The 60,948-nt window shown below is 42.7% G+C and overlaps 2 protein-coding genes and 1 long non-coding RNA gene across 8 annotated transcripts; 1 reads left to right on the top strand and 2 right to left on the bottom strand.

Annotated features, from left to right (window-relative positions):
- Positions 1 to 28,962: 28,962 nt before the first annotated feature.
- cherp (calcium homeostasis endoplasmic reticulum protein) lies at positions 28,963 to 48,771 on the bottom strand. Of its 2 annotated transcripts, XM_006803572.3 has the most exons (20): positions 48,589 to 48,771; positions 47,848 to 48,021; positions 43,996 to 44,034; positions 41,256 to 41,425; positions 40,619 to 40,756; positions 40,320 to 40,471; positions 38,570 to 38,681; positions 38,287 to 38,376; positions 37,080 to 37,284; positions 35,899 to 36,062; positions 34,275 to 34,529; positions 33,903 to 34,098; positions 33,561 to 33,802; positions 33,116 to 33,249; positions 31,664 to 31,750; positions 31,154 to 31,306; positions 30,478 to 30,591; positions 30,290 to 30,384; positions 29,982 to 30,167; positions 28,963 to 29,883 (listed from the first exon to the last, which is right to left on the bottom strand). In XM_006803572.3, exons 1-20 carry the CDS (start codon positions 48,611 to 48,613, stop codon positions 29,846 to 29,848), a joined length of 2,769 nt encoding a protein of 922 aa, XP_006803635.1. In that variant the 5' UTR covers positions 48,614 to 48,771; the 3' UTR covers positions 28,963 to 29,845. The 2 variants fall into 2 exon arrangements, with proteins under 2 accessions (XP_006803635.1, XP_006803636.1); XM_006803573.3 differs by lacking the exon at positions 43,996 to 44,034.
- A 1,616-nt stretch (positions 48,772 to 50,387) lies between these two features.
- dohh (deoxyhypusine hydroxylase/monooxygenase) lies at positions 50,388 to 60,649 on the top strand. 5 transcript variants are annotated; one of them, XM_035913314.2, is made up of 7 exons: positions 50,388 to 50,450; positions 50,998 to 51,104; positions 51,663 to 51,830; positions 52,595 to 52,671; positions 59,143 to 59,398; positions 59,654 to 60,002; positions 60,178 to 60,649. In XM_035913314.2, the coding sequence occupies exons 2-6, from the start codon at positions 50,999 to 51,001 to the stop codon at positions 59,962 to 59,964; spliced, it is 918 nt and encodes a 305-aa protein (XP_035769207.2). In that variant the 5' UTR covers positions 50,388 to 50,450; position 50,998; the 3' UTR covers positions 59,965 to 60,002; positions 60,178 to 60,649. The 5 variants fall into 5 exon arrangements, with proteins under 5 accessions (XP_035769207.2, XP_006803638.2, XP_006803640.2 ...); XM_006803575.3 differs by having other exon boundaries at positions 59,654 to 60,649; XM_006803577.3 differs by having other exon boundaries at positions 50,408 to 50,450; positions 50,995 to 51,104; positions 59,654 to 60,649.
- LOC148097938 (uncharacterized) lies at positions 54,889 to 55,819 on the bottom strand. The gene is made up of 2 exons (XR_015716691.1): positions 55,518 to 55,819; positions 54,889 to 55,347 (listed from the first exon to the last, which is right to left on the bottom strand). It is a non-coding gene; the product is annotated as an uncharacterized LOC148097938 (long non-coding RNA).
- Positions 60,650 to 60,948: the final 299 nt, after the last annotated feature.

Genomic DNA, 60,948 nt, shown 5'->3' on the forward strand with positions numbered 1-60,948 from the left:
AATGAAGACTTTAGTGGCTGATGTTGATCAGTCTGTGGTCTCGACTACAGTTGCTTTGTCTTTTGAGCAGCAAAAGGAGTTGTTACTCTTACAAATGGAAAGAGACAAGCTGAGCATTGAGAAAGAACGTGTGAGTCACACTCCATACTTGATCTGTAGGCAATTCCTCTCAGAAGTGGAGGTCACGGTGGAGGCGTCGGAGGGCGGAAGGCGTTCCCTCAGTGGCTCTCCTCTTCTGAGATTGTGTAAAAACATAAGTCAATGTAGTGTAAGCAGCTTGAAAAGAAAGTAATTGAACTTGTATAAATTTTTGGGAGACGGTTGCTCACACGCAGGCGGCACAGTGGTTAGCACCGTTACCGCACAGGAAGAAGGTCTTGAGTTCAGCTCTACCGTCGCTCTGTGTGGAGTTTGCATGTTCTTCCTGTTTTTGCGTGGGTTCTTTCCTTGTACTCCGGCTTCCTGCCACAGTCCAACGACCTGCAGTTAGTTGCAATAGGTAATGGAAGAGTCTAAATTGCCGACAGGGGCAAATGGTTTTCTGTGTTAAACCAGCTGAGGTTTGAGAGAGGACGGCCAGAGAGCATCTTTTGTTTACCAGTCAGCAGAGAGTCCCTCAGGAGGGAAACGAGCTGAGCCTTCATGCCGGGACGCTGCTGGGGTTGCAGCATAGCTGTTGTAGTTAGTGTGGATTGGGTATAAGGTGTGTTTGGTTGGTGGTTTGGTGTGTGAGTGAGGTAAGTAGGAGAGTCGGCCGAAGGCCTGTACAGGTCCGGTAACGGTCTCCTGCAGACTTCTTCTCATAGACCGGGGTTGGCACCAATGGAGAGCGGGAGGAGTGAGTGGAATAGTATGGATGGTAGTGAAGAGGAAGAGATTGGTGGTCAGGGTGACCAGAATGAGTGGGAAAAAGTGGGAAAGGGGGTGAAGAGGCGCAGATCTAGTGAAAGGAAGAGGAAAAAGAGAAGTGAGGGTAGTACGGAAGGGACTGACAGTGAAGGTAATGAAGAAGGAACAAATCCAAGTATGAATGTAATTGTCAGGTTTGAGAAAGAGGGTGTGAAGAAAATAGATCCACTTAAGCTGACAAGAGCACTTAAGGCACAAGTTGGGGAAATCACTGATGTTTTGCTATAGACTTAAGTTTACTGTTTGTGTGCTGTCTTGTGTGAACTTTGTGTGTCCTACAGCATGCGCTGTGTTGATTATTGAATATGCATGGGTTAAAATAAGTGCTTTCCCTGTTAGGTTGAAGGAGTGTTTCTCTCTTGAGAAACATTGATGGAATTTTAGTTGCGGTGAACACGGTTAGAGCAGTTGTCTCGGGAGCACGTTCCCAGAATTGAGGGGGTCGCTGTTTGTGCAGTTGCCTTTGTCTTTCTGGCGGTTTTTAGTGCATAAGTACCCACTGTAAGTAACTGCATGAAAACTAGGCTTCAGTTAAGTAGATTTTGGTTAGGCAGTTAGTGGGAAAGTGCTGTTTTCAATTGCATGTCAAGGATCAATACTTTGTTATGGCTACAGTTGATGCTTTTGTTCAGTCTCCATCGGAGGAACTCTTGAATAGTTGTACTAAAGAACAGCTGTTGAAACTTGTTGAACATTATGATGTCGATGTTGGGGATAAAGAGTTGAAAGATGAGGTTAAAGGAGTGTTACAGGCTGCATTAGTAAAGAAAGGCGTGTTGCCAGGTAAAATGAAGACTTTAGTGGCTGATGTTGATCAGTCTGTGGTCTCGACTACAGTTGCTTTGTCTTTTGAGCAGCAAAAGGAGTTGTTACTCTTACAAATGGAAAGAGACAAGCTGAGCATTGAGAAAGAACGTGTGAGTCACACTCCATACTTGATCTGTAGGCAATTCCTCTCAGAAGTGGAGGTCCCGGTGGAGGCGTCGGAGGGCGGAAGGCGTTCCCTCAGTGGCTCTCCTCTTCTGAGATTGTGTAAAAACATAAGTCAATGTAGTGTAAGCAGCTTGAAAAGAAAGTCATTGAACTTGTATAAATTTTTGGGAGACGGTTGCTCACACGCGGGCGGCACAGTGGTTAGCACCGTTACCGCACAGGAAGAAGGTCTTGAGTTCAGCTCTACCGTCGCTCTGTGTGGAGTTTGCATGTTCTTCCTGTTTTTGCGTGGGTTCTTTCCTTGTACTCCGACTTCCTGCCACAGTCCAACGACCTGCAGTTAGTGGCAATAGGTAATGGAAGAGTCTAAATTGCCGACAGGTGCGAATGGTTTTCTGTGTTAAACCAGCTGAGGTTTGAGAGAGGACGGCCAGAGAGCATCTTTTGTTTACCAGTCAGCAGAGAGTCTCTCAGGAGGGAAACGAGCTGAGCCTTCATGCCGGGACGCTGCTGAGGTTGCAGCATAGCTGTTGTAGTTAGTGTGGATTGGGTATAAGGTGTGTTTGGTTGGTGGTTTGGTGTGTGAGTGAGGTAAGTAGGAGAGTCGGCCGAAGGCCTGTACAGGTCCGGTAACGGTCTCCTGTAGACTTCTTCTCATAGACCGGGGTTGGCACCAATGGAGAGCGGGAGGAGTGAGTGGAATAGTATGGATGGTAGTGAAGAGGAAGAGATTGGCGGTCAGGGTGATAAGAATGAGTGGGAAAAAGTGGGAAAGGGGGTGAAGAGGCGCAGAGCTAGTGAAAGGAAGAGGAAAAAGAGAAGTGAGGGTAGTACGGAAGGGACTGACAGTGAAGGTAATGAAGAAGGAACAAATGCGAGTATGAATGTAATTGTCAGGTTTGAGGAAGAGGGTGTGAAGAAAATAGATCCACTTAAGCTGACAAGAGCACTTAAGGCACAAGTTGGGGAAATCACTGATGTTTTGCTATAGACTTAAGTTTACTGTTGGTGTGCTGTCTTGTGTGAACTTTGTGTGTCCTACAGCATGCGCTGTGTTGATTATTGAATATGCATGGGTTAAAATCAGTGCTTTCCCTGTTAGGTTGAAGGAGTGTTTCTCTCTTGAGAAACATTCATGGAATTTTTTTTGCGGTGAACACGGTTAGAGCAGTTGTCTCGGGAGCACGTCCCCAGAATTGAGGGGGTCGCTGTTTGTGCAGTTGCCTTTGTCTTTCTGGCGGTTTTTAGTGCATAAGTACCCACTGTAAGTAACTGCATGAAGACTAGGCTTCAGTTAAGTAGATTTTGGTTAGGCAGTTAGTGGGAAAGTGCTGTTTTCAATTGCATGTCAAGGATCAATACTTTGTTATGGCTACAGTTGATGCTTTTGTTCAGTCTCCATCGGAGGAACTCTTGAATAGTTGTACTAAAGAACAGCTGTTGAAACTTGTTGAACATTATGACGTCGATGTTGGGGATAAAGAGTTGAAAGATGAGGTTAAAGGAGTGTTACAGGCTGCATTAGTAAAGAAAGGCGTGTTGCCAGGTAAAATGAAGACTTTAGTGGCTGATGTTGATCAGTCTGTGGTCTCGACTACAGTTGCTTTGTCTTTTGAGCAGCAAAAGGAGTTGTTACTCTTACAAATGGAAAGAGACAAGCTGAGCATTGAGAAAGAACGTGTGAGTCACACTCCATACTTGATCTGTAGGCAATTCCTCTCAGAATTGGAGGTCATGGTGGAAGCGTCGGAGGGCGGAAGGCGTTCCCTCAGTGGCTCTCCTCTTCTGAGATTGTGTAAAAACATAAGTCAATGTAGTGTAAGCAGCTTGAAAAGAAAGTCATTGAACTTGTATAAATTTTTGGGAGACGGTTGCTCACACGCAGGCGGCACAGTGGTTAGCACCGTTACCGCACAGGAAGAAGGTCTTGAGTTCAGCTCTACCGTCGCTCTGTGTGGAGTTTGCATGTTCTTCCTGTTTTTGCGTGGGTTCTTTCCTTGTACTCCAGCTTCCTGCCACAGTCCAACGACCTGCAGTTAGTGGCAATAGGTAATGGAAGAGTCTAAATTGCCGACAGGTGCGAATGGTTTTCTGTGTTAAACCAGCTGAGGTTTGAGAGAGGACGGCCAGAGAGCATCTTTTGTTTACCAGTCAGCAGAGAGTCCCTCAGGAGGGAAATGAGCTGAGCCTTCATGCCGGGACGCTGCTGGGGTTGCAGCATAGCTGTTGTAGTTAGTGTGGATTGGGTATAAGGTGTGTTTGGTTGGTGGTTTGGTGTGTGAGTGAGGTAAGTAGGAGAGTCGGCCGAAGGCCTGTACAGGTCCGGTAACGGTCTCCTGCAGACTACTTCTCATAGACCGGGGTTGGCACCAATGGAGAGCGGGAGGAGTGAGTGGAATAGTATGGATGGTAGTGAAGAGGAAGAGATTGGCGGTCAGGGTGACGAGAATGAGTGGGAAAAAGTGGGAAAGGGGGGGAAGAGGCGCAGAGCTAGTGAAAGGAAGAGGAAAAAGAGAAGTGAGGGTAGTACGGAAGGGACTGACAGTGAAGGTAATGAAGAAGGAACAAATCCAAGTATGAATGTAATTGTCAGGTTTGAGAAAGAGGGTGTGAAGAAAATAGATCCACTTAAGCTGACAAGAGCACTTAAGGCACAAGTTGGGGAAATCACCGATGTTTTGCTATAGACTTAAGTTTACTGTTGGTGTGCTGTCTTGTGTGAACTTTGTGTGTCCTACAGCATGCGCTGTGTTGATTATTGAATATGCATGGGTTAAAATAAGTGCTTTCCCTGTTAGGTTGAAGGAGTGTTTCTCTCTTGAGAAACATTGATGGAATTTTAGTTGCGGTGAACACGGTTAGAGCAGTTGTCTCGGGAGCACGTTCCCAGAATTGAGGGGGTCGCTGTTTGTGCAGTTGCCTTTGTCTTTCTGGCGGTTTTTAGTGCATAAGTACCCACTGTAAGTAACTGCATGAAAACTAGGCTTCAGTTAAGTAGATTTTGGTTAGGCAGTTAGTGGGAAAGTGCTGTTTTCAATTGCATGTCAAGGATCAATACTTTGTTATGGCTACAGTTGATGCTTTTGTTCAGTCTCCATCGGAGGAACTCTTGAATAGTTGTACTAAAGAAGAGCTGTTGAAACTTGTTGAACATTATGATGTCGATGTTGGGGATAAAGAGTTGAAAGATGAGGTTAAAGGAGTGTTGCAGGCTGCATTAGTAAAGAAAGGCGTGTTGCCAGGTAAAATGAAGACTTTAGTGGCTGATGTTGATCAGTCTGTGGTCTCGACTACAGTTGCTTTGTCTTTTGAGCAGCAAAAGGAGTTGTTACTCTTACAAATGGAAAGAGACAAGCTGAGCATTGAGAAAGAACGTGTGAGTCACACTCCATACTTGATTTGTAGGCAATTCCTCTCAGAAGTGGAGGTCCCGGTGGAGGCGTCGGAGGGCGGAAGGCGTTCCCTCAGTGGCTCTCCTCTTCTGAGATTGTGTAAAAACATAAGTCAATGTAGTGTAAGCAGCTTGAAAAGAAAGTAATTGAACTTGTATAAATTTTTGGGAGACGGTTGCTCACACGCGGGCGGCACAGTGGTTAGCACCGTTACCGCACAGGAAGAAGGTCTTGAGTTCAGCTCTACCGTCGCTCTGTGTGGAGTTTGCATGTTCTTCCTGTTTTTGCGTGGGTTCTTTCCTTGTACTCCGACTTCCTGCCACAGTCCAACGACCTGCAGTTAGTGGCAATAGGTAATGGAAGAGTCTAAATTGCCGACAGGTGCGAATGGTTTTCTGTGTTAAACCAGCTGAGGTTTGAGAGAGGACGGCCAGAGAGCATCTTTTGTTTACCAGTCAGCAGAGAGTCTCTCAGGAGGGAAACGAGCTGAGCCTTCATGCCGGGACGCTGCTGAGGTTGCAGCATAGCTGTTGTAGTTAGTGTGGATTGGGTATAAGGTGTGTTTGGTTGGTGGTTTGGTGTGTGAGTGAGGTAAGTAGGAGAGTCGGCCGAAGGCCTATACAGGTCCGGTAACGGTCTCCTGTAGACTTCTTCTCATAGACCAGGGTTGGCACCAATGGAGAGCGGGAGGAGTGAGTGGAATAGTATGGATGGTAGTGAAGAGGAAGAGATTGGCGGTCAGGGTGACGAGAATGAGTGGGAAAAAGTGGGAAAGGGGGTGAAGAGGCGCAGAGCTAGTGAAAGGAAGAGGAAAAAGAGAAGTGAGGGTAGTACGGAAGGGACTGACAGTGAAGGTAATGAAGAAGGAACAAATCCAAGTATGAATGTAATTGTCAGGTTTGAGGAAGAGGGTGTGAAGAAAATAGATCCACTTAAGCTGACAAGAGCACTTAAGGCACAAGTTGGGGAAATCACTGATGTTTTGCTATAGACCTAAGTTTACTGTTGGTGTGCTGTCTTGTGTGAACTTTGTGTGTCCTACAGCATGTGTTGTGTTGATTATTGAATATGCATGGGTTAAAATCAGTGCTTTCCCTGTTAGGCTGAAGGACTGTTTCTCTCTTGAGAAACATTGATGGAATTTTTGTTGCGGTGAACACGGTTAGAGCAGTTGTCTCGGGAGCACGTCCCCAGAATTGAGGGGGTCGCTGTTTGTGCAGTTGCCTTTGTCTTTCTGGCGGTTTTTAGTGCATAAGTACCCACTGTAAGTAACTGCATGAAGACTAGGCTTCAGTTAAGTAGATTTTGGTTAGGCAGTTAGTGGGAAAGTGCTGTTCCCTTTCAGTCGATTCACTCGGTACAACACATAAGTATGGGATATCACGCCCTCGCTTGTCCTGGCTGAAGAAACCTTTAATCACTCCTTTAAGGCAGATGACGTGTGATGACACGCGCACGGCCCCGCCTGCACATATAGCCGCTGTCATCACAGTCATCCCTCAGTTCTTACGCTCTTCACCTCGCTGAGAACACCTCTGCTGAGTTGGGCTAGCTAGCTGCTGCTAGTTAGCTCCGTTGTCTGCCGACTTGAACTTAGCTTCACTGCCCCTGTTGGTGTTAGGTTTCACCACGCAGTTGGTGTGTAGGCTGCCCGCGGAGCGCTAATTTCAAGCTTTCCCGTGAAGCGTTTTGCTTTGTGTTTTGGAATGGACTCCAAACCGAAGCGAGCAAAGCAGAAATCTTCTGTTCGCCCCTGTCCTCAGGGATGCGGTTTCTCTTTGCACGACAGCGACCAGCACGATGCCTGCCCTGTCTGCCTGGGGATTGTCCATGCTAGGAGAGCATTGACGGAGCCCGAAGCTTGTGCGTTTTGTCGCCAGCTCCGGCGCTCGACCCTGGAAAGACGGGTGACGTTTGTGGAAAAAGTGCTGGGACGCTCGGCTGTCGCACGGCATGACCCTCTCCTTTCCGGGTCTGGAGCCCCGGCTTCGTCCGAGTCCGAAGACGAGGATTTTCCGGTCGATGTCCCCGCAATTAGCTGGGCTGACCACATGGAATATGTTGACGGGTTAGCCGATGACAAGCCGGAACCATGCAGGAGCGCTGACGGGCTTCAGCCTGGGTTGAAGCCCGCCAGCGCTCCCCAGGACGATGATGACGTGCTGGACATCGGCCTGGACATCCATGGTTTGTCGGAGAATGAGCAGGAGAGCTCATTGTCGGCCCAATGTACCGCCGCTGCTGCGCCAGTCGGCCACGATGACACCTCTCTTTTCTCCCTGTTTCGCCGTGCTGCTGAGAAGCTGCAGGTGGACTGGCCCTCTCTTCCGCCAGCTCAGAAGCCGTCGCGGTTCGCGGGGTTTTTCCTCCCACCGGAGCCCACAACGGCCAAAAACTGCCTTCCCATGTTCCCAGACTTTCTCTGCGAGCTAACAGCATCATGGGACAAACCTCTGTCTACCCGCGTCACTGTGCCCGGCTATGGACAGTACATGGAATTGGACGGCGCCGAGGGGGCTGGCTTAGCTAACCCACCCCCTATGGAGCCGTCTCTGGCTGCTTCTCTGGCCCCGTCCCATAACCATGGTGTCGGCGGCCCCGCAACTCTGCCGTCCAAGCAATGCAGATTCTCTGTTTTGCAGCTGGAGAAGATTTATAGAGCTCAGGCCAGCACTGCTCGTGCCATGAGCTCTGTCACCATGCTCCAGACGTACCAGGCAATGTGCCTGACGGAGTTCAGATCGCAGGTTCCTGATGACAGCCCGCTGGCACCTCTTCTTAACGAGGTCAGAGTCGCCACAGATTACATCCTCCGTGCGTCTCGCTGCGCAGCGCTCTCCCTGCGCAGAGGGATGGCTTCGACAGTAGTGGCGCAGAGGCACCTGTGGCTGACCCTCTCTGACTTCCCGAATAGGGACAGGGCTGTATATCTGGACGCACCAGTGTCTGCGGCTGGGTTATTCGGACATTCACTTGAAGCCATTCAGGCTAGATTCAATCTGAGGAAGAAGCAGACGGAAGCTCTGCGCGACATCATCCCCAGATTGTCAGCCCAAGCCCAAGCCCGCAGCTAGCTCTCACAGGCCCGCCGCTCCTCTGCCGACTGGCAAGAGACCGGCGCCCACTGCTGAAGTGGGTGTGCCGCCAGCGAGAGCACATCCTCTGGCCCGAGCTCCACGCCAGTTGGCCTGGAGCAAAGGCCCACCCTCGGGCCCCCAGCATCCCTCCTGCACACAGTTTTCTTCTGATGGCCACAAGGTCGTATTGCGTCCAAATGCTGCCTATTTTCCCAAGATCATGCCTGCATCTTCTAGCTCAATGGAGTTTGAGTTGCTGAGTTTTTGCTCCCCTCCTTTTGCAACTGAGGAGCAGAGGAGGATGCATTCTCTTTGTCCAGTGCGTGTGCTACGCACCTACATTGAGCACACTCAGAATGTGCGTTTATGTGACCAGCTGTTTGTCTGCTTCACTAATCCAAATAGAGGTAGAGCTCTGTCGAAACAGAGGCTGTCCCACTGGATTATAGAAGCTATCTCACTGGCATACGGCACCAGTGGTCTTGCTTTGCCCCACGGGGTGAGAGCTCATACCACCAGGGAGATGGCAACCTCATGGGCTCTTTTTAAAGGGGTGCCTGTAGCTGATATTTGTGCGGCAGCTAGTTGGGCATCACCGCACACTTTTGTGCGGTTTTATCGGTTTGACGTTACAGCCCCTTCGGTGGCTCATGCTGTCCTTTCTGTTGGGTCTACCACTCACTAGGATGTGGTGGTCCGATTCCGGTTCAGTGGTTGCTCTGCGGGGCGTGTATATATGTCCCATACTTATGTGTTGTACCGAGTGAATCGACTGAAAGGGAATGAATAGTTATGTCTATAACTTCTGTTCCCTGAAGGAGAGGAACGAGGTACAACACAAGGTGGCCCCACTGAGCAGTTTGGCTCGGTGAAGAGCGGCTATCGAACAGAGGGATGGCTGTGATGACAGCGGCTATATGTGCAGGCGGGGCCGTGCGCGTGTCATCACACGTCATCTACCTTAAAGGCGTGATTAAAGTGATATCCCATACGGATATGGATATGGATTGGGTATAAGGTGTGTTTGGTTGGTGGTTTGGTGTGTGAGTGAGGTAAGTAGGAGAGTCGGCCGAAGGCCTGTACAGGTCCGGTAACGGTCTCCTGCAGACTTCTTCTCATAGACCGGGGTTGGCACCAATGGAGAGCGGGAGGAGTGAGTGGAATAGTATGGATGGTAGTGAAGAGGAAGAGACTGGCGGTCAGGGTGACGAGAATGAGTGGGAAAAAGTGGGAAAGGGGGTGAAGAGGCGCAGAGCTAGTGAAAGGAAGAGGAAAAAGAGAAGTGAGGGTAGTACGGAAGGGACTGACAGTGAAGGTAATGAAGAAGGAACAAATCCAAATATGAATGTAATTGTCAGGTTTGAGAAAGAGGGTGTGAAGAAAATAGATCCACTTAAGCTGACAAGAGCACTTAAGGCACAAGTTGGGGAAATCACCGATGTTTTGCTATAGACTTAAGTTTACTGTTGGTGTGCTGTCTTGTGTGAACTTTGTGTGTCCTACAGCATGCGCTGTGTTGATTATTGAATATGCATGGGTTAAAATCAGTGCTTTCCCTGTTAGGTTGAAGGAGTGTTTCTCTCTTGAGAAACATTGATGGAATTTTTGTTGCGGTGAACACGGTTAGAGCAGTTGTCTCGGGAGCACGTCCCCAGAATTGAGGGGGTCGCTGTTTGTGCAGTTGCCTTTGTCTTTCTGGCGGTTTTTAGTGCATAAGTACCCACTGTAAGTAACTGCATGAAGACTAGGCTTCAGTTAAGTAGATTTTGGTTAGGCAGTTAGTGGGAAAGTGCTGTTTTCAATTGCATGTCAAGGATCAATACTTTGTTATGGCTACAGTTGATGCTTTTGTTCAGTCTCCATCGGAGGAACTCTTGAATAGTTGTACTAAAGAACAGCTGTTGAAACTTGTTGAACATTATGACGTCGATGTTGGGGATAAAGAGTTGAAAGATGAGGTTAAAGGAGTGTTACAGGCTGCATTAGTAAAGAAAGGCGTGTTGCCAGGTAAAATGAAGACTTTAGTGGCTGATGTTGATCAGTCTGTGGTCTCGACTACAGTTGCTTTGTCTTTTGAGCAGCAAAAGGAGTTGTTACTCTTACAAATGGAAAGAGACAAGCTGAGCATTGAGAAAGAACGTGTGAGGCACACTCCATACTTGATCTGTAGGTAATTCCTCTCAGAATTGGAGGTCACGGTGGAGGCGTCGGAGGGCGGAAGGCGTTCCCTCAGTGGCTCTCCTCTTCTGAGATTGTGTAAAAACATAAGTCAATGTAGTGTAAGCAGCTTGAAAAGAAAGTCATTGAACTTGTATAAATTTTTGGGAGACGGTTGCTCACACGCAGGCGGCACAGTGGTTAGCACCGTTACCGCACAGGAAGAAGGTCTTGAGTTCAGCTCTACCGTCGCTCTGTGTGGAGTTTGCATGTTCTTCCTGTTTTTGCGTGGGTTCTTTCCTTGTACTCCGGCTTCCTGCCACAGTCCAACGACCTGCAGTTAGTGGCAATAGGTAATGGAAGAGTCTAAATTGCCGACAGGTGCGAATGGTTTTCTGTTTTAAACCAGCTGAGGTTTGAGAGAGGACGGCCAGAGAGCATCTTTTGTTTACCAGTCAGCAGAGAGTCCCTCAGGAGGGAAATGAGCTGAGCCTTCATGCCGGGACGCTGCTGGGGTTGCAGCATAGCTGTTGTAGTTATTGTGGATTGGGTATAAGGTGTGTTTGGTTGGTGGTTTGGTGTGTGAGTGAGGTAAGTAGGAGAGTCGGCCGAAGGCCTGTACAGGTCCGGTAACGGTCTCCTGCAGACTACTTCTCATAGACCGGGGTTGGCACCAATGGAGAGCGGGAGGAGTGAGTGGAATAGTATGGATGGTAGTGAAGAGGAAGAGATTGGCGGTCAGGGTGACGAGAATGAGTGGGAAAAAGTGGGAAAGGGGGGGAAGAGGCGCAGAGCTAGTGAAAGGAAGAGGAAAAAGAGAAGTGAGGGTAGTACGGAAGGGACTGACAGTGAAGGTAATGAAGAAGGAACAAATGCGAGTATGAATGTAATTGTCAGGTTTGAGAAAGAGGGTGTGAAGAAAATAGATCCACTTAAGCTGACAAGAGCACTTAAGGCACAAGTTGGGGAAATCACCGATGTTTTGCTATAGACTTAAGTTTACTGTTGGTGTGCTGTCTTGTGTGAACTTTGTGTGTCCTACAGCATGCGCTGTGTTGATTATTGAATATGCATGGGTTAAAATAAGTGCTTTCCCTGTTAGGTTGAAGGAGTGTTTCTCTCTTGAGAAACATTGATGGAATTTTTGTTGCGGTGAACACGGTTAGAGCAGTTGTCTCGGGAGCACGTTCCCAGAATTGAGGGGGTCGCTGTTTGTGCAGTTGCCTTTGTCTTTCTGGCGGTTTTTAGTGCATAAGTACCCACTGTAAGTAACTGCATGAAGACTAGGCTTCAGTTAAGTAGATTTTGGTTAGGCAGTTAGTGGGAAAGTGCTGTTTTCAATTGCATGTCAAGGATCAATACTTTGTTATGGCTACAGTTGATGCTTTTGTTCAGTCTCCATCGGAGGAACTCTTGAATAGTTGTACTAAAGAAGAGCTGTTGAAACTTGTTGAACATTATGATGTCGATGTTGGGGATAAAGAGTTGAAAGATGAGGTTAAAGGAGTGTTACAGGCTGCATTAGTAAAGAAAGGCGTGTTGCCAGGTAAAATGAAGACTTTAGTGGCTGATGTTGATCAGTCTGTGGTCTCGACTACAGTTGCTTTGTCTTTTGAGCAGCAAAAGGAGTTGTTACTCTTACAAATGGAAAGAGACAAGCTGAGCATTGAGAAAGAACGTGTGAGGCACACTCCATACTTGATCTGTAGGCAATTCCTCTCAGAAGTGGAGGTCACGGTGGAGGCGTCGGAGGGTGGAAGGCGTTCCCTCAGTGGCTCTCCTCTTCTGAGATTGTGTAAAAACATAAGTCAATGTAGTGTAAGCAGCTTGAAAAGAAAGTCATTGAACTTGTATAAATTTTTGGGAGACGGTTGCTCACACGCGGGCGGCACAGTGGTTAGCACCGTTACCGCACAGGAAGAAGGTCTTGAGTTCAGCTCTACCGTCACTCTGTGTGGAGTTTGCATGTTCTTCCTGTTTTTGCGTGGGTTCTTTCCTTGTACTCCGGCTTCCTGCCACAGTCCAACGACCTGCAGTTAGTGGCAATAGGTAATCGAAGAGTCTAAATTCTCGACAGGTGCGAATGGCTTTCTGTGTTGTGACGGCGAGTGGGCTGGCCTTGTGTTTTCCTTTTTCTGTTACCTGTTTCTTGCAGGTAGGTGGAGCTGACCCAATTATAGATGTAGCACACCTGAGAAGGCCAGTCCCAGTGTATATAAAGACACTTTGACTAAATCAGCTGAGGTTTGAGAGAGGACGGCCAGAGAGCATCTTTTGTTTACCAGTCAGCAGAGAGTCCCTCAGGAGGGAAACGAGCTGAGCCTTCATGCCGGGACGCTGCTGGGGTTGCAGCATAGCTTTTGTAGTTAGTGTTGATTGGGTATAAGGTGTGTTTGGTTGGTGGTTTGGTGTGTGAGTGAGGTAAGTAGGAGAGTCGGCCGAAGGCCTGTACAGGTCCGGTAACGGTCTCCTGCAGACTACTTCTCATAGACCGGGGTTGGCACCAATGGAGAGCGGGAGGAGTGAGTGGAATAGTATGGATGGTAGTGAAGAGGAAGAGATTGGTGGTCAGGGTGACGAGAATGAGTGGGAAAGGGGGGGAAGAGGCGCATAGCTAGTGGCGCCAATATGTTCGGCTCGCCGTCACTCCACCTGTTTTCTGGTTTTCTGTTTGCTGTTCATTGCCTTAACTGTGGAAATTAACTCGCTCCGGACTTATGACCGAAAAACTCTTCTTATCATCCGGGACTCAGCAGTGACAGCACCTTTGTCCTTTGTTTTTGATGGGCAAACAAGCAGTGCGCCTCCATCGCTCCATGGCATTCCGCCTTACCTATGTCGCACCTGGTTCCTCCCTCCCAAGCTACACCGGAGAAAACGCTGGAGAAAACGAGGGAAGCAAAGTGTTCTCCTGGCTCGTACAAAGGCATTCCTGTCACTTTCTTGCCTGGCTGATCCTCTCCTTGTACAAATGGGTTTCTGCTACTCTGCCACTGTGAGAGGCTCACTCCAACCCAGAGGACCCTGGCTGCGCACTGTCTCTCCAACTCCGCCTGGTGCTGCTCCTGTTTCACCGGTGGGCCCGCTTCTCGGCCCGCGCTTCCTTCAGTCGTCTGGTTCGCTCCTCGCCATGCCGGTGGTGGCGTTCTCCTCAGGTGAGCGACTCTCTTCCACCTCCGGCCCGCGCCTGATGCCTGCTCCTCTCCTGCGTTACTCTTCAAGTACGTCGCTGGTTGCTCCTGTTCCGGGTGCTGGGTCATCGGCTCCGTTCCAGCCACGGATCCGCAGACTTGGTACTGTTATTTCAAACCTCCGCCCACTCAGCCGCACATCAACCCCGATGACAGCTACTGATCTCACCTTATCTATGGCTTTGATCAACATTCGATCCCTCTCCAATAAGACGTTTCTGCTCAAGGATTTCTTCTCTTCTCATGAACTGGATTTTATGTTCCTGACTAAGACCTGGCTACATGCTGGTGAGACTGTGGCTTTCTCTGAGCTTCTTCCTCCAGGCTGTTGTTTTTTCAACTCTCCCAGGTCTTCTGGTAAAGGTGGAGGCCTTGCCTGTGTTTTTAAATCAGTTTATGACTGTCATCAGATTTCATCTTTCTCCTTTTCCAGCTTTGAACTGCAGCTTTTTAAACTGAACTCATCTACTCCATTACTGTGTGCAGTAGTGTACCATCCTCCCAAATTCAACAAGGATTTTATCAGTGAGTTTGGGGAATTCTTATCAGGACTTTCAGTAGATTTTGATCATTTTCTTATTGTTGGCGATCTGAATATCCATGTGTGTTGTCCATCTAAACCTCTGGTTAGAGACTTTGTATCACTGCTGGACTCTTTTAACCTGACTCAGTGTGTGTCTGGCTCCACACATGAGAAAGGTCACACACTGGACCTCGTCATGTCTCACAGCCTGAGTATCCACGTCTCTGAAATCTGTGAGAGTGCGTGTATCTCTGATCACCTTCCTGTTCTGTTTTCTGCCACTGCACAATGTTCTGTTGCTGCAGTTAAAGCTCCTTCATGCCGCCACCGGATCATCAATACCCATGTACCATCCCAGTTCTCTGCTGCTTTCAACAACTCTGAGCTCTCCACGGTGGACTGGATTGACTCCCTGTGTGCAGAAGATTTAACTGCTCTTTTTAACTCAACATGCACTTCTATTCTGGATTCCATCGCTCCCCTAAAATCACTCCGTCTCAAAGCTCACACTGAACCCTGGATTACAGACTCTGTTCGTGCTCTCAGGCGCTCCTGCAGGTGTGCTGAGAGAAAGTGGAAAAAGGACAAGCTGCAAATCTCCTTCAATATCCTGAGAGACTCTCTTTTAACTTATCAGAAAGCTGCTAAAGAGGCTAAGTCCTCCTACATATCTAACCCGGTTAGCAGTAATGTCCATAAACCTCAGACTCTGTTTCGTGTTTTAAACTCCATTGTTGATCCTCATATGTCCACTTGCCTCGCACCTTCTGCCACCCTCTGCAATGACTTTTTATATTTTTTTGTTAATAAGATTTCCTCCCTGCAGTCTGTCATTCCACCTCCACCTTTCAATCCCTGTGTTTCTCCCTCGTGCCAATCTGCCTTTAACCAGTTTGAGCTAATCTCTCTTTCTCAGCTGCATGAAACAGTCTGCAAGGTCAAGTCTACCAACTGTTCCACTGACGCTATCCCCTCTCGTCTTCTGAAGCAGGTCCTGGACTCAGTTGGACCTGTCCTTCTGGTCCTGATCAATGCCTGTCTCAGCTCTGGTTGTTTCCCAACACTTTTTAAGCATGCTGTTGTTCAACCTCTCCTCAAAAAGCCTAACCTGGACCCATCTATATTCTCTAACTATAGGCCCATCTCCAATCTGCCCTTTCTGTCCAAAGTACTGGAGCGAGTTGTCCTCAGGCAGCTCCAGTCATTTTTAGACAACAACAGTCTCTATGAGAAGTTTCAGTCTGGTTTTAGAGCTCGTCACAGCACTGAAACCGCCTTACTGAGAGTTTTTAACGATTTGCTTTTAACTGTAAACTCTAGTTGTGCTGCTGTCCTAGTAACCTTAGACCTGACAGCAGCCTTCGACACTGTTGATCACAACATACTGTTATCCCGCCTAGAACACTGTGTCGGTTTGAAAGGTACTGTCTTAAAGTTTTTCCAGTCCTACCTGGATAACAGGAGTTTTTCTGTCCACCTCGGTGAACTGTCATCTCCCAGAGCTCCTTTAACTTGTGGTGTACCTCAGGGGTCCATTCTAGGCCCCCTGCTGTTTACTCTGTATTTGCTCCCTCTGGGCGATGTGCTGCGCAAACATAATGTGTCCTTCCACACCTTTGCTGATGACATTCAGATCTACCTCCCTCTGAGGTTAGACTGTAAGGACTCTTTGCAGCCGTTATTCTCCTGTCTGTCTGACATTAAGACTTGGATGGCTCTTAACTTCCTACATCTAAATGAAAGTAAAACTGAAGTCATTGTGTTTGGGCTTCCTAAAGACCCCAACCTTTCCTTTGATTTTATGGGACCCCTAACTTCCAAATGTACTTCCTCCATTAAGAGCCTCGGTGTTACTTTTGACAGTGCTTTTAAATTTGATAAACAAATCAGCTCCGTAGTCAAGGGATCTTTTTATCATCTACAGATTTTAGCTAAAGTCAAGTCCTACTTGTGCAGGAAGGATCTAGAAAGGGTGGTCCATGCTTTTATTACATCACGGCTGGACTACTGTAATTCCCTTTATGCTGGTTTAGATCGTTCCTGTCTGCATCGCCTCCAACTGGTGCAGAACGCTGCTGCTCGCATGCTGACCGGTTCCAAAAAGAGAGACCACATCACTCCGGTCCTCTGCTCTCTCCACTGGCTCCCAGTTGCTTTTAGGATTGATTATAAAATTTTACTGCTGGTTTTTAAGGTTCTTAACGCTACTGCACCTCCTTAACTGGCAGAGCTTCTTAGCATTTACCGCCCCAGGAGATCTTTGAGGTCAGCAGACCTGATGCTTTTAGATGTTCCCAGGTACAGATTAAAGACTAGGGGAGAGAGGGCATTTGCTGTGGCTGCACCCAGACTGTGGAACAGTTTACCTCCTCACATCAGATTCTCCACAAGCCTAGGAACTTTTAAAACTGCTCTTAAAACTCACCTCTTCTCATTGGCCTTTAGCAAGGTTTAACTTACTGTATTAACTTATTGTTTTATCAGTGAGGTGTTTTATGTACTTGTGTTTTATTGTATTTTATATTTGTATTTTATTGTACAGCACTTTGGTCAGCCTTGGTTGTTTTTAAATGTGCTTTATAAAAAAACTTGACTTGACTTGACTAGTGAAAGGAAGAGGAAAAAGAGAAGTGAGGGTAGTACGGAAGGGACTGACAGTGAAGGTAATGAAGAAGGAACAAATGCGAGTATGAATGTAATTGTCAGGTTTGAGAAAGAGGGTGTGAAGAAAATAGATCCACTTAAGCTGACAAGAGCACTTAAGGCACAAGTTGGGGAAATCACCGATGTTTTGCTATAGACTTAAGTTTACTGTTGGTGTGCTGTCTTGTGTGAACTTTGTGTGTCCTACAGCATGCGCTGTGTTGATTATTGAATATGCATGGGTTAAAATCAGTGCTTTCCCTGTTAGGTTGAAGGAGTGTTTCTCTCTTGAGAAACATTGATGGAATTTTTGTTGCGGTGAACACGGTTAGAGCAGTTGTCTCGGGAGCACGTCCCCAGAATTGAGGGGGTCGCTGTTTGTGCAGTTGCCTTTGTCTTTCTGGCGGTTTTTAGTGCATAAGTACCCACTGTAAGTAACTGCATGAAGACTAGGCTTCAGTTAAGTAGATTTTGGTTAGGCAGTTAGTGGGAAAGTGCTGTTTTCAATTGCATGTCAAGGATCAATACTTTGTTATGGCTACAGTTGATGCTTTTGTTCAGTCTCCATCGGAGGAACTCTTGAAAAGTTGTACTAAAGAAGAGCTGTTGAAACTTGTTGAACATTATGATGTCGATGTTGGGGATAAAGAGTTGAAAGATGAGGTTAAAGGAGTGTTACAGGCTGCATTAGTAAAGAAAGGCGTGTTGCCAGGTAAAATGAAGACTTTAGTGGCTGATGTTGATCAGTCTGTGGTCTCGACTACAGTTGCTTTGTCTTTTGAGCAGCAAAAGGAGTTGTTACTCTTACAAATGGAAAGAGACAAGCTGAGCATTGAGAAAGAACGTGTGAGGCATGCTTTAGAAAACGAACAGATGGGGTAGAGCACTATCGGCTATACCTAATCAAGGCGGGTAAGTTATCAGGTGGTGTTGAGGCTAAAGAGTCTTCTCCACAAGGACTTGAAACTTTTGATATTGTGCGTAATTTGAGTTTGGTGCCAAAATCTGATGAAAGAGAGCCAGATGCCTTCTTCTCCCTTTTTGAACGCATTGCCGAATTGAGAGGATGGCCAGAAGCTGACTGTGTGATTATGTTACAGTCTGTTTTGACTGGAAAGGCTCAGGAAGCTTATTCAGCACTCAGTGCAGTTGATTGTCAGAGTTTTGCCACTGTTAAAGATGCAGTTCTGAAAGCGTATGAGTTGGTACCAGAAGCTTACCGTCAACGTTTCAGATCATGGAGGAAGTCTGATAAGCAGTCGCATGTAGAGTTTGCGAGGGATTTAACTAAGCACTTCAACAGATGGTGTTCTGCACTGGGAGTGACAACTTTTCAGGATTTATGTGAGTTAAAGGTATTGGAGCAGTTTAAAGATTGTGTTCCTCCTGAGGTTGCCACTTACATTGCCAAACGGGAAGTGACAACAGTTTCTGACGCTGCTAAATTGGCAGATGAATATATCTTGGTGCATAAGGGGCAGGTTGGTAGAAACTGTTTTTCAGTTGGTGCTCCTGCTAGAGCTTTTGGTCAAACTAAGTTTATGTCATCGGTTCCTGCGAAGGCCAATGGTGGTGTGACGCCCAGTAAGTTTGGTCAAGGTTGTTTAGAGTTGTTTAGAGACACACCTTAGAGACACACCTTGTCTATGTGTTAGCCCTGTAACAGACTGGTGACCTGTCGAGGGTGTACCCTGCTTCTCGCCCTAAGATAGCTGGGATAGGCTCGAGCTGCCCTGTGACACTGGAAAAGAAACACAGCAGAGAATGGATGGGTGGCTGATCAAACGTTAACATTTCCAGTCACTTTCAGTTCAAGCTGCTTAGCATGATCTCACATTTGCCAATTTCTCTATCTCTTCCCCCTCTGTTGTGTGTGTGTTTCTCCCACATATTGCATACTCTGCTTTTGTCCTCAAATCAGGTAGGAAGTGTCTGTGTGGCTGGTCTGGTCTGTCTAGACTTTCACTAGATAGATCAGGCTGCACACACCTGTGAAACAGGTGGAGGGTCACCAGGACATGCAGAACTCGCTGACAGACTCCTGGCCACCTCTTGCCTCCTTAGTAGAAAGGGGCCACTCCCAGAGGCGGAGGGCTGTGAGGCATCGCCCGCCGGGCCCTCTCCTTTGGGAAAACCCTCAGCACTGGGCCGAACCTTGGAGTTCTGATGTCCATTCAGGCACACTCCATACTTGATCTGTAGGCAATTCCTCTCAGAAGTGGAGGTCACGGTGGAGGCGTCGGAGGGCGGAAGGCGTTCCCTCAGTGGCTCTCCTCTTCTTAGATTGTGTAAAAACATAAGACAATGTAGTGTAAGCATCTTGAAATGAAAGTAATTGAACTTGTTGAGATGGTTGATCAAACGGAAATATTACTGTCATGGTCCAGTGACGCTACATGTATATTTATTTGTTTTTGTTTCTCTCTCTTTCTTTCTCGCTTCCCTGCTCACAACGTGATGCCTGGGCGGAGCTAATCATGGGCTCCCGGTTGCTGTCTTCACACCTGCAAGCAATTTCTCACCTGAGGTTCATCATCCTGTTTACCAGCCACTTCTGACGGCAGTGGACTGTTGTGTAACATTCGTTAGTGCAATTCTAGCTTTGGAAATATTTTGATTTCTCTTTGTGCTTTGCTTGGCATTTAACATTTTGTCCTTGTATATAGATTTTCCGTGCCCTGCCTTGAGACCCTGTTCGTGAGTGTGGCAGTTGCAGTGAGCCTGTGGAGCCCCCCCACCCTCCATGGACCTCTGGATTCGCTGGACCCCTTCTCCCCACTTGTATATAGTGCACTCTGTGTCATGTAAATAAAAAAAACTGTTTATTGTGATTCGTAGTCTGCGCTTGAGTCCTGCTCAGCCTTGACAAATTTTAGTCACTTTCGGTTCAAGCTGCTTAGATTCCCGTGATCTCACATTTGCCATTTGTGTGTGTGTTTCTCCCACATATTGCATACTCTACTTTTGTCCTCAAATCGGGTAGGAAGTGTCTGTGTGGTTGAGCTGGTCTGGTCTGTCTAGACCAGGGGTCGGCAACCTGCGGCTCTGGAGCCGCATGCGGCTCTTTTGTCCTTATACTCCGGCTCCGGTGGTTTGGGAAAATAAATGAGAAGTATTTAGCTGAAGTGTATTTTATTTGTGTTTAGTTCTTTTTTTAACTTGTAGTTCTAAATTGGAAGATTATTGTGATTTTGAAATATAAAAATAAAATTATATCTTATTATTTTTTCACCGCTCAAAATAAGCGTCACACTAGCGGAAGCCGGTATACCCGCCGAAACGCCGTGCATTTATCGAGACTTTCAACCCCAGGTAGGCCAGTTATGGATCTTCGGATCCACATTATGTCAGCAGCTCCACCATGAACTATGTTAAAACAAACACCGCTCATGCCTCACAGATCACAGCTTACAGTCCTGCGTAAAGATGAAAGCCCCGAATTGCAGATGCTGTGCGCAGAGGTTCGGGACGATAAGTCTTAATGTAAACATATCACGGCAGACCCGACGATGTTTGCATGAACATGCTTTTCAGCATCTCTTTATTGACCGCTTTTCACACACGGTTGCTGTACGCATACAGCCGGCTGTAGCTTTGCAGCTCACAGCCCGACAACACAACAGCAGAGAGAGCACATACTTTAAGGCAGCGAGGCGTGATTGCGGGTGCAGCTCAGGTGCGTCCGCCTCCCCTGCAGCGGCGCTGCAGACCACGCCCCGCCACACACATTAACCAGGTAAAATACATATTTAGGCAGAATTTTGCAAATATCTATTTTTTAGCAGCATAGTGCTTTTTTTCCCAATTACTTTTACTTTTTTCAAGAGTTCAAAATGTGTTAATTACATAAATAAAATGTAATTTTCTCTGTAGCACTTCATGGAGTTCATAAGCAACACACCTTAGTTGCTCTGTGGATTCTTTTAAAAAGCAGTTAAAAACGTTTCTGTTCAAACAAGCCTTTTGTTGATCTACGTATTTTATATTATTTACATTATTTACATTTGATCTTTTACATTGTGTATAATGTCTATTAATTGTATTGTTTATTTTAATATTTGTGTACAGCGCTTTGTGACTGCCTGTCTGTGAAAAGCGCTTAATAAATAAACTTTACTTACTTACTTTAGTTGTTCACACAAAGCATAAAGGTAAAAAAAAACAATATATACAGTGTTATCTTCATTTTAGATTTCAAAAAGTATTTGCGGCTCCCAGTGTTTTCTTTTGCATGGACACCGGGTCCAAGTGGCTCTTTGGGTGTTAAAGGTTGCAGACCCCTGGTCTAGACTCTAGACTTTCACTAGATAGATCAGGCTGCACCCACCTGTGAAACAGGTGGAGGGTCACCAGGACATGCAGAACTCTTGCCTCCTTAGTAGAGGCGGAGGGCAGTGAGGCATCCAACCCCCATCTCATCAATAGGGGGGTATGATCTGAAATAACAATAGATTGATAATTACAAGTTTCAATAAGTGGAAGAGGACATTTATCAGTGACAAATGAATTTATCCAATAGAACATTTTGTGGACAGGAATATAGTCGGAGCATGCCCTGGATGAGTATACTTATTAGAGCTTCTTTCTAGGTTAGAGAGCACACAGCTTGCACCTCCAGCTAAAATGAGATTGTGTGTTGTCATATCCAGAATTCACGAGAATAAATAGACAATTAAGGTTTCATCATCCCATTTGGGGGCGTAAATGTTGGCTTAAATCGATCGTGGCTCAAGAGTTGGGAGTTCGCCTTGTAATCGGAAGGTTGCCGGTTCGAGCCCCGGCTCGGACAGTCTCGGACGTTGTGTCCTTGGGCAAGACACTTCACCCGTTGCCTACTGGTGGTGGTCAGAGGGCCCGGTGGCGCCAGTGTCCGGCAGCCTCGCCTCTGTCAGTTCGCCCCAGGGTGGCTGTGGCTACAACGTAGCTGCCATCACCAGTGTGTGAATGTGTGTGTGAATGGGTGGATGACTGGATATGTAAAGCGCTTTGGGGTCCTTAGGGACTAGTAAAGTGCTATATAAATACAGGCCATTTACCATTTAAATCAGTTCATAAAGTTGTCCATAAATCCATAATGTTGGCCAACCACAATAATACAAGGACCCATAGGATCAGATAAAATGGTTGATACAGCAGCCATAGAGTTATCTAATCAAAGAGCAACAGTATGAATGTGTATGTGTGATAGTCACTAACCCATTTATGTGAATTAACTTATATTTAAGCCATTTTACATTTTTAAATGTAAGAGATATCTCCTTTTGAAAATCCTCTAAATTAACTAGTTTTAACTATAGACCTGGTAACTAGTCTGGGATATTTGTAGCTGATGCTCCATTTTTGTACCAGTAGGTGGCAGTGTGAGACCATGGTTTGGCCTGTTGTTAGTAGTCAGAAGCATGCTCAACACAGTTTTCTCATAATGTTACATGTACTCCCTGCCTTATCATTTCTTTCCTGCTTGCAGGCTAGTATTGTACCAGAAATAGAAAATAAAAGCAGTCACACTCGATATATTGCATAGATTAGTTATTAAGGTCAGAAACTGAAAGCACAGAAACATTGTTTAGTCTAGTAAATTCAACGTTCTGTAATGATCGGCTCCACCTTTATAGTGTGTTGTTTTAGTTGTTTGTTTTCTGCCATAAAGTATTTACTTAAATTCAGTGCACATATCAAGATGGTAGTGATTACACCATTCTTTCGGAATCTTTCGAAATTCATGGATTATCTTTTTAGCATTCATTTTGAAGCGAGTTTCATAAGAAAATTGGCTTTGTCTATGACAGTGGAATATGTTGATTCTGTCTATCTGATAATGGAACACGTATTGAGAATATGTGAAATCCTATCTCGCTCTTGACGGAAGCAGTTGCATCTTTTCCCTCTCCCTTCTCTTATCTTTCCTTCTTGGCTTCTCATGTCCTTGTGTATTCTCGTGTAACTTTCTAACCCTCAGAGAGTCTCTCAGTCTTGTTCTCTAAGACCTAAAGAATTATGAATTTGATCAACTGGTCCCTTAACAAAATTGACACCCTATTTTTGATGAGAAGCCTGGGCTCGGGAGAGCCTGATTGTCCTGCGGAGCCCCTTGCTGCCGGATACTCGATGGTCGGTTGCGTCATGTGTCTGGCGACACTCTCAATAGAGAACATTGAACGAGATCTACCCATTCGGAACCATGATAACAGAGTTCTGGCTGATCGGAGCTGGCTTGAACCTGGCTTATCGAAGAACAAAGAAAGGGGTCCCACAAGGCTGGCCGACGTGATTGACGATGGGCAATCTCTGAGTACTCACACTGTGTTTATTGAACGCAATATGGATAAGATCTTAGAGAAGTTCACGGCTCTGCAATGGGAAATTGACAGACCAAGTGACCAGTGATGGACATTAGACCAACTGTGAAATTGCATGCAGTTGTTCACATTAACCCAAACAATCATGTCCTTCACTCATTTGGCTCCTGAACAAGAAGTTCTCTCTGATCCTATCCTTCAAGGACACCTGCGTCGGATCAGGACTGTTGACTTTGCTTAACCAGGTAAAAAGACACACTCTCTCAAGTTGAACAGGACACACACACACACACACGTACACTGACGCAGATGTACACCCCCCCCCCCCCCCCCCCCACCCCCCTCCAAATGCCTCCGATGGTTGCACCCACCCGATGCAGACGGCGATTGACCGGGCCAGCGTGGAATCATGCTGCCGTCTACACCGGCGACCTCTCACCCCATTTACCCATCCCTGTTGCTTGTCATGTGTTTTCATTGTGTTACAGTGTGAAGATTCATGTGCTTTTTGTGCTGAGGAATTTTTGTTTTCTGTTCTCATACTGATCCCCTACCAGGAGCTCAGTCTGAGTAGAGTTCTCTTTTTCCTCCTTCACTCCCCTATTGTGTTGTACATTTCACTGTTTTTCTGTAAGCTCCCTGTTCTGACCCGTCTCCCCAATGTGATGTTTGTGTAATGTATGTATGGTCAGAAGGGGTCCAATTTTGCTGCAGGCAACTGCAAGTGACAAATAAATCATCATCGTCATCGCCGTCATCATCATCATCGCCATCATCATCATCATCATCGCCATCGCTATTTTTGGAAAAAGTAAATACACAGTTGTAATATTATAAAGTAACAAAAGACTGCATGAGTTTGAATTGGAATAAATAATGGAGCAACGACTAGCCACGTCTCCCTGGCTAGTAATTTCTTTCCTGGTTGCAGGAAAGTAATTTTGGAGTAATTTTTGACCAGGATATGTCCGTCAATTCACATATTAAACAAATATGTAGGACTGCTTTTTTCCATTTTGTGCAATATCTCTGAAATGAGGAATATCCTGTCTCAGCGTGACGTTAAAAACCTAGTTGTAACACATGATACTTTACCACTACAGAATGTAGAGGAAGTTAGGATCTTGGGTTTATGTTCTCTAGAAATCGACTAAGGAGCAAGTGACACAGCTAAAAGAACAGTTAACATTTATTTAAACAAAACCATAAGTAGTCATTCAACAATTCACAATGAGATAATTCCAATAGTCCATGTTTGTCAGTCTGTGTACTCAGTTCAGAGTTCTTTTCAGTCTTTTCAGTTCAGGTGTGTGAAGTGTGTGTGGATAGTGTTAATGTTAGTAGTACTACCCAGGTAGTGTATTGTTTTGCAGAATTGGTTTTCCCTGGGTCAGGAGCAGTGCTGGGCTCTTCAAATCACGGACAAACAGTATCCCACATTCTTGATTTTTAGTTCAAACACTTGTTGTAATGACTAACTACTCCTGACATTTTGGAGATGTTAGCTCTTTATACAGTAAAGTTACAGCGGGATACAAATAATATCAGGCTGATCCTTCCACGATTTGTTCCCCCTGTCTAAATCATGGACAAACAGTATCCCACAGTTGTTTATGTTTTTAAACCCATTTTGCACAGAGAGGCATTTTTTGAAAATGCACATACCTTTGATGTTGTGTGACGAACTCTGTATTCCTCGTCCACATGTAAATGCAAAAAAGGAGTTTTAAAAAAATCTCTGTTTTCGGTGATTCGAAACGCAGTTTCCGTGTGGACGAAACAGCTGCGTTTTCAAAAATACTCGTGTAGGTGTGGATGTAGCATAAAAGAGTTAGTAGTTTATTTTATTACTACCTGTAATTTATTGCAGATTACTTGTATTTGTTTAATTGTTTACTAAATGTTTGAGGTGTGAAAGAAACGCAAAGGAGCAAAATAAGGGTGTGTGAGGTTGTGTGGTTGGAGGATGTGTTTGTGCGCGTGCACGTGCACGCGCTGGAGGGGGGCGCGAACATTTTTCTTGTAAAACAAAGGGGGGCCCGGCAAAAAAAGTTTGGGAACCACTGTGTTAGAGTATCTGAATGTAATATGTTTGGCCAGCTGTTTTTCCAACACTCATATTCATTTTCATCATTTGTATTAAATATCGTCTTTGAAAAGATGTATGCCTGTTTTTGAGATCATGAACAACTGATTTTTTTCCAGACACTTGATCCTCACAGGACAGTCACCACAAAATGTGATTTATAGAATATGGTGCTGAACATTAAACAGAAATATTATTTAAAATGAGCTCAGTCTTAAATACATCCAGCAGTAATATTAATTCATTTAACATTAATGAGACACATTTTTCTGCAAAATAATGATTTCTACTATTGATATTTTATGCGCAATTTTCTAAAAGTACAGCTTTATGTGCAGTGAGGTGGGTTGTTTTTTTGTTTTTGTTTTTAAAATAGTGTTTTATTGTCTTTTTTCCTAAAGAAATGCCTTGAAAAATTCCTCCACCACTTGTCATTTTCAGCTAACAATAAATATTTTTTTGTAATATAGTAGATATTTATTTAACTATGGTAGTAGTGTGTGTGTGTGTGTGTGTGTGTGTGTGTGTGTGTGTGTGTGTGTGTGTGTGTGTGTGATGTAGTAAGGGGTGAGAATAGGAAAGGGTCTTATGCATGAAGAGTTGGACACCTTGGCATGATTCAGGCTTGCTGGCTAAAGAAGGTAACTGCACTCCATGAGCACCTGGAAGCACAAATGAACCAGCTGCTAATAGATATATAATAATAGATACATAACTGAAGGCAGGACAGTCCCGATCCCAGAAGGGACCGGGCCTATCCAACTATAGGACAATAATCTGCCTCATCAAAATATATGGAAGCTCCTGTCAGGAAACATGGCAGCTAAGATGGCTCAATACATGAGTGGAGCACAGAAAGGGATTGGCAGAAACACCAGAGGGACAAAACACCAGCTACTGGTAGACAGAGTAGTCACTTGAGACTATAAGACAAGAAAGCGTATGACTCAATGCTTCACACGTGGATCCTGGAATGCCAAAAACTGTACAAGATACTGCACACACTACTAACATCTACAGCAATGACATCGAAATGTCATTTGAACCAAATGGGAAGAACAAGATCTTGGCATTCAAAAACGATGCTCTGCTGGTCATCAGATATCCTGCTGGTATAAGTGCACGAGTAATGTTGCTGTTTTAAAGCTATTGTCTGTGGGAAAGTTTCTGTCAGGATTTAGGAACAGCGATGCTCCCCCTGCTGACTTTGTCTCCATTTCCTCCTCTTGCTATAGATATAATACCCAAACACTCAGCTACAGCAGAGGGGTGGTGCAGTGAGCTCAAGGGGCAGTGCCAGTGAGGTTGGAGGATGGGTGACCACATTTATAAGAACCAGTTGAACACTGATGTGCTTAATGTAAAACACTATGATTCTTCTCCAGTCGTCATAATGACTTACTGCAAGCCTTTTTTTGTTCAGTGTTACACTTACTAAAGACAGTACACAGGCCTACATAAGTGCATTGTAAAAGCTTTCAGAATGATTGTATACAAAACGCACAAATACATGGTACCAAATATATTTTACTGTGTTTCCCACAAAAACAATGTACACAGTGTTCATCCCAACCAACACAAAGTTGCACATACCGTGGTCTACATATACAAACAACAGAAGAATTTACTGAATACAGTAACAGTCAAAACAAAAAAAACCTCCTCTCTTCTGTTTCGGTCCGGCCGCAGCACCACATCGACATCACAAGCAATGTTTGCTCTGGCTGATAAGCAGGGCAAATATGGCCTAGCATGGCGAATCCTGCCATGAACAGCATCAACTATTATATAGCTATATCTCCACATGCATCTTTTATAGCTTGGAAAAGGGGTATACGTGTGTGTGGATTTCGGTCATACACTTTCCATCTCCAGGCAGAAAACGTTTTCAATTGCTCCAAAACAGAAGAGCTCACCTGTTGCCCTTTGTAGAAAGTGTGTTTTAAAACTGCAATTTGAGTATAAAGCAGAAATTGCACTTGTAGTTTAGCAGAATTGTTTCAGGGGGTGCATCAGTTACATGTTGTAGTCATTGTGTCTGAAGTCCAAATAATTGTGTGTAAACAATTGGGAAAAACTGTAATACATGCAGTTTTCCTCTGAGTAGAGACTGTTTTACAGTTTACGGTTTCTGAACATAAAATGACTATATGCACTGTTCTGTTTAGTTGTCACTACTTGCATACATGTGTGTTGAAGCAGTAAGTTTTCAAACTCTCCATCAAGAGTTATGAGGGACATGCTTCAGTATTTTTATAGCATGAAGTTGCATAGATTGGTGAAACTTCGCATACTCGAGCTCCACTAATAATGATAATACATTTTATTTTGAGTGCTTTCAAAGCTCTTAAGGTCATCTTGATGGATGGATAGACAAACAGACATCTGGCAGCACCTACAGTACCAATTAATGTTCTGTTTCACTTATATACACTTTATTGCCTTTATTGCACTTTATCTAAATCATTGAATTCAGTTGTTCAGACCACTTAATGGCAGCAGATGTATAAATCAAGCACCTATGCATGCAGACTGCTTTTACACATATTTGTAAAAGGATGGGTGAGAGCACAGAGCTAGTCTTCAGCTGTCCAGCCCGCTTTACTTTGGAACCCGTTTGGATTCAAGAGAGAGAGACTCTCTGCAACTTGAATCTATGTTTAGAAATTTCTAGTTAGCGCTGGATCACAGGTGATGCTAAACCACAGCTTATTTATGCTTCCATAGGTTTAGGCTGCACGGGGGCTTCCTATGACACAATGACTGTTTCTTGACTCCTCTCTTTGTGTTCATACACCTCTACTGTACTTAATCACCAGTAACTATAAAAGTTTGGTTCTTTGCTTTAGTTTGACTTTTTTCTTGCCTCTTACCCCGAATTGGTTGTGGCAGACAAGTGATAGGTGTCCTTCCAGGGGCCTGGGTCCCCCTGAGGCTTCTTCTTGTTTCCTTCCTAATGTCACCAAGTGCTTGCCCATAGGAGTTTGTGTAGCTTTTGGCATTTCTTTCTAATATTGTAGGCTATTTACAATATAAAGTCCCAAAAAACTTAACACTTCTGCTCATTCATGTACAAATACTGCTGGATAAACCTCTTGTTTTCAAGCCACACAGAATCTCTAATCCTTTGAGAGGCTGTCGCTGCAGACTGAGCCTTATATACTCCTCTTCAGGTTCAACAAAATCCAAAAATCCAATATCTCAGATTATTACGATACTTTTTCTGCTCAAAAAGGCCTTTTAAGAGAACATTATGCTGTCTCTGTAAAGCTGATCTTTGTCTTTCTGAGTTTAAAATGTCAACACTTGGACTTTATATCAAATGAGACAATCGTGTATCAAATATTTTTCTTAGGCAAGTTTGAGTGTAAATACAAAACCATCTGAGTAGCAGCCATGAAAGAATACAGTATATACTGAATATAGTGTTCATCAAAGAGCTATGAACTTAAAAGGGTCCAGAAATATTGCATTTGGCAATATGATGGAAAAGGCACAATTATGGGTTTCAGTAAGAACGCTGTGCTAGGTCAAAATAACAAATATTAGACAGACGGACTTTTACAACTAGTAATGCAGAATCTTAGGATCATATAATTTGAGGATTTCATTACCTATCAGTTACACTTTTGATTGAATTAAAAATTGCCAGGAAAAAAAGATTACACACTGCATGCTGGTGACCATTTGGAGATGGCCGAGCCAGCAGGACAGTGTGATGATTGATCGTGCAAACAGAAAGAAAAGGCCCATTGTGAGCTGTCAGAATTGTTTATTTAGATCATGTCTCTACAGTGTGCTTGTGGATAAAAATACAGTGGAATTGTTGAGCTTCATTTTAACACTACAACTAAAAGACATATCTAAAGAGAAGTCATTACCTGAAAAAGAAAATGTCACAATAATAAGCTGCTTAAAAAATAAGATTCACAAGAAGAGCAACCATACCTTTATTCTACTTTCGCCTTAAATGCTCAGTTCTCACATATGACATTTCTGTTTTACAAATAGTGATCTGGCCACATCTTGTTTTCAGAACCCACTCTTCTGAGACTCTTGACACCTTCCACAGTAAGCAGTTTTCTTTAAGACCAATTCCTCCACAAAAAGAGCCGGAATAATTTATGAAAAAGCACTGCTTTTGTTATTTATTAAAGAATTATTTTGACAATCCACCGCAAGTGAAAGAAAAGCACTGCTTTAATACATATTATTCACTTCTATTATGTCCTAGCTCCTAAATGTTGAGTGTGACTGAGACCTCTGTTTTCAGTCTGTAGAATTATGAACACTTACATGAAACACTGGAAGTCAAATATAATAAAATTAAACAGATAGTTATTCGAGGGTCCAAGCTGAACAAAAATGTTTTAGCTGACTCCTGTGATGTTGCTATTGTTAGCGTCAATTGTCACATCTACACACTGTACATGTTCTGCTTGGACAAACTTGACTTAGAGGCAGCAAAAGCTCCTTGCACTCTTAGACACTTAAAAATGCATAGTGTTCTCCTTTAGTTTAGACTTTTGGGACTAGTGACAAATCCTGGGTGGAAAACCAACTAAAATAAAAAAAAGTTAGATCTGTGGTGGCGGTGGTGAGGAGGAGAGGGTTGTTTCACACAATTTGACTGCATCAGTCAGTTGAAGGGGCGTCCTGGGGTTCCCGATTGACTGACCCAGAAAGAAAAACAAACAGAAAAGGAGGAGTTAGGTAAGGGACAACCCAATTTATTTTTGTGAGTAATTCCTGAATAAAAGATTTTATGTACCTTCTTCTCTTGCCTTCATGCGAGCTACAAAGTTGTAACTTTTATTCCTGCGATAGTTCTCGTAAGGGTCATCCAGTGAGACCCCCACACCTTTGTACTGGTCCCATTTATCCCTGATATCGCCTCCTTTAATGGGGTCCTGGATGCCCTGTTCTTTAGCCCCCAAGCCCCCTGAGCCACTCCAACCTACAGCAGACAGGAAGTCATTTTAGGTCGCTTCAGAAAAAATCCAAAAATATCATTCTTCAAACATCCTTACTGGATTTAAAAACTAAAATAAAATGTAAATCATAATAATTAGAGCGTACCCATCTTCATCAGTAGCTGATGACCTTTGTTCTCCTCCCCTAACCTGGTGTCTGCAGGTAATTTTGAAGAAGTTGTGCCCAGCACTGCTGTGGAACTACAGAAAGCACGAGAGAAATTCATCATTACACTACAGGATAAAGTTTTTTTTTAGCAAAGCATATGATGAAAGAGGAGTGAAGAAACTCACGGAGGGGAGGAGCTCCGAGATTTTGCGCCACGCCGTCGCTTGGTGGGTGAATGTGAGCGGGATCGAGACCTGGAGCGAGAGTGACTACGAGATGACCTGGATCTACTCCTGGACCTAAAGAGTTTGGTTGAACACAAATTAGGTAACATGAATCACACTTCAGTCATATTCAGCACTCAAAGCCCGAAACACATTCATTATATCCAACAGCATCGTTTTTAAATAAGAGACTTCAATTACAAAAAAAGAAAAAGAAAAAAAATTATTCAGTCAGAGATGCATTGAATTAATGATACACAAAGACTTCCATTTACACGCATTATGCAGAGTCATTATGGCTTCACTGCGTAAACCTAATAGAAATATAATATCAAGAAGCCATTGTCACAGGATCTGCTGTATTTACAGGTCTTTAGTCCAACTCATCAAGTTCCTGGTGTTAAATTTGGCCGTGATTATTTGAAAATATTCCACTTTCATTTCGCAGTAATGTTTGATTATAAATGATCAAGCGGATTATTAAACAAAATGACCAAATGAGAGCTGGGGTAAGCAAACACGATGGAAAATCAAGAACTGCTGGAAATAGAGTGCATTTCATAGCTTGTGAATGAGACTTCGCAGGATCTAACAAATCACGACTGAAGGTACCATGCTTTGATGTGTGGATACAGACCTGGATTGTGAGTAGGAGCGAGAGCGGCTGTGGGAGCGGGAACGTGATGAACGGGAGCGTGACCTGGAGGACTTTGAGGAGTGAGAGCTGGAGCGAGACGAAGACCTCCCTCGGCTGCGAGAGCGACTCCTGGAGCGGCTGCCTCCACGACCACTAGAACCAGTCATCATTGGAGAAATGATAAAACTATCAGAACATACAAAGTTCTGGGTTTTACTTTGAAAAGCATGACATCCTCCTTTTAAAAAGACAATTCACTTTATTAAGCACATTTGAAAACAACAATCATTGACCAACGTGCTGTAAAACTAAAAGAAGAAGCAATAAACATTATTTTATTTCTTTTTTCTGTATTATAAAGATGTGACGTGAATAATGACACCTGGTGTCATGATTAGTAAACAACAGTCAAGTTTAAAAAAATCAGTTAAATATGTTGTGTTTTGATATTTGTAGCACAGGAGAGAGATGGAAAAAGAGAGAATACTCTATTATGAAGGAAAAGCTTACCTGTTACGTTTCTCCTGATCCTTTTTCCTTCTGGCCCTCATCTTAGCCCTGAAGAATTCATACAGGCCGTTCTGCTCCCAGCCTTCACTGAATGAGGAACCAACCACAAATATGTGTAATCAATATTCACTGCAATTTTTAAACAAAGTAGTAGTACTTCACCCAGTTTCTACAGCAATTTCTGCAGATAAACAGCTACAAAAGACTAAGCGGGACCCGAGGGTGTGCTCCAACTATAGGGGATCACACTTCTCAGACTTTAAAGTCTATCCCAGGTTGCTCGAACGGAGAGTTTGTCTGCTAGTCGGATCTCTCATACAGGAGGAACAATGCGGTTTTTGTCCTGGTTGCAGAACACTCGACCAGGTATAATTGATATAATTCACAAACAAACACCTTAACCTCCACATATGTGAACATCACATTTTGGGTTGTCTAAACCATAATACTAAATTTGCCCAATCAGCCCAAATAGCAAATAGAAATTAAAAATGCATGCCATGAAAGAGTTCGGGTCTTAGGAAGTTAAAGCAGATAACCTGTAAGCTGGAGAGGAAGTGTCTCACTAATTTAGTTTCTATAAGGCTAGTAAATCTTACTTACGATTACTGACTGAACAAAATACGAACAACCCTGCATTTCTTTTTAGCACCATAGCCTGGCTGACAAAGAGACCCCGTTTACACCAACTGTACTGACTTTATGATCTTCTTCACAAATGTTTAACCACTGGAGAAAAAATTAGTCATAGCCATCTTACAGACATATTATATACAGCTACTTTCAAAACTAGTGACAGTCCCTACAAGACTTTTCATAGAAGTTCTACCTACATAATGCTTCAATCTTAAGTATGATTTCTATTATTTAGCTTTTAGGCCTTTAAGGTAGAGGTAAGAAGCCATTACTTAAAAAGCAGTCATGTGACCCAACTGTTTTAGTATTATATTATAAATGCTTCCCTTAAGCAGCATTACTAATAAGCAGCATACATTTGTATTGGTATTCAGAAGGTAACCAGTTTCATCTACCTATGAGGTCAGATGATATTTATTTCTTCTAGGCTTGACTATTGTAATTGGTTATTACACGTAGTTCTTTGCTGAGCATTTCTTCTTCACTCACCACTTTTTACTTTTACTTTTTATGTTTTTATACAGCACTCTGCAATTTTCACGAGTTATCCTTAACTTTCCCTTTCCACTGACACTAAGTGCTTGTCAGCAGAAAATGCCAACATTCAGACGGGGTCATCTGATTGTTGGAGTTTTCTCTTTATTATTTTATGGTCTTTACCCAGCATTATATAGTGCCTTAATGTGACTCCTGTTATGATTTGGTGCTATATAAATAAATAAGAGTTAAACTGAATCACATATTCATTGATTTATATTTTAAATTCTATTATTAAATTAAGTTTAACTGTCTTGCACAAAAAATGTATGTTCGTACCTATTCCTAGGCCGATCATGAGATGGAGGGCTGTAGAAAGCTTCCACGGCAGCTAGCAGGCGATCACTGGGTGGCATGGGTGGAGGTAACCGAATGTCCTTAGGGTCCAGAGGTTTATAGTCACAGTCCTCAAGCTGTACAGTTGACAGTAACAGTAAGACCATAAGGCATGCAAACTTTATTGGGGCTAAATGTGTCTATTCTGGATACCACTTCAGTACAAAATCCATGCTAAAAATTGCAAAAGCCACCACGGTACCTCTTTTTGTGTGGTGTATGAAAAAAAATTACACTTGTATGGATGTGTGTGATTGGGAGAAAATAGTAAAACAAAACTATATAAGAAATGCATTACTTGAACCATAATGGTAGCAGTTTTTACTGTTTTTTTATATTTGTATTTATTCTCATTCCCCTGTCCTACAATGAGAAGCAGAGGACTTACTTTAACAAGCGGAGCCATGAGACCAGCTGGCAGGTCAAAGTAGGGCACATTTGGCACCAGACTGGGATCATCTTGCACTGGATGCTGGCGATGACGCATGTGAGGTGAATGGCCATTAAACCCATGTGGCGGTGGGCCAAATTCCGGGTGCTGGCCTCCACCCCAGGGAGGATGTTCAGCTCCCATACCTGGTGGAGGAAGCCTCTGATTGGGATGGTGGTGGGGAGGAGGACCCGGCATATCTGTCAAACATATTTGGAGACTGTTAAAATACACCTGAAAATTAAAAGGCGCAGAAACATGCATCTCCTCTGATCTATGACTCTGGGTCTCTCCGCTAACCTCCAGGATATTCTCCTTGAGCATAGTCAAATCGATGTGGTGTATAGGGTGGTCTGTCATAGTGATGTCTGGGAGAAAAGTCTTCCTGCATAAAGCGAGGGGGAAAACGTCCAAAGCCGTGTGGGGGCGGAGGGGGCTGGTTGAAAGGAGGTGGCTGCTGGTGAGGAGGGAAAGGTCCTCTGAAATGGGGCGGCCTCTGTAAAAATGCAAGTGAAACACCACAATCATTCATGTAAGTAAGAAGCTCTAGCATCTTTTCTGCAACAAAAGAAACTCAAGTCAAATTCAGAAAAGGATGCAGTGTAAATGTAAGTTGGAAATGCAAAGTAAATAGCAGAGGAAGTAAAACCACAGAAATGTTCTCCCACATGCCTGCATGCGTGGAGGGAATGGTGGCTCCCTCTGACCCCAGGGAGGCTGGTCCGGCTGATTTCCCCATGGTGGTTGCTGGTCATACGAGTTCCAAGATGGAGGAGCGTGCTCAGATCCACCTGGACCACTCCAAGGACCTCCTTCTCTACCAGGACCTCCACTCCAGTTTCCTGGGTCCCGCTGATCATTCCACATCCCCTCATGGCTGTTCCAAGGAGGGCAAGGTGGTGGTGGCTGGTTTGGATCAAAAGGAGGCTGGGGAAGAGCCGAGACAGAAAGGATGTGACCACGACCTGAGCTTGCCAGTAAATTGCAAAGTGAGGAACTGTGATGATTAAGAGACATGTCACTAGATGGGCAAGGCCAGGGTGACAATGTAGTGTGGCTACACTAGCATTCCTTCAGCATTAATGATAGGAATAAGCCCACAATGACACGTCCATTCTGTCAGAAGATGTTTTTCCCCTGTAGCCGTCATCCAGAGTGACCCAGGATAGGTCAAGTGAGGCCAGTGTGACCGACTTCTATTTCATATATAAATTATATAACATATAAAACTGAATGTATGTTAACATTCCTAGCTTATAGCACTGGTGCTAAAAAGGTTGCTAGTTTTGTAGCACAGCTCAAAAGTTGCAGCACAAGCATGCAATGTGGTGTTTTTCAACATCAACTCTTTAAAATATCTTGTTTCCCACAATGTAAAGAATGTCTGATTTACTCTTTTTTGCTGTTTCTGAGCAGTGCTGACAAAATAAAAGTTGTGCCTTAGCATCGTAAATCAGCCACGTAAACTCCTTTTCCAACTCGCTGTTGTACTTATAAACCTTTCCTTTGTTGTCAGACGCACCTTCAGTTGGTGCACGTTGTGTTTGTTTTATTCTGATGGGCTGGTTTTCTTTTAAAAGTTTAAAATATCGCCCTGTTTTTTTTAGCGTGAAAACACCTCTTTCAAATTCCATTAGATTCTCCGAGCTGCCGGCACATACTATCTATCAGTGGACTGGTGGCAAACACAAAGGAAGTGTGGGAACTGTTGTAGAATTTAAGGCTAATTACATTGATACGATAACAATATGTTATAACAACAGACTACAACTCTGTCACATTGTGACGTACTATGGCTTCACAAAATAACAAAGTGGCTTGCAAAGCTGTCACATGAGTACTACGTATACAAAATAATTAAGCGCACAGACAGTTTTTTTCATTGCACTGTACACCCCTGGAAGACTTTATGTTTCGGTTGAGAGTTGTTAGCTGTTACCTGGCTCTTTCTTGCACGCTCTTAATGTTCACCTAGAGTAAAATCGCCCTCTGTCCTAACTGCCTCTCCAGCTACAGGGCAATGTAGGTTTTAATTGTTTCCCCATTAATAATAAACACCTTTACTTAGGAACTGCATTGTGTGTTTACTTGTGTTATCTTTGTCTAATATTCAAATGTATTTGATGATCTGAGCCATTTAAGTGTGATAAACATAAAAAAAATAGGAAATCAGGGAGGGCTGTACACACCACTGTAGTTGAGAATATCCAGCAAATATGCACTCTCCTTCTGTATCTTTCAATATTTTCCCTCACTCACACACACAGACAAGAAACACACACAAAAAGGTCTTTACCGGCTGGTTGGGGTTCCAGGGGCTCATATGCTGAGGGTCATACCAGGCAGGCTTTGTGGGGGGTATATCTGAGGGACCACTAGGGTTGCTGGGGTCTGGTGGTCTGGATGAAGAGCCATCAAACTCTCCTGGAGGAGGACCTGACATGGGAAGCTTTACATCTCCTGAACACAAAAAAGAGACATCATGAAACAAACATACATGGACTTGGTCAGGTTTAACTACATTGCTGTCTGTATTATTGCTGAAGTCCTAAATTATCACCTTTAAAGTGTTTGTGCTAAAACGTCATGGACAATAACACGAGCATGGAGAACAGCACTGACTGGCAGGGGCTCTAAACAGATGACATCAATTCAACATATAAGACTTTAAAAATGCATAAGCATCTACCTAAAATCTATTTAATCTATCATCTGTGATTATATTGTATTGGTCATCTCCCTTAAATAAACAGGCAGCCTTAAAGTGTGAAATATTCATCTACAAAAACACAGAAATGTGTCTATTGTTTCATTGGCTGATAGTGCCCCACAGGCCTCAATTGAAACAGACTAACATGCAGCGGTGCAAGGCAGCCCAGGCAGGGAAATGTTGCTTTTAGAGACAAAAAATGAGTCGCAAAGTTTATCTCAGGGGTAGGCAACTCCAGGCCTCGAGGGCCGGTATCCTGCAGGTTTTAGATATCCCCCTGGGTCAACACACCCGAATCAAATGATTAGTTCACGCCATGTTTAGAAAGAGAAATTTTGAGTATGAATCAGATCCCTGCATCTCTCCCCTGTTGGATCCTTTGTTTGGTCAATTCCTCAGCACAATACCATCAGTGCCTTGTACTGAATTGTAAGTACTTGTAAGAATAAACTGCTCACAAGACAACTCCAGCAGTATAACCTCCTTTATTTAATGCACAAAATTTCCACAACAGGATCAAATACTGAAAATCAGTTTATAACGTTTATGTATTTATGTGTTTTTTCTGTATTGTTGGTTAATAATCTGTCTCTTTCCATTAAAATTAAACTACCATAAAAATTACAGACTGTTAATTTCTTTGCAAGTGACCAAACTCGCAAATTCAGCAGAGGATCAAATAATTATTTCCCAAACTGTATAAGCAGTTGACATGATCTCATGCATGAGGCTGTGCCTCTGCTTTGGTTGAGTGTTTTTCCACTCACCAGCTTGCGTAGTCATAGGGGGGGGCTTTTCCGGTTCAGCTGGGGCAGCTAGCTGTCCTACAGGGGCAGACTGCGGTTGTGACTGATGTTGCTGCTTCAGACTAGCAACAAACTCATCATGCTGAGTCTTCAATGACTGGATCTGCTGCTGGAAGGCCAACTGGACTGGCTGCACCACTGCAGCATATTCTGTTATCAGGGACGCCTGAAAGAAACAACAGAATACCAGATAAAGTCTATGGTGGGGAAAAATACAAAAAAAGTCATGAATGGGGCCGGATAATATGAGGAAAAACATATATACATATATCCACATACGCAGACACACACAAATCTAGATCGATCAATAGATCGATATATAGATAGATACATATATATTGTTTTTATTATGTTACTCCTGTTATCCGTGGTGATGCACACCTGACTACTTTCTGACAGATTCCAACGACTGCTGCTGGTCCATAGAGCTGTAGTTGTTGGGAAGAAGGTCACATTTATTAGCTACTGGGATATATTTTCTCTTGCTGATATGTAGAACTCTGGCAGCACTTTTTCTTTTTGGCTGGTTTAGCGTTTTCTTTGGCGTGTGGGGAGGTGTTGACATGGTGAATTGAAAACATTCTTCATTTTGCAGTGGATGGCTTTTCAGGTGGTGGAACACGTTCGTGGTATTGCTACCTTTTGCAGCAATAACTTTACGGCATCTTTTGCAAATTACGGCATTTTGTTTGACATCCTTATGAAAATCCAAACCACTGCCAGATTATTGATCCAGGGCTGTTACTCTTTGGAACTAGCTCGTCTGACTTTTCTTCAATTATAGTCTCATTCCCTTGCTCATCTGAAACTCCTGCTATCACCATATTCTTCCGCCATCTGGTAGTATGAAAACACGTATGCTCAGCGCAGTGTCCCAGGTAGAAAATTTTTCAGTTGGGAGGGGGGTTGCATTCACAACATGTGGGATAAAAACACCTGACATTGCCTCTTGTCACAGGGGCCTGGAGCCTAACCCAGCTCCAATAAGGCGAGGGGAGGGCTACAAGCTGGACAGATCAACAGTCTGTGGCAGGGACCTTCTTACTGTGAAGCAACAGTGGTAACCACTGCAACACCATAGTGCCCAATACTTACAACACAAAAATCCTGAAAGTGAAATATTTGGGTCTAACTCTAAAATCTGATTGTTAAGACATGATCCTGTCACCTGGTACTGGCCAAGGCCCAGTGCTGGATTCTGGAGCTGTTGAATGGTCTCCTCATCAAAGTACCCATTTTTCTCCCAAAGCTGCAACAACTATGAAGGGAGAGGAATGTCAGAAACAGAAACCTTTTCCCCGTTCAATAAATGGAGGAGAAAAAACTTCCTTTTAATCACCAGATCTAAGCTACTAACAAACTGATATAAATGAATATTCATAGCTGAAGCTGCTATAGCAAAGAAAAACCAGTTAGTGTGTTAGACTTGGAAAATATGTGCCTGTATTTACCCTGGTGATCTTCTGCTGTTTTTCTTCCTCTACAGCTAGAAAGCTTGTGCAGTAGATTGGAACAACAACTTTCTGCAGCGCTGCCAACAAATCCTTCTGCTGCTTCCGCTGGCTGTGTAAAACATTAAAAGAATCACAAACAAAACATTGAGGCACATAATCCATTACAATACTACAATAAATGAGCAATGCCTGGCTCCTGCATGCTGACCCACAGCATGGGCAAAGCTGTGTGCTGAGCCCTCTCCTGTACACCTCCCTTCTCCAATTCAACAGTTATTGGCCTCATCAGCAGAGGGGACAAGACTGCGTACAGCGAGCGGGGTAAAAAAAAATGGCAGGATGGTGTTGAGCAGAACACAACCTTCTGCTCAACACCATCAAAACTAAGGAGGTAGTCAACGGGGACTGTAATCAGCGAGTGTCCTCTTTTAAGTTCCTGGGGACCTGTCATGAACCACTAACAACAACATGGCCGTTAAAACCGTTAAAACCAACAAGGACTCCACATCCTTAAGATGCTAAAAGGAACCATCTGGATAAGAAACTGTTGGTGGCTTTTTAATTGCAGCACCACAGAGTGTCCTGACCTACAACAAAGCCTGGTATCCTTATAGCTTGGTGGCAGAAAAACATGCAGAGGGTCATTAGACAGCACAAAAGATCATTGGCTGGACCTTACTCTGGAGAGATGAGAAAACTTCAACAATAAGCCCAGGACAGCCAGGTTGAGAAACAGCTTTTATCCTGCCATCAGAACACTAAATGCTAAGCTCAGTTAATGGGCTGAGTGAGCTTCACTCATCAGCCCCATCTGCAATATTCCTGTGTAATATAAAACAGTCAAAGGTACAACTTACAGAGACCAACAACTGCACATTTTCAATACTGGATAAAACCAATTCATACACAGTGTGCCACTTGACAAAGTTTCTGCTTCTTCAACGTGTGGTATTGCTACATTTTTCTACCTGTAGCGCTACTGTAGTAACTTTGTATGGACAGGTAATGTGAAAGAGGGTATAGTTATTGCTACATAACTAAGAGTCAAATTATTAGAATTCTCTCACAGTTTGGTACCTCAGTTATTCTTTAAAAAGGATGAAAAACAAAAAAAATATGAAAAACCTTCCTAACTGGAACATGAAAAAAAATATCTCCACTATTCTGACATATTACCTGTTTCAAGCTGTTCCCATACACTTTAAACTAACCACGCAAACCTTTGGCTTATTTGAAGCGTGTCAAGCAGGTTTCAGAGCTAATTGCATAAAAACAGCTTTAATGAAGGTTACAAATTATCTTCTTATGGCCTCTGAAAGTGGACTCCTCTCTGTGCTTGTCCTGCTGGACCTCAGTGCAGCGTTCAATACTGTTGACCATAACATTGTCTGGCTATTAGAGCATACTGCAGGTATTAAAGGTACTGTGCTGCAGTGGTTTGCATTCTATATATCTAACAGACTCCAATTTGTTCATGTAAGAGTCCTCTTCACATACAAAGGTTAATTATGGAGTTCAGTGCTAATGATTCCAGGACCAATTGTGTTTGCATTATACATGCTTCCCTTAGGCAGTATCAACAGAAGGCATAGAAAAAAACAAACAAACAGGAAAGAGAAAGGCAGTGAGGAAAATTGATTTTACCCTCTTTCATATTACTTATAATGCTACTCCATCATTCGTTTTCTCACAGATTAAGTACACAAGTAAACTACATGGGTTCGTGAGTGTATTTAGGTTTGGGTACCAGTGATGAAGAACGTCATTTGTTAAGTAGATAAGGTGTAGGCGCAGCTCAAAATGAGCTGTATCAGCAGTGATGCGGTTGCGTAGATGTGATGTCATCAGTTCACAGTGCTGTGGGGACTTGGCATTATTGAACATCCAGTTCTTACCAGCCTGAGGAAGAAAAACAAAAGTGAAATGTAAATAGCTCTAATTATAATAGCTCTTTACATGAAGGAATTGTACAAAGAGAAAGCCAATGGGAGGAATGATTTCCTGTGTGGTCCTGATTCATAGAAAATCCTATCGTTATGTCCTTACCGAGATGGCATCTTTGGTGCAGGTGTCTATAATTGGTTGAAGCAGGTTGTCAAATTCTGTTATGTCCAACTGCGTTTCCAGCAGCAGCTTTTGGGTCTGCTGCTCCATAGCTAAAGTAATGGCTGCAGTGACCTGTTCCTACATTGAGAAAGCATTAGAAAATTTATTGGTCAACACTGGTCTTGTGATGTCCCCTCAGCCACTTGTATCACATCCACCCAAACCCAGACCTCCCTCTCCCCGGCCACCTCCCCCAGCTTCTCCGAGGGAACACCAAGGCGTTCCCAGACCAGCCGAGAGATATAATCTCTCCAGCGTGATTATTTCTTGTATCACATGCTCTTAATTATTATTTTGTTTAATGCATGGAGCGATAACTACTTAATTTCTCTCCAAGCATTCAAGAGTGGGTCCCAGTTTTGTTAGTACAGAGAGTTACTCTTCTGTAAAGAAGTTATATGTGCAAAACAGAAATTGTCTTGCCCTCACAAAAAAATTCTCCTATCAACTCCGGACAACTGAAACATTCAGCAAAGACAGACTTCAAAACAAAAACGTTCATCAACAACCAGTACACGGGAATAAATGTTTCTGGAGGGAAGGGTGTGCTTCTTTCATTACATTTTTTCCACTTCACCTGTCTGAGCGTGTGCAGATGCTGCTCCTGCTGCTGCAGATTCCACTGGCTCTGTTGAATGAGCTCATCTATAGCGGGCGCAGAGGGTGGAGGGATTGGAGGTGGAGCAATCATCGGCATTGGTGGAGGGGGGATATCAACCACATCTTTTGCACCAGGGTTGTATATTTCTGCACAAACAAACAAACAAGCAAAAAACAGGACTGAATGTTCAGTCCTTAAGACCAAGTGTTTCTTTTGTATAGCTGCTGCTGATGACAACATGATGGCCATGAACACAATTAATAAATCATGAAGAGAAAAAAAAAATACTGCTAATCTGCCAATATGGTTTTCTGAGGAAGAAATAAAACATGGCCTACACGAAATGTTCCAAGGAGAGGAGTGAACACAATTTAAGACATGCAATCAGTATCAACACATCCCCTCCTGGTACTGCTGATTGCTGCAGAAACAACTGGTGCGCTGAGGTAACCTGTTGGCATCGCCACAAACTCAGGCTGGGCTCCTCGATTAAATGAAAATACATTTCTGTTGTACCAACCCATATGGAAAAGATATATATAAATCTTATAAAGTTTCTATCTGTCTTGTATGAAACTTGTATGAAAAGCATACAAGAGTGAAAACACATATAAGAATGCAATATTTGCAAATCTCTTAAATCCTTGCTTTATTCACAACAGAACACAGATGCTTAAACTGAGAACATCTACAGTTTTAAAAGGTAAATGGACAGTACTTATTTAGCATTTTTTTTTACTCTGAGCTTTTTACTACAAGTCCCATTCACCTAATGTCAAACATATACAGAGAGATGTTTTTTTTTCTTTCCCTAAACTTGTCTAACATTCACACACAACTAGGGTTTCAATAGCTTGCCCAAGAATACGTAAACGTGCAGAATGGGGAAGCCGAGGAGTGAACCACCAAGCTTCTGATTGGTAGACAACCCGCTATACCTGCTGAGCCACATCACCCTAAGAAAAATATTTGCTAATTTTAAATTTGATGGCATCAACAACAGAAGTAAAAATTGGCAGAGTTTCACCAATGTTCAAAAAAACTGTCTAAAAACTGAGAAACAATTTCATATGTAATATTGTTTAAAAAATTCCAGAGAATCTAGAGAAATCACTGTGCACAAGGGACAAGGTAGGAAATCAGTATTGGAATCCCACGACCTTCAAATACTGCAATAAAACCAGGCATGGTTCTGTAACGGAAATCTGTGCATGGGCTCAGGAACACTCCCAGAAATCACTGTGTGAGAACACAGCTCACAGTCCCCTCAACAAATGCAGGTTAAAGCTCTATCATGAAAAGTAGCCACATATGAACATGATCTAGAATCATTGCTGTCTTCTCAGGACCAAAGCTCACTTAAAATGGGCCGAGGCAAAATAGAAAACCGCTCAGAGTTCAGATGAATCAAAGTTTGAAATTGTTTTTGAAACCATAAATGCTGCATCTTCCAGACTAAAGAGGAGAGGGAACATCCGGCTTGTTATCAGCAGTCAGTTCAAAGGCCTGAATCCTTGATGGCAGAGGATGCATTAGTGTCAAATTATTTGACAGCATGTATATTTGGAAAGGCAGTATCAATACTGCAAGGTATATGCAATATTTAGAACACACGCTCACATCCGTCTTAACCAGTCTCCTCATTTCCCAGATGTTTACACACTGTTATTAAAAAAGAGGGACGCTACAGAGGGATGACCGCAGCCCTGTTCCAACTTTTTTGAAACATTGAATTTAAACTCATGTTATAGCTTTCCTAAAATTATACTTTTAGGATACGCTTTGCAATGTTTACCAAAGCCAAACTGAACTATTCTTCAAAGTTACAAAGTTACAAGTACAGACAGAGGACTTCAAAGGACTACGTTCAATTTGTGATGCAGAATAAATTTTAGAAATGCCAATTTTTCCACTGCTGGAATTTCAACTAATAGAGAACACATTAAATATGTTAACAGTCTTATTGTTGGCCATTTATCACCAAAGACATTAATGCAGTAAAATTCATTTTATAGAAAAAAAAAGTGAAACAAAGCCAAGTAAATGTTATCACTTAATAATATCAAATGTTCAGAACATAATCATAAACTTTTCAGTAATTACAGGAGGATTACATTTGTATTACTGGATAAATAAAACTGTATTCATCCCATATTTGGGAATTATTTTATTACAGCATTTGAACTGATGATAATAATCATAAATAAGAAGAAGAACAACAATAACAACTTTGTTTTAGCTTAACATTTAGCTTCTGATGCCACTTGCCAATAATATCTGTAATACTATAGTACTGACTGTAGTACTAATTTGAGTACCAAGAAATAAACAAAATAATGCAGAAATTAGTTCAACCAATACTGACATTTTTTAAATTGTACAGCCCTTATTCTACAGCTGCCTTGAGCAGAAGCATGTTACAGACAAACAGGACAAACAACACCCTGCTCTGTTTGTGTCTGTGTCTTTGTATCTGTGCATGTAATCAAACCTGCTTCAAGATGGAGGATTAAGCATTTTAATCAAGATCATTAAGAAGGTATGGCCAAGAGAAATTCACTGAAAAAGCAAAAAATGTGAACATGCAAAATGAAAACAAACCAAAGTATTTTAAAGCACAAATGTTGTGTCATCTGGGAAAAAAGTGCATAACAACATGTGACTTTCCAAATAGAATTTTTAAATGTATCTGAAAATTCTGATTTTATATAAATACCTTTAGATTTATATTCCTCCCCATCGTGGGTAGAGGGATCTAAGTGGAGAAAGGCAAACTTTAATGCATTTCAGTGGTATCACACAACTGACAGAAGAACACCATGCAAAACTGCACAACACTCTGCTTTTAGTATCAGGCTGCTAATTAGGTGACTATGTTTCAGTAATCAAAGCCAACTGTAGAACAGTAAATAATGTAATTTACTCTCATATTAAGTTCGCTTCTTTATAAAGATCAGCATCTATGCCAAGAAAATATTTGTGTTTTGCTCAAAGAACTGCTGTCCTCACAGGAAGGACGTGACTGGATTGCTCCTCATGCAAGAATATGAGAAAAGCAGCACTGATGAAGCTGCATGTGGGAAGTTTCATATATTTTTACAGCTTTTTAAAGATTTAATTTGTGCATAGTTAGTACAATTACTATTTTGACTTCTTTTGAAAAGTAATATTTAAGTGATATTTCTAGATTTTAAAATATAAATAAAAGTATGTAGCCGACTGGAAGCCGTTCAGTCTCTGCTCTGAGGAAGAAGCTCCTCACTTCAACAAGCCGACACCAAACTAACCCCTTTGTCCCTGCTCTTTTTCTTCAGGTTGCAGCAGTTCTGGGCGCTGCTTCCAGTTTACAAACAGTCTGCCTTGATTCTTGGGGACGGACTGGCTGAGGTTTAATAAACTGGTAGGACAATGTTGGGAGGGTGTGCTCATGACAGACAGAGTCATGTACTATACATCAACTATACTCTGACCATCTCTCCTTGCTAATGGTACTGACCTACAAACCTCTCATTTGCAGAACTAAACCAACCAACAGAATGATTAAGACCTTGTCTACTTCAAGATTGCTTTGAATAAACAGACTGGAGCACCTTAATGGACTCTGATGTAGAAGTGTAGAGATTATTTGTTCTATCCTACATCAACTTCTGCACTGACCTGGTCATCACATTGAAACTAATCAAAGTGTTCTGAAACCAGAAACCCAGGGTCAATAAAGAGGCCAGAGAGCTGCTTAAAATCAGGGATGTTGCTTACAAAGCCCAGGACACGGCATCTTATAGCCTAGCAAAAGCAAATCTCAAACACCGCACTGAGGCCTCAAAGAACAATTACAGATTCAGGACAGTTTCAACAAAAACAACTCAGATAATATGTGCCATACAACATTTGACAGACTATTAAAAGAAAAACCCTCAAAGTAAGCAGTAATCCTTCCCTGACTGAAGCATCGTTTCTGCCCATTTCAGCAGTTACAATGATGCAAGCGAAATCTACCTCCATCCCCTACCAGCCCAGCCTGAACTGTCATTGGAAAGAAATGACATTAGGAGTGTTATTGCAGAGAACTAAACCCAGAAAGGATACAGAACCTGATGGTGTTCTGGAGTGTGTTCTGCAGACCTGCACTGACCACCTTGCAGAGGTTTTCACTGACATCTTTAACCTCTCTTCGATTTCTGGGAGTGCACAACATGCCTCAAAACTACAACCACTGTGCCCATTCCAAAACAAAGAACTAAGAGCAGCCTAAATGACTATCATTCAACTACACTTACCCTGATGATAGCAAAATGCTTTGAAAGACTGATTGTGGCTCACATTAAGTGATCACAGCCACTCTGGACCAAAGTCAACAGAAGAAGCCATCAGCCTTACACTCTATACCACCTTAGAGCACTTCGACAAACAGGCAGGTACTGTAGAATGCTCTTCCTGGACTTCAGTTCAGCTTTCAATACCAGTGTCCCCGCAAACTGGTGTCCAAACTCCCAAACCGTCTCAGCCGACCATCTTTAGGTGGACCCCGTATTTCTTAACCAACTATCCCCAGACTGTCAGGATGGGCAAACGTGCATCCTCCACCCTCAATGTACCAAAGGGATGTGAGCTGAGCCCTGTTCTGTAAGACCTGTTCAACCTTCAAACGTGACAAACACCATCATCAAGTTTGCGGACGACACACAGTCATTGGCCTGATCTCCATTAACAACATGACTGCAGACAGAGAAAAAGTGTAGAGCCTAATCGCCTGGTGCCCCATCAACAAACTTATACTACACAGCAGCAAAGCCAAGGAGACTGTGGTTGATTTCAGACAGTCAAGAAGAACAGAACTTGACTCTATGTACATCAACTATACTCAAATGCTGCTACACACATACACACACAGTCTACACATGCTTGCTAGCCTTCCTATTACAACTTCTGTGTAATAGCACTACATTGCTATACAGTGAAACTTGCACATACAACTTGTGAAGTCATTACTAAATTTTCATAATGTTCTTAACTTTGCACATACTTTTTATGACCATGTATGTATTTTGTATTGTTTTATTCTATTTATTTTTTTCTTCTTCACGTGTACTTTTAAATATTTGCCATTTTGCACATTTTTTGAATATTTTGCATGGGCAGGGGTTGCCAAAATGTTGTTATTTTGTTGTCCTACACAACAATAACAAAAACACCAAACTTGAATCATAAATACTGGCAGTCGCCAGTGCTACCCTCAGCCTTCTAACAGACATACCTATGGTATCAGTTTCAAAATCCTGTCATCTTGTTCTCAAAGTATGGCATTCATTTTTACTAGATGCACCTGTGGTATCAATTTGAAAATCCTAGGAGACTTCCCTCTCGCGGTATTGCATCCACAAGATTCTCAGAAGATTTTACCTCTGACCTTAACAGGGTAACAAGAAACCCCATCAGCCTTTTACGGCTAGGTGATAAAAGGAATGTCAGCAGCACCTGTACAACAGAGGCACTAGACTCAGACAGTTCAAACTGGGAGGTAAAATACACGTATTATTAATTTTGATTCCCATTTGCAATTCAAAATTACTCGCCAACTGGCAAGGACCCTTTATGGCCATTTGGCGAGTGGGGGACATAGATTGTGAAGTGGGGTGGACACAGGATTGGTGCCACACAAGTATACCACCTCAACCTCCTAAAAGCATGGAGAATGACAGAATTTTGAAACTTGTTGTATGCGCGTAAATAAAGAGAAAAACACCGAACAAAGAAACTTTATGCAAGGTACATATAGAGGTGTTCCTGTAGTGGCAAACTTGCTACAATGCCCACTTAGCTATTTACATTATAATTCACTGATGTCTCCTTGAAGACTGCCGAAAAAGCTGTATGTGTAGACAGCGCACTGTAAGATACTACAAAACAGTGCTTCATTTGCTAATCCTCCTACCCAAATGTCTGATATGAAAATTATTCTTTGGACCCAACCAATGTGTCTTTGATTATTGAAGAGATTCTAAATTTAAAGATTTGTATTTTCAAATTTAGCTGTTATTAAGCCAGACCAAAGTGTCATTTGGACACCTTTTATCCTGTAGTGAGATTCCAAATCCACTGTCTTTAGTGCATTTAGTGACTGATATCCTTGTTCTGCTTTTGGGGAGATTTTCTGTGAGCTAGAGAACTGACTCTGCAGCTCACGAAGGCTGCAAGCAGAACAAGGACTACTGTTGCAAGGTGATGATATAAAGGCAGTCTGGAAGCCTTTAATCAAAAGGAAAATCCATGGCAAAAACAGATTCACATTACCAATACAATGTTGGACTGTTCAATTAACAGTTTCACCCCAAAACAGAAAAGTAAATAATTCTGCCAACATATCTGGTGCATGTACTGGGTTGTTTTGTTTTGTTTCGCTTTTATCCTTAAAAACTGTTTTTTTATTACATTTTTTTTAGTTTGAATATTTCTATCATAGTAAGAAATCCAAAGTACTGAACATCAAATGAACTTAATATTGCAATACTAAATTGACCTCTATGTGAAAATTCTGTTTTTATCGTGACGTGTCAGTTTAACTACATACGTTGCTGTTGCTCCATAGCAAGTTTGTACTTGTAGTAGCTGAAGTATTCGCCCCCAAAAAGGAAGGAAAACTTAGGGTTGTCCTTCTGTTTTTCCATCGTCATCTTCTCAAACTCTGGGCCATTTCGGGCAACAAATTGGGCCAGCTTATCAATCACATTTCGAAGCTCCTGATCTGTACAAAGAAAAAAAAAAACAGACATAAATACAGTGAAAAATGTTGTTGTAAAAACCACAAAACAGAGACACTGAAACAGACAGAAATAATAGCGTCTAAAGTGCTTTTTTTTTTTTAAAAATAAAACAGATTTAGAAAATAATTAATTTATTCTGAAACACAAATATCTAGGAAAGAGGTTGCGTAATCATTAATTATTTCCATATTTCTACATAGTATTATTAAACCAGTTGGCTGTAATTCTACTCTTAATCGTGCTGCTGTAGCACAAACATATCTATAAGGGATCTTCTTTCTTGGGGGGTTCTTTTTCTTAAAAGCCAGCAGCCGTGAAAAGTTGGAACAACTAACGTTTACTCTCCATTACTGGATTATTTCTACACCATTTCTCACGTTAGTTGGTTCAATGCTTACACACAGAGCCTGGTTAAGCATTCATCCACTTGTGATCGGTGACCTTAATCAATATGCTAAATCCAATGGTTTTGTTAGCTATGTAGCAGATAGCATGGGTGCTCGCTTACGTTGAATCGAAATTTAAAATAGCTGTGGTGTACGGCTCACCTTCGGGAGGACTGGGGATATCCATGTTTAACTTCTGTTCCAGCGAGCCACTTAGCCAGAATATGTATGTAAAAACTCGGCCAAATTCTTTACTTTTTCAGAAAAAGCTATATTAAATTCCCCCAAAATCACTTGCATTGCCGCTGCTACGCACAGGAAATGCGATACAGAAACAGCGCCACAAAAGATGGCTATGGAATTGTCTCCAGCGCCCCCTGCGACTGGGAGGAGTGTTCGCGCCTTGCTCGTTTGGGTGGTTGCAGTTGCGAGTAAACGTCCAAAAATGAAAATATTTTTATTTAACTATAAGTAAGATACTAAAAAAATACAACATTTTAAAATATCTTTAGTCCTGATATTTATTATATAGGCTTACAAATCCTATCCTAGAAAACATGGTTGAAACCCCGTAGTTTCTCTTCCTGGTCAATATAGGAGGCAAAACTTTTGGACAGTTAGACCAAACAAGACACTTATCCAGCTGGATCCAACACCCAGTCCAATGGGAATGCTGTGCTATCCAGTTGGTCATTTCAAATGACCCACTTGGCAGTGCAGAGCTATCTTTTTGTTTGTTTGTTGTATTATCAGCAAAAGATGGGGTTCAAAAACATCAGCCAACAGTTTTTCCTAACCATCTAAGGTCCAAATGGCAGAAATTAAAAAACGGAAAAGAAAAACAGAACAGCAGAAAAAATTAACAATGGGTCAAAGGAGCAAGGATCTACATATACATATTTTGAGCTTGGCAACACAGTATTTAGCACTATTGTGTCACAGCAAAAAGGTCCTGGGTTCACATCCACAATCTGGCTAGGGCCTTTCTGTGTGGAGCTTGCATATTCTCCTCTGGTTCTCCAGCTTCCCCCCACAGTCCAAAGACATGCAGTTAGACAGATTACATTAATTGATGATTTTAAGAAGAATTAAAATGGTATTTACCCAGAATAATAATGAGATTAACAGTATCAGAAAATTAGTTGTTTAACCCACTCATAAAAGAAACAATAAGTAAGCATGGAAATGTTGACTATTTTCAGATAGAGTCAACTGTAAATGTCTGACCAAAATAAACTCACATGAGGACAATTTAAAATAGAGATGATCACCAGTTTCACATTCAGAAGTACAAAAAAATTACATGAGTCAACCTCAATTTCAAATCGCTTAAATAGGAAATCTAGGAGTGGTATTCAAATGTTCCTTTCAACAACAGATCATTTTATTATTATGATATACTTTATACTTTATTAAAATATTTAAATCAAGATTGCAGATTGCTAAAATCTGACATATCATAACATTTACAATCAGACCAGATACGTTTGAGAAAATTAATTTTGTTTCTTTAGAGATCATAAGTTCTTTTACAAAAAAAATTGAAAACAACAACAACAAAGGCATATTATCAGCAAACTGACTAATTATAAATTTACTCTATTTTATTTAAATTCCTTGACTATCAGGTGAAATTTCCAAGGAAAATAGCCCCCCAATAACCCCCTCTAGAACACTGAGGTGAATAAGTACTCGTTTTTACTTGAAGGACATAACCTCACAGTAGTAATAACCGTACAACTGTCTGTAAATTGTGCTACACTTGTATAGCATGAGCTTCTTTTTTATTTTATCTGTTCGACTAAAGAAATAAGTTACACACAACATTATTTGATTTTTTTTCTATTTTTTTTTCTATTTTTTTGTTTTTGGAGCGACATTTGAGTCTACACTCCATACCAGCTGGTGGCGGCAAAACACAATTTCGTAGTTTTCCAACCACCTGCAAAAATAACAAAAAAGAAGAAGGACACAACCACTTCCTGCGACTGTCCGTGGATTGTGCCGTGGGGACCGTGACGGAGGTGTGTGAAACACTGTACATACTGAAGCTTGGTATGTTTAGACAATGTTTACACTGGGCACCGTTGTGTGGTGGCGTTAGTGAATACCGTGTGATGTAGTTGTGGAAGAGTTCAGCCAATGATAGGCGATGGTTTATTTGTGGAAGCCGGTGTGCTCAGCGCGTGCTCCCGACTCAGGCGCGAGACACCGGAATGTAGTGAAGTGACAGCGGTGTCCACCAGGAAGGAGAGAAGCGTGAAAAATATCAGTAATACATCATGTAAAGTACAGAGCTAGCTGCGGGCCGTCAACAGAAACGACATCTAAATACTATATCCCCCGCAGCTGGTTTTAATATTGGCCTGGACTCGAGTTATTTAGTCAAAATCCTCATATGTCTCAGTTATAGTCTATATAACCGTTTTGTTTTCACCTAGCAGTTTTAGATTTTTACCATAAATAAGACATAATTTTCTCAACTAAACTATTAGTGAGACAAAAAAGCTTTCACATTGCTCTAAGTTTACAGGTCCAAGAGTCATAAGGGTGTTGCTCTCTTTCCAGCAGCATGGCTACTGTCGAGAAGGTTGCATCAATAGGACAGGACCTGGTGGACCCGAGACAGGACCTGACCAAGCGCTTCAGAGCTTTATTTACCCTGAGGAACCTGGGAGGTAAAACACCAAGACCACAGAGTTTTTTATTTTCAAAAACTGGATAAATGACAAAAGCACTCAGCTAAGTAACAAAATAGCAGCAATCCATGTGCCCAGTACTCAAGATTTGCAGTAGTATTTAGGACTCCAATATTGGTTTGTAGGGGTGGGAGTCACCCCACACATTCAGTTTCTTCTTTTTTCTTTTTTTTTCAAATGTAGTTGTGGTTGTTTCTCTGTCCTTTCAGTATATTTTAGTAGCCCCTATGTTTTCCAACAAAACTCCCAGGAAAAAAGTAATCTTTAAATCCCTAAACTTTGCAATAACGTCTTGCTCTCAGACTTGCAGCCTCCAGTCTTTTCCTCGTCATCTGGTTGGCTTAATCACAGAAAGCAGCACTGTACTGTTTGAAAGACAAGACATTCAGTTTTTTCTTTTTTCTCTGAGAGATCTTTTTTAATGTAAACTGAAATCACAGCACAGCTGTTGCATATGGTTGCAATATATTTGCTGTGACTGAATGCGTGTAGTGATTTTTGGGTGAACTAATTCAAGCTGTCATCTGTGTGTGTCAGGTGCTGAAGCTATAGAATGGATCAGCAAAGCCTTCGTTGATGAATCAGCCCTGCTGAAGCATGAGTTGGCTTACTGCCTGGGACAGATGCAGGACAAACGGGCCATTCCTACTTTGACTGCTGTTCTCAAAGATAAACAGCAGGAGCCAATGGTTAGGCATGAAGCAGGTAAGCATGCTTGATGAGGTTGAGGAGTCGGTGTACTACCAACACAAGTATTTTGACAGTATGTTTTATGTAAGCTCTGTGCTCTGCACAGATGGTGCGTGTCCAAGTGTTCATTTGTTGCTGCACTAAGTACAAAGTTGTTGTTTTTTTTGTGCTGCAGCCTTGTGGAGATGGAGTAATGACATGTAGACCAGTTTCATGTACTGCAGGTTCTGGTTTGAGAGATGCAATCCTCTCCCTAGCTCGCTCTGGTCTCTAGAGCACCACAAGGACCATTTATGCAGACAGTGGAGCTGGAATTCCATCCACTGGAGTACACAGTCACGGCATCTGAATGATATCAAGGACTGCCAAAACAATAAATACTAAAATGAGTAGCCAAATATACTGCCCCCACATTAAAATGCTTTAGTGGTCTTTGTAAGGAGCACTAGGTGCCTTGCAAAAAGGCTACACTTTGCCAGAATTGTCCCTAAAGAAGGTCACGTTGAACTGAAAGAAACTGAGAATGTGCATTTGGCATGAGGGACTGTTAGTGAGCTAATATTTAACCGCTCTCTTTCTGCTAAACACAAGTTTGTGTAGAAAAGTATAAGTTTACATACATGTGTATGCAAGCTCACAATACTTTCCTGGCGCAAGCACGATGGATGCTTTTCAGAAAATATTTTTGAGACTTGCAGTTTGCAGGATGCAAAAACAAATGAAAGCTGGAAACAGTGGTGCAGTTTTGAAGTCTGACTGCTATCTCTGTGTACTTGTAGGGGAAGCTCTGGGGGCAATTGGTGATTCTGTGGTTTTGAACCTACTGAAAGAGTACAGTCAGGATCCTGTCATTGAGGTAAGAGCATATCACAAAACTTGCCTACAACTTTCAACTTGATTTCCATTTTACCTGCTACAGAGCAGACCTACAATTTAGGCTAGGACTAATTTAACAGGATATTAATTAATTTTGAAGATAACTGAAAAACATGATTGACTGTTGTATTTGAATTGACTGGTTGTTGTCATGTCTTTATTGTCACATCACCTCCTAACGGCCATCTTTCAGGCTGCTCTTGATGTTTCCTGCTGCCTTTTAAAGTTTTATCCTAAAACCTTTTATTAAGTTTATTAAATCTTTGGTGGTACAGAAACTATGCCCTCTACTTTGACATCTTCAACTCTATAGTGTCACCACTGCATTCCAATCCATCCCTGAAGCGTGGTTTTTCTTGCTAGCCTTTTTAAAATATTATTGTTATTATTTATTTTTTATTTTTTAGCCTGTTTACTAACTGCTTGCTGCTCTTACGGTGTGTTCACACCGAACGCGATGGACGCGAACAAAAACGCCCCAAACGCCCCTAATTTGACGCGTGCACATTCGCGCCTCAACGCGTGTCCAAGAAAAATCCATCGCGCGTCAAAATATGATATTTTGACGCGCGTGAACCGGAAATGTGGGAGGGATGTGGGAGGAAGTTGTGCCAGACCGGTATCTTTGCAAGATGGCAGCTGTCGAGTTAGCGCTTGAAGAGAGAGTCTCCCTTCTCTATGTACTGTGGAGAGCAGAGCAGCGGCGTAAAAGACGCCCTCGCCGTACCTGGGTCCATCAGGTCCTCCAGAGGCATGAGCAGTTTGGTGAGTTTCACCATTTGCTCCAGGAGCTGCGCCTGGATGACGGCCGATTCCAGCGACATCACCGTCTTTCACTCGGCCAGTTTGAGGACCTGCTTCCCCGGGTCGGTCCCAGAATCGCCCGCCTAGACACCAATTACAGGCGCTCAATCTCACCTGCAGAGCGCCTGTCCATCTGCCTGAGGTTAGTAAAAGTATTTAATACGGTAGTCCTTTATTGATACCTGTGCTAATACATGCTAAACCATCCATTTATACACTGCTAACATGGATGTGCTATGCTAACAGTGAATGTGGTACGGAGACGACTGTTTATAATATTTCTAGTGATACTCAGAAGGTCTCATCAAGTCCCGATTTAATTCGATTTATGCTGTTATCAGTGTTTGAATGATAGCATGGCTGTGGTGTCATATCAATGTATGCGCTCGGTGTTTGCTGATATCAAACTGTAGCATTAGGACCACTGAGTTAACCTTTGTAGTGATACTCACTCCTTTTTATTTAGACCTGGTTTAATTCTGGGATAGTTGAATATTTGTATATAATCCCCGCAGACTGTTTTAGATTATATCTAATATATATCATGTAATTATCCTTATAATTACAAAAGGTTTTATGTAAGATTTATGTTTTGCAATTTGTAATTTTGGAATTTCAATAATGTATTTTGTAACTGCAGTACACATAATACTCATTTTAAACAATTTTGTCCAGGTTCCTTGCCAGCAAACAACTCCTCCAGAGAGGCTGTCCTGGTGAGGGAGAAGTTCATGGGTCACTTCTCGGTGGAGGGAGCTGTGTCTTGGCAACCAAAGGAGTAGCCTGTTTGAAGTCCGAGTGACTTCCCCATAACGGCTCTTTTAAGAGCCATCCACAAACCTCTAAAGAGTGTTCCTGTCTTTTTAAATTTTTCTTAATAAATGGAGCTCTACTCCAAAATAAACTAACCTCTTTTTACTCTCTTAAATAACTTGTCTTCACTATGTTCCTATATACAGTGTGGTGGAAAAGTTTGGGCAACCTTATTAAAAGTCATTATTTTCCTGTATGAATCGCTGTTACAATGAAAAATGTCACTTACATATATCATATAGGAGACACACACATTGATATACACTAAATATTTATTTCATTTCTCTTTTTTTGTGTCGCAAATTTATGCACCTGCTTGATTTAAAGTTATTCCACACTTTCTGTAAACTGCATTTCACTTCTCAAATATCACTGTGTGTGTCTCCTATATGATATATTTAACTGACAATTTTTATTGTGACAACCAATAATTTGTACAGGAAAATAATTACTTTTCACAATGTTGCCCAAACTTTTGCATCCCACTGTATTATTATGTTTTGTCATTAGTATAATATGAAATAAATTCTACTTGTGTCAAGTCGGGTGCCAATATTTGCTGTGTAGTAGAACAGAGACATTTGTCATTATAAATGTTTATTTGAAAAAATATATAAATTCATTAACAAAAACATTTATCATAAATATATGAAATTTAACTATTTACAGAGAGACAGGAATAAAAAGGACCCAGCTTGGAGTGGAAGAGCCTCAGGGAGAAGGAGGAGAAAAATAAGAACATTGTTTCTGCCCTGGAGAGCTGCTGCCTCATCAGAAAACTACTGATCATTAGGGTCCAATGTTTCCAAATTTAACACAGCTGTGCTGTTTTCAAAAACTAATTTATAAATTTGAAATTTCACGAATTCTCGTGTCTGAGGCGGCATGCTCTCCAGAACAGGAACAAGGCCGAGGAGGAAATGTTCTGTTGGAGACGGGCGTGGCCTCTTTAGGGACTCCAGGATGGCCAGCTCCACCGCCGATGGACCGTCCTGGGACCCGTCCCTCGCCCGCCTTCGAGCTGTCCTCCTCTGTGGGCCTGTAAAACACAGCACAAAACAACACAAAGTAATGAGAAGGCTGCTACTAGATTTTCATTTTCAAAATTGAAAAAAACAGGATATAAACAGATTGGTTGTAGATATTTAGTAAAGGTGATCACAAGGGAATTCAAGCGAGTAAAAAGCTGTCAGTGCTTGATGTTCATACCTGTGGGTGCAGCAGCAGGAGCTGAGGGACCAGGGACTGGAGAGCCAGGAGAAGAGACAGTTGAGGACTCTGCTGCATGATTACTTGACTCTATCAAGACAATATTAGATGTTAACAGGTTGAAAACAACAGTCATAGAGAATATTATATTATTATATACTTATATACTTATTATTATATACAGTGGTCTCTCATTTATTGCAGCACATGAACAGTAGTCACAGTTCTCACAAGTTGATTCTCAAAGTGAAAACCTTTGTCGATTTTAAAACGTAAAAGTATTATGCCGCGCTTTTTCTCCGTCTGCGCCGCCACTTTTGTGCGCCTTTTTTGCTCCCGGTGCAGGTGTGTATTTCCGAATGAGGGTCATAGTTATGAGTGTTTTTGTGCTGTTTTTTTCTATTGGACGTGATGGTTATCAAAACCAAACATGATAAGTTTGGCAAGCGCAGGAGACACGACACGGAGGAGATTTGTCATTTGGGCTGCAGAATGCAATGCGCGTCGTTGAAAGCTGTACGGTGCAATAAAAAAATCTGCGAAAAGGCGAGGCAGTGACGGATGAACAGCGGGACTACTGTATACTGTTTATTAATAAACAAAATATATTCCTGTATGACAACACGCATAAATTAACTGCCTACATTAACTCAATGTAAACATACCTTCTGACTGACACTCCCCTGCTGTCTCTTCGGGCTGTCCCTGGTCCTCGGGGGAGAAGTTCTCCACGGTCCGCACCATATTACCGCTTGTCTCCCGCGGGGTGAGGAAGGGGTCCAGAAACCCCATGACCGTGAAGAACTTCCATTTTCTCCCCGATCCTGCTGCAGACCCACTCCCCTTCTCCTTCTCTGTCTTCTTCTCCTTATTATAGGTGTCCCTGAGGCTCTTCCACTTTCTCCTGCAGATGTCCTCTGAATAAACGCATTATCTTGTTAGCGGAAAGGTATTTGTACATCAGTGGGAAAATAGCGGGACAATAGGCGGGCTTGCTAGCTTTTGCGCGGGTTCATCGGGTCAGTCTGAAAATTAAAAAGAAGGAATGAACTTACCAGGTTGCCCGATCTCCTCACTTATGTGTCTCCAAGCTAGGTCCTTTTTATTCCTGTCTCGGTAAAAGTAGTAGCTAGCATCGTATAGCTCCGGGTGATTAGCCACGGCACTGATAAGCTTTTCCTCCATTCTGAATGAAGAATGAAGGGCTTTGGCTGGATCTGCCCCTTTGACCTAGGTCAGAGCCACGTCACCAGGCTCCTGATTGGTTGTCGCGGCGCGATTTGACGCTGGAGTTCAGATTTTTCCAACTCGAGCGGTAGACGCGAAACGCGCGTATGCACAAAATGCAACACAAAAACTCACGCGCGTGGTTTTATTCGCGAGTCAAACGCGCCAGACGCGCTACACTGACGCGCGTTTCACGCGTTTTGGCGTTTTCGCGACGCAAATCTGCTTCCGAATTTTCGCGGCACCCACAATCGCGCGTCATCGCGCTTTTCCATTGACTTTACATGTAAACCTGACGCTCTATTCGCGTCCATCGCGTTCGGTGTGAACACACCGTTAGACTATGCATGTGTGTGGACATTGTCTGCTGGTATACTCAGTGTTACAAGGTGATATCCAAGACTCCGTCTTGTAAGTTGGGGATCAGCGCTTGTCTTGTTGGGTACTGCTGCTGCCACTGCCACCTCTATTTCTGCTGCTGTTACTGCTCCTACTGCTGGATCTGATTGATGACATGCTACTGTGGCCCCTAACTGCTCACCATCTGCCACCACCTTGAGTGTCCTTTTAATTCTGGTGCTTGTTGTTTGCCGCTCTATGGTCTGACACATGGCAGTGCCCACATGAAGGACATTAAGACCACAAAGTCTCTGCAATAGTTGTCTGTCTTGGCACTAATGACTTAATATGTTGTCAGAGAACCTCAAGCAAGGCTTTATACACCTCGTGGGCAGCCACTGGAAAGCAATCTGTCACCTCTGACTTGCTGTCGTACCCCATTTTATTTAGTAATGTAAAGTTCAGCTGTTCAGAGTTCAATGGCACATCTGGTTTAAGAGCTAATGGATTCATAAAGACATTCCCTTTGTGTACTACAACCTGTCATTCCTCAACTGCTCTGAACTTTTTCAAGCGAAATTGCCTTCACGAAAACCACTGTGATTCACATAATCTGTCCACAGGCATTGAACTAACCCTTCACTCTTGTGGTCTTTACAGCATAAATCCTGTTCAATCCCACTCTATTACAGAGACAGCTGTTTTCGTACCATTGCAACTAGGCAAAATTTACAACAATACCAGTGTGATACCCGTGTCTGTTTTCCCATTTTCAAGGTCAACCACCCCCACTTTACCAATTCCTCAGATTGTAAGGCACAGATGGAAACAATCCCATCGATCGTCTTTGCACATGCAAGCTTACTAAAATTATTGCTCTCTGCTTCAATTATTGCCAGTTTTTCTAGTAGAACTTTATCTAATTAATCATATATACTTAACAATATTGTCACCTGTATCAATCATTTCCTGTATCAGTGAAACTTTCCTTAAAATGTGGGACTGTGGAACTTTGTCCACCCAATACTTTCCCAGAGGTGCTCAAGCCGTGTTGGAGTTATAGCAGTAGTTTACAAGGGTAACTAAAACTGTGTTCCATTTACTCCTGGTTTATTTCACTCCTTCAAATTGCTAACATTCAACATTCGGTGTGAATTTTCTGGTCTACTGGTTTTTACTCTCGGTGTATCTATAAACTCCCTGCAGCTGTCTGATCAATTCAATTCAAAACCCCAACAATCATATCACTCCCTATGAGAAAGTGCTTTGGCAACAGTGGGAAGGAAAAACTTTCTTCTGGTGGCCGCAGCACAATGTGCCAGGTTTTGTCACAACGAAAATCAGTGTGAGACATGGTGAGCATAATGGCCACATTAAGGCACAACCCCCACTAGGGTTTAAATACCTGGGACTCCTCCACCATTTGATTTGGTGAGTTCTAAGTGAGTGGTAACAAAATCCTGCTAATTTTCAGAGGGTATACATACCATGTTACGGTCATAAAAACTGAATGTTAGCAGAGCAGCAGTTTGAAATTGACTGGTTAAAATACAGTCATAATGGTCCTCATACACTCATCATCTCAGATTGTTTTATTGTTTGTCAGAAACATTAAATATGTAAGTTAGAGGAACTTTAAGAGACACTAAGCAGAGACAAAGTAAATATGACTTCAACTTTTGGAAGAATTTGAGTCTGATATGTCATTTAGCATGCTTCATACAGCATACAACTGTGCTTTATTTAGCACAGTCACACACTTGACAGTTAACTCACACCTATGATCTCATAGGGGGCAATTTTTTGTCTGGACTGAACCACTGACTTTCCCAGTATATAATCTCATTTGCCTCAGTATTCCAGTGTTTTAACTTCATAATTGGACATATTTTTATTTATGAGCAAATGTCATTTATTATTTTTTGAGGTTTACATTTGGTGATAATTTCAGTTACTCTTGATACTTGAAACCACAACTAAAATTGCAGCTTGCACTCTCAATTATTAACACTCAGTTGATACAGAAAATGACATAAAAGCTGACATTCAATCTATACAGGTTGCAGAGACATGTCAACTGGCTGTTCGACGGCTAGAATGGCTTCAGAGTGGAGGAGAGAAAACGTTGCAGGACGGACACACAGATAAAAACCCCTACTGCTCTGTAGACCCAGCCCCTCCAGCAGCAAGGAAGAGCGTGCCAGAGCTGCGCTCCGCACTGTTGGATGAAAGCCTGCCACTCTTTGACCGCTACCGTGCCATGTTTGCCCTGCGTAACCTTGGCACTGAGGAGGCTGTGTTGGCACTAGGAGATGGTAAGGTCCAACTTTATGGTAAACAATTATGTGAACATTTATTTCACTCAACAGTCATCATTAATCTGATAATACTACATGCAAACCATGGTTCTAGAACACTCAAGGAACTTGAAGATGTCGTTACTGAGCACCTAATAAAATATATGCATATATGAAAGTCAGTAACTGTAAATCCTTGTGAAGTATAAGAATAAGTATGTAGAACTACGCAGATGGAAATTAATATGTGCATCTGATTCTGTTTGCCTCCAGGCCTGCAATGCTCCAGTGCTCTGTTCCGTCATGAGATTGGCTATGTTCTGGGGCAGATGCAGCATCCAGCAGCAGTCCCAGCCCTCCGTGCAGCTTTGGAGCGTTCCAACGAGAACCCCATGGTCCGGCACGAGGCAGCAGAGGCTCTAGGCTCAATTGGCAAAGACGAGTGTCTGGCCGTGCTGCAGCGTTACCGTGAAGACCAAGAGCGTGTTGTCAAGGAGAGCTGTGAGGTTGCACTTGACATGCTGGAGTATGAAAACAGTGGACAGTTCCAGTATGCAGATGGATTGGTCAGGTTACAGGGTTAATTATTTAGGTCAGTACTGAGGTCACCTTGTGTTTAAAGGTAATTAAACACCATTTGTTGCTAACAGTAATATTTTCTTTACTTCAATATAGCTAAGTTGAAAACCAAATATATTTAAAAAAAAAAAATAAAGGGTGGAACATGGATAATATAGGGTCATCCACCCTAATAGCCTGTGCCTTTGACCAGCTGCTGCTCATACCCCATCATTCAGCTGCTCCTTCAAATCATCCCCAAGTACAAATATGGAGGAGAAGCTGCCCAGCCAACAGCAACATTGGGAGACGTGCACAGAAGCAATGGTAGTGAGTAACGAAGGACTGCTCTTGCCTTCCGCATATTCACGTGCAAAAGACAAAACAACACAGAAGAGAAGGCAAAATAAGAAAATGGGGCAGAAAAGCGTGGCAAAGAGAGAGTGAACCCTCCTGGACCCTCTATTTTATTGAGTAAGGACCCTCTGCTCAATCTGAATTCATCCTGCATTGTGGTTCTACAGTTTGATACAAACTTCTCATTCTAAACTGTCTGCTACAAGCATTCGTGGTGTGAGGTAGACCTTGATTTGTCGTGCTTCTCTTGGTACTTTGCTCCTAAATTACCATGGAGCACAGCTTGCAGTTTAAATGTAATTTTTTTGTTATTTACAGTCAACTGTATAAAATTAAAATGATCTTACATACTAATGTCTCTCCTGAGTTTCATGAAGTCTTTCTTCCCTCAAGTCCTACAACTCAAATTCTCATAACTGCTTGTGGTTTTGATATTTAAAGCTTTATTTGTAAGCATCAGTAAGTAAGCAATAAAGTACAGACTTCATGCCAAATAAAGAATCCTTATTATCACGCCTGTCAGCGTAGTCCAGAGTAGGTCCATTAAGACATGGATGAGGGAGTTTGGTGTGTAAGAACTTCACCTGCACAGAGTCCCGACTTCAACCCAATAGAACATCCCTGGGATGAATAAGATCAGAGACTGCAAGCCA

The sequence above is a fragment of the Neolamprologus brichardi genome, chromosome 17 (genome assembly GCF_056152115.1).
Source record: "Neolamprologus brichardi isolate AB-2024 chromosome 17, ASM5615211v1, whole genome shotgun sequence".
Lineage (NCBI taxonomy): Eukaryota > Metazoa > Chordata > Actinopteri > Cichliformes > Cichlidae > Neolamprologus > Neolamprologus brichardi.

Bases quoted from the DNA above. Each gene is read 5' to 3' on its own strand.
- cherp (XM_006803572.3), bottom strand. From the start codon at position 48,613: ATGGATATCCCCAGTCCTCCCGAAG. The intron at 40,472-40,618 runs GTAAGGACATAA...TTTCTTCCTCAG, and splicing joins GCACCAAAGATGCCATCTCG to GCTGGTAAGAACTGGATGTT. The intron at 36,063-37,079 runs GTGAGTGGAAAA...TTTTGTGTTCAG, and splicing joins CCCTATGACTACGCAAGCTG to GAGATGTAAAGCTTCCCATG.
- dohh (XM_006803575.3), top strand. From the start codon at position 50,999: ATGGCTACTGTCGAGAAGGTTGCATCAATAGGACAGGACCTGGTGGAC. The intron at 51,105-51,662 runs GTAAAACACCAA...TGTGTGTGTCAG, and splicing joins TACCCTGAGGAACCTGGGAG to GTGCTGAAGCTATAGAATGG. The intron at 51,831-52,594 runs GTAAGCATGCTT...GTGTACTTGTAG, and splicing joins AATGGTTAGGCATGAAGCAG to GGGAAGCTCTGGGGGCAATT.